The sequence below is a fragment of the Engystomops pustulosus genome, chromosome 1 (assembly GCF_040894005.1).
Source record: "Engystomops pustulosus chromosome 1, aEngPut4.maternal, whole genome shotgun sequence".
Taxonomy (NCBI): Eukaryota; Metazoa; Chordata; class Amphibia; order Anura; family Leptodactylidae; genus Engystomops; species Engystomops pustulosus.
In genome coordinates this window covers 276,855,398-276,919,728 of record NC_092411.1, presented here as the reverse complement: position 1 = coordinate 276,919,728, position 64,331 = coordinate 276,855,398, and the positions used below count along the sequence as shown (strand labels likewise).

Genomic DNA, 64,331 nt, shown 5'->3' with positions numbered 1-64,331 from the left:
GGAGCGAAAATGACTTTATAAACTATGTGAATTTGACACGTATTTCTTGCTCTCAACTTTAGCAACACAAAATTTGGGAATTTGCGTTATACAGATACCCCACAACGGACACCCTGCAATTGGAGCGAAAATAATTCTATAAGCTATGTGGATTTGACACGTATTTTTGCTCTCAACTTTAGCAACACAAAAGTATGGGAATTTGCGTTATACAGAAACCCCACAATGGACACCCTGTAATTGGAGCGAAAATGACTTTATAAACTAGGTGGATTTGACACATATTTCTTGCTCTCAACTTTAGCAACACAAAAATATGGGAATTTGCGTTATACAGATACCCCACAGCGGACACCCTGTAATTGGATGCGAAAATCATTCTATAAGCTATGTGGATTTGACACGTATTTCTTGCTCTCAACTTTAGCAACACAAACATATGGGAATTTGCGTTAGACAGATACCCCACAACGGACACCCTGTAATTGGATACGAAAATCATTCTATAAGCTATGTGGATTTGACACGTATTTCTTGCTCTCAACTTTTACAACACAAAAAGTATGGGAGTTTACGTTATACACATACCCCACAACGGACACCCTGTAATTGCTGCAAAAATCACTCTATAAACTACATGGTTTTGACACGTATTTTTTTCTCTCACCATTAGCAACACAAAAGTATGGGAATTTGAGGGAAAAAAAGAACTGCTATTTGTGGTATACAGATCTCCCTAAACGCACACCCTGGGAGAGGGACAGAAATCACTACAGCAGATGTGTAGATTTGAAACGGATTTCATCCTAGTGGCTTCAGTAACAAAAAAGAACTGCTATTTGGGGTATACAGATCCCCCTAAATGGACACCCTGGGAGAGGGGCAGAAATCACTACAGCAGCTGTGTGGGTATATATTTATATATAAATATCTGATTTCTCTTTGTCCTGGTGCAAAATTGCAAGATTATTGCATATAATGTTACTCACCTGGTCAAATAATTTACTATTGGTGGTTATAAATTTGACCCACATCTGTTTACTTTTGGTAGACCTATTGTTATCTTGAAGAAGATCAGATTCCTGAATAGTTTTACAGCAAAGTTAAATGGAGATTCAGTATATTCTTGTGTAAAGTGTAACTTCAGTGCCATCCTCTGCCCTTAAAAAATGACAAAAGTTACACTGCTGTTTAGGATTTTGTACTTAGTGTTCCATTCTGGCTGCCTTCATTGAATTCCACTAGACCTGTCTGTCTACTGCTGACTTTGTTCTGGGTTGCAGATGATTAACCTAGCTGTGATGGATACATGCTTTCACCCTCACATTCCTCCCCTTCCAGTTTTGTTTCCCTATGTCAGGTGTCTGGAGTAGTGAACCCTCACGATCACCGCGGACAATGACACAAGCCCAAACCTGGGGTTGGAGTCTAGGTGACCCCTTGTCTTCACCAGAGCACGCCGCAAAGCAGTTTGGTCTTACTACGGCATGGTGCCACCAGATTGTTTTGCAGGCTTGACTTGACGGCGGTGGCAGCCAAGGTTGAGGTACAGAATCACTAGGCAGTCTCATGGTGGGGGACATGCAGATAGGCACCGAAGGAGCGAAGTCAAGGTCAGGTTCTGCAGTCACAACGAGAGGTCAGAACACAGGTAACCATAACAGAGGGAAACTTTCTCAGTGGCATGAAGCTCAAAGATCCGGCGGGGAATCCTCGGAGAAGCCTGCTTTTCAAGAATCCTGGAATGTGGGAGAGGAAAGTGAGCCCAGGCTGGGATGCCGCCATGGATCGCAGGGACACCCGTGATACCTTGGACATAAGGGGGCCAATTTTAGAACAATTTTATGATATATCATAAGAAGATTGGTTGTCCGCTTTCCAGAATGTGTTAAAAATCTTTGTTGGAGATCTGACCACAAGAAGGGAACCAAAGTCCTGATAAATTTACTCCAATGAGTTGTCCCAAGTCCTTGATAACAATCTAACATTTGTATCTCATAAAACACCCACTACTGGAATTAAACTTTCCACTAGTTTGTTTAGTAGTGATGCTGTTAGTACCTGTCCAGCAACTGCAAAAACACAACCAGGCTTGGCTCTAGCTGTCAGACTAGGTAAGTGGTGGCAAACTCACCCTGAGATGTCCCTGCAGGCTAAGGCCCTGCCTCCAGCAGATAAACCGACAAGGGCAAACCCACTATGTGGAACCTAACTGATGGTCCCTGAGAGACCCTACAAGATGACAGGAAGACTTACTTCATCTGGCAGCTGCTGGATGGTGAAGCGGACAGGTAACCGGAATACAGATATAGACCAGTGTTCAGACTGGTACAAAGAAACCGACACAAGACTGAGACAGGAAAGTGGGGTCACACTAGAGATAAATGATACTGAGGGACAAACAACAGATACAGACAGACAAGCGGAGTCAAACAAAACCAAGATGGCGGCAAAGGTACAGAATCGTATAGCAAATAGAAGGGTCAGTAGGCAAAGCAGAAGTCAATACCCAGAATAGCAAGAAACACAATTGCAAGAGCACTAGATACACACATAGACTGCAATAACCAGCCCCAAATGAAGGGCTGAGCAGAATATTAGGCAGTAATGGACACTGCCTCCAGCACTGACTGGCTCAGCCGTCCATCACTCAAACCGCAGCTGCAGGCAAAACGAGTACAGAGACACACCCAGCTTTCCCAGGATCAGAAATGGAGCTGTCAATCACAGGCAGCTCTGGGTGTGGTTTTCCAGGAAGAAGCCTGAAACCAGATCCCATCAGAACAACTTGTGAGTTCTGACAGATGCTAATCGCAAAGAAGAACTGGTTATCCATTATAAGATTCTATCTCCATAGAACCTGAAAGCCCTATTGTATATTTGTCCTCTACATGAAAATATCACATGCCATAGACACAAGCAGGATGTCAGCAGGATACGCAGGATTACATAACAGTCTATTGATTTAAAGCTAAAGTCAATATTTAACCCCTTAATTAAAAGGCTCATCTTATCTTTGAGGACATAGAAAGCTTTCTACATTTGAATTACTGGGGGAGATTTATTATGCCTTCTCCGCCAGGAAAGGTATGTAAATCTGTGCGTCTTCGGAAGTTTGGAGCATTTCCCACCCAGCATGCCACTTTGGGCGTGTCAGGACAGGAAGGAGCCGGGCAAAGGGGCAAATTTTGCAGTCCACGATGGCTTCTTGGTGTTCTTGCCGGAGAAGTCCAGCCCAGACTCTCAGCACTAGCATGGTTGCCGGGAGAGGCAGCAGGGACCACCCGGGCATGGAGCCTCGTTCTGTCATTGACCGCAAGTAGGTATTCAGGACGGAGGCCCGCGATGCTGGAGTTTCTCTCCTATGTCGAGTTAGAGCAGGAAGTCCCCCCACCAGGGGGTGGAGCTTGCTGTTTCCCGCCAGGAGCTGTGGCAGGCTCAATTTTCTCCTGCACCACAGAGTCCTCGTGCAAAATTTGCGCAGGGCACAGAGCTTAGCCAGCAGCCTAGATTTCCTGCCAGTGAGGCGTTTGGGCTGGAATTCCTTGTTATGCCACATAGTCTTCCAGAGGTTTACGCTTTGGGTGCTGCAGCGCGGATGTAGCAAAGCTAGCACAGTTCTTTTGCAGGGTGGCAAGCAGCCATATGCAGGGATCAGATGGAGGCAACATTGTGCAAATCAAATTACAGTTCTTTATTAAACAGCAGATAACAGGCAACGGGCCAAAACGATCAAACAGCAGATTAGGATTTTGGTACTAGAGTGGTCATGGAGAGTGGTCTGCAGGAACAGTGCCTGATAGTAGATGCAGGCTGGGATAGTTAAGGTGGAGCTGTGTCCAAACTGTGGAAGTTGCAGCTCTGTGTTAGAATCTCCTGATTCAGTTCCTGGGATTGGTATCTGTGACAGCACTGAAGGTGTGCTCCACACTGTCTCCTCGCTCTGGGATTAGACCAGCTAAGACCAGGGGGTTTATGCTCCATTAACCTCTGGGTGAGTTGCGCAGGCTCACTGGATAGATCCTGAAAGGGAGATGGCGCTGTTCGCAACTACCACCTTACCTATACGTTAGCAGGGGTGTTGCATGTTGTTTAAGTGTTTTCTTAATTTTTTTGAGAAGTGTATATATTTAAAGTTATCATGTCAAGCTAAATCATATCCTTCTTTCCATGCGCTCCATCACAATACCTTCATCCATGCCTCAGGAGGAAGAACACAGGGAGGAGTAAGCAGGTTGAAGCCAAAACAAAGGAGGAGCTCAGCTTTGACAAAAAAGAATGTAAAACAAAGAAACGTCTTATTACTTGTGACCAGACGCTGGCAGACTGCAAAGACGTTCTCCTTAAGGTAAACTATTTTATAGAATTATCTCATCCATCTATAACTTCTGGTAACGCGTTTGGCCTCACTAACGTTCTCCACACAAGAGGAATGGACTTTTATGTTATTTCTCTTTGACGTGATCTAATTTAACAAAAAATGATAGATCAACTGGGTTTTTTTCAGAGCAGCTGACAGTAGACAGTAGATGGTTACATCACCCAGCAAAAGATTACAGTCTCTGCTGTGGTCATCAGCTTCTCCTGTGTTCTCAGTCCACTCCTCACGCAGTCCATGGACTGTCGGGCTCCATTCAGTCTCTTCCTCCTCTTTATCCTATGACAGCTCTCAGCCTCTCTCATGGTTCTCTGACTATAACACTGCTCTGTCCTCAGCCGGGGCATCACTAGGTCAGTCGATCTTTTGCCCTAAGCCCCGAATCTCTCCTGACAGGGCGACACTGCTGTAGGGCATCTTTCCCCAATTTCCTCCCTATTTGTGTCTTACGGACCCAAATAGAGATGATGACTGCAGTGATGCAAAGAGGCAAAAGCTCCACTACAGAGACCAGGCTCATGTGTACAGCGCAGCCGCGAGCTGATGAAGTCCTCACATCATGTCTCCTGCTTCAGGACGCTTTACTACAGCAGCCTGGAGCAGGAGGCGCAATGTTGTGATCACACCGCGCCAGGTCCTGCTGATGGAGGAGAAGAGCAGAATCAGGGGGGGAGAGGTGAGTATGTGTGCATGTTTTATCAATTATTAGTGTGTGTTTTGAGGTCTGGGGGCATTCCTAATGCGATTTTTGAGTGTGAGCGAGGGGTCTATTCTTAAGTCTGGGGGCTATTACTGTGTGGGGGGCTTTTATTAAGCGCAGTTAGATGGGTTCATTACTAAGTGTGAGGGCGCTATTGCTCTGTGGGTGCTATTGCTAATTGTGTTGGGGGAGGGGCTATTACTAATTGTGGGGAGAGGGGTCTGTGTGGTGGGCTATTACTAAGTGTAGGGGGGCTAATACTAAGTGTTGGGGGGCTATTACTAAGTGTGGGGGATATTACTAAATATGGGGGCTTATCACTAAATGTGTGGGGGCTATTACTAAATATGAGGGAGCTATTACAAGGTGTGTGGGGGCTATTACTGGGTGTGTGGTGGGATATTACCAAATTTGTGGTGGGCTACAACTAAGTGTGTATGGGTATGGCTAGGTGTGTGGGGGCTATTACTATGTGGAAGGCTGTTGCTAAGGGTGGTGGGAATGGCCTATAACTAAGCATGGGAGGCTGTTGCTTAGTCAGTAATAAGATTATTACTGTGTGGGGGGCTATTACTAAACATGTGGGAGGGGCCAATTACTAAGTCAGTAATAAGGCTATTACTGTTTGTAGGTATTACTAAGTCAGAGGGCTATTACTGTGTGGGGGTTCTAATATTAATGAGGGGGCACATTTCTTGTATGGGGGCTATTGCTAAGTGTGGGAGGAGGGGCATATCAATAAGTGTTGGGTGGGCTATTGTTTACTATATTACTGTGTCAGCGGCTATTACTAAGTGTGTAGGGGCTATTGCTAAATGCATGGGGGGGGGGGGCTATTACTAAGAGTGTGTCGTACAATGTGGGGACATTAATAAATGTGAGGGTCACAAGTGAGGGATTTAAAACAAAAAAGGAATTAAACATAGACAACCAAGTCAAAGACAAATGATAAATGATGTATTCCACCAGTCAGTTCATGGCCACTGGGTGGTACAGTAATGGTTTTGGAAATATAAGATCTACCGTGGATATTAGGAGCGGATTCATACTGAGCTCCCTGTGTTTCATACCTGGAGTATAAATTGCTTATCTGCTGAACTATGTATAACTTTGTCATCACCGTAGGGAGTCTCGGATACTTTTAGGAATTCATGTATCAGGATAAGATGAGAGTTTTGCTGCTCCTCTGTTTCCTAGGTTCCCAAGGTAAGAATCATTTTATACATGTCCAACATTACTAATATTAAAACTAGCTACCAAATGTAGTGTATAACTTTCTTATGCCACCAAAACAGCTCTGACTAAGCTCTACCAAGAGATGGACCCTACAATGGGCAGCACAGTGGCTCAAGGGTAAGCACTTCAGCCTTACAGCGCTGGCATCCTGGGTTCAAGTCCCATCCAGGTCAACATCTGTAAAGAGTTTGTATGTTCTCTCTGTGTTTGTGTGGGTTGCCACTGGGTCCTCTGGTTTCCTCCAAAACATACTGGTAGGTTGATTAGATTGTGAGCCCCATTGGGGACAGGGACTGATTTCTCTAGGGCTGTGTAATCGGTGTGCACTATATAAATATAAAGGAATTATTATTATTATAAGCTCTGAAGATTCAGAGATAAAAGTCTTGTCTAGTAATAGTTGTGATGTAGATCTTAGTAGCGATAAATATGATGGAGTTGTACAAGGTTTGCATGTTGTCTCATATCCATAATATAGGAGATAGCAAGCTGATCATTGTGGGTCTGACTGCTGGGACCCCCATCGGGCTCGTGAACTGGATTAGCAGCAATCCAGAGAACTGGGATCTTGTTGCACTAATAGTTGGAGTTAAAGGTCAGGCATGTGTCCTACAGATCTATTCAATAGTACAGGAGCATCAGAAGTGATGTTCTCTGCTATCAATAGAATTTTCTTAGAAAGTGAACGGGAAGGACAGAACTTCCTCAACATTGGGACAGATTTACTTACCCGGTCCATTCGCGATCCAGCGGCTCGTTCTCTGCGGTGGATTCGGGTCCGGACGGGATTCATTAAGGCAGTTCCTCTGATGTACACCAGGTGGCGCTGATGCGCTGAAGTCCGCCGAAATGCACTCAAGTACACCGGCTTATTCCTGGTGAAGGTAAGTGCAAGCTCCGCAACACTTTTTGTTTTTTAAATGCGGCGGTTTTTCTGAATCTGTTGGGTTTCCGTTCGGCCACGCCCCCCGATTTCCGTCGCGTGCATGCCAGTGCCGATGCGCCAAAATCCGATTGCGTGCACCAAAATCCCGGGGCAATACAGGGAAAATCGGCGCAAATCGGAAATATTCGGGTAACACGTCGGGAAAACGCGAATCGGGACTTATGTAAATGACCCCCATTATGTTCTGCAATTTACAACCCTCCCATATTAATGAAGGCAGCAAAACACATCAATTAGTGAGAACGAGGCGCCTGTTCTACGGATCACTGGTGGTTAGTGGAGTTTCTAGCAGTTAGGTCCTCAGCAACAGCTAGTTATCCCCTATCCAGTGGATTTTCCAGGAAAACACCCTGCTGACCGATCCTTAAAAGCTTTGGACACCTAAGTGCAAGACACATTTGGTACTGAGTATCTGTAGTAAAATATGTAGTAAAATATGTTGCACTTGGTTGTTTTAGAATTGAGATTTTATTTTATTTATTCATAAATCATCATTTCCAGCATCTTCTACATTCATAGTCTTGGCTGCTTGGTGCTTCATAGCTCCAGTCACATGTTATCTCCTGTCTGCTTGGATTTCACATGAACAATTACAACTTAAAGGAAATCTGCCATCAAAGTTTATCAAGATAACCCAGGGACACTTAGGGCTCTTTCACATTTGCATTGTTTTTCACGTCCGTGGTTCAGTGATTTCCACGGATGCCTCACAAAGCCATTCATTTCTATGGGTGGCCTTGTATTTCCACTGATCTGTTCTCCGTGGAAAAAATTATGAAACGTGTCCTATTTTTTTCACTAATGTGGAGCACGGAAGGCAATAGAAGTCTAGGGGTCCGCAAAAAAAAAAATGGTTGAAATCATTTTTTTTTTTTCACTGATGAGGCTGAAAAACCAGGTGTGATGTTTTGAAGCAATGTTACACTTTCAGTTTTTTTGCGAACACGGAGACCAAACGGATGAATCACGGAGACAAAAAAGAGGTAAAACGGGAGCCTGATATCCAGCAGGTGTTGCTGCTGCGCAGAGGTCCGCCGGGGTTCACCTTCTTCATCCCGGTGCATATAAGTGCTTAAATTCCACATTTTTTGGGATCCGTTGGGTTGTCCGACAGCCACGATCCCGATTTCTGTCCCGTGAAAGCTGGCGCCGATGTGCCACAATCTGATCACGTGCGCCACAATCCGATCGCGTGTGCCAAAATCTTGGGGGAATTCGGTGCAAATCAGAAATTGCCGGGAAACCTGACGAAAGTGCGCGATTCGGACCCTTAGTAAATGAGCCCCAATGTTTCTTACTAGTAAAAGCCACAAGTGGAGAGATTGTGATGACTCAGTCGCCAAGTTATATCTCAGGATTTCCCGGAGACACAGTCACCATCTCATGTACATCCAGCTCCAGTACTTATTATAGCGACATTTCTCAGTATGAACTCAACTGGTATCAGATAAAAGAAGGGAAAGTCTCGCTTCTTCTCTATTTTGCCACCACTCGGCAGACCGGGGTCCCGGAGAGGTTCAGCGGCACCGGATCAGGCAATGATTTCACTCTCTCCATCACAGGGTTAATGGAAGAAGATCCCCCTCACACAGTGATACAGAATTGTACAAAAACCTCCTTCCACTAGTACACAGACCTTACTAATAAGACTAAGTAAGAATTTGAAGGTTGTAACTTCCTCTTGGTAATGATCACACTTCTGTTTTTACTGTATGTTTAACTACAAAACGTAAAATAACTGTGACCATAAGAATGCAGATTATTACATAAGTTATCAGGTATTTCACATTTTATAAAAGGGGTTCCTCACCATAGTCATGCAGGTCAATAAACTAACCGAAGAAGCATTTTTTAGCCAAAAATCCTGCTGCTATAGCGCTGAATCACCTTCCGAAGAACATGTTCTCAAAAATGAAGTGAAGAAATAAGTGTGACAAAATAGTATGACACTTAGCTATAATTTTAAATAAGATTTACTATATTTAAAGGGGTTGACCAATTTATCTCATGTATTTTGTAATGTGTGTAAGTGTATGTGTGTGGCGGGGGGGGGGGGGGTGTAGGATATTAGGTAATTTACTAATATTCATTGCTAATAATTCTGCTCCGTTTTCTAGATATGTGAAGTTGCGCCTCCTGTCTTTTACCTCATCAGCCGGACATTCCTGTCCATAATATGGGCTCAGATGGAGGGTCATGTGATCTCCATATGTCACTGAACAATCACCCTGCCAGGACCTTATGATAATATTCATGAATATAAGAACAAGGTCCTGGCAGGGTGATTTCTCATGGACAGTTAGAGATCACATGACCCTCCATCTGTGCCCATTTTATGGACAGGAATGTCTGGATGATGAGGTAGAAGACAGAAGGCTTCACTTTACATATCAAGAAAACGGAGCACAACTATTAATAGATGTATACCACACTTACACACCCATAGCAAAAAAAAAACATGAGGTAAAGGGACTACCTCTTTAAGCATGCAACAATAAAAAGTTCACTTAAATAATGAAGAAGGACCAACATGGAAGAGCTATCAATCTGGTCTTTGAAAAGACTCCCGAGTGTGCGATGAAACACAATTGCTACACATAAGGCACCTGATGTATTGGAATGCCACCAATGGGATCTCCGCTAACAGGGGTCCCCCAAGCTGTATGATCGCTCCCCCTCCATCATGGGATTTACAAAGATACAGATGTTTCTTTACTACTAACTCTTACATTTCTGAAAATGTGTAGTAGAAGATGACCAGCTTTGAATTAAAAATAATTTTTTCTAAAGGGAGTCAGTAATGTATAGTAGAAAATAAAGATAATGGGGGTCATTTACTAAGGGCCCGATTCGCGTTTTCCCGACGTGTTACCCGATTTGCGCCGATTGTACCTGAATTGCCCTTGGATTTTGGTGCACAGGATCGGATTGTGGCGCATCGGCGCCGGCATGCACGCGACGGAAATCGGGGGCGTGGCCGAACGAAAACCCGACGTATTCGGAAAAACCGCCGCATTTAAAAACCGAAAATGTGTCGCGAATCTTGCGCTTACCTTCACTCACCCGGCCTCGGTGAATTCTAGCGCGTTCAGATGCTTTTCAGCGCAGCAGCGCCACCTGGTGGACGGCGGAGGAACTACCTTCATAAATCCCGGCCGGACCCGAATCCAGCGCAGAGAACGCGCCGCTGGATCGCAAATGGACCGGGCAAGTAAATCTGCCCCAATGAATAGTTTGTGTTCAAAAGAAAAGGTTAGAAATTCTGCCTGAAAAGAGAACACTTAAAAATACATTTTAATGAAAAACTTTAAAATTGGGCCACTCTTCAGCCACTGAACTAACAATTTTATTCAGGCTTTCAACAGTGTGGGGATAGCGACACAGGGTATAGATGTATCCACAGTCTCACTCTCTTAGTATCTCCTCCTGCACTGCTGAACTAAGATGTTGCTTTATTCAGTATAGCTATGAGAATATAGCAACATCTTAGTTCAGCCAAGATGTCACTATCCCCACACTGTTGAAAGCCTGAATAAAATTGTTAGTTCCGTGGCTGAAGAGTGGCCCAATTTTAAAGTTTTTCATTAAAATGTATTTTTAAGTGTTCTCTTTTCAGGCAGAATTTTGAGTCAGTAATGTATACTCTGGATTGTGCTCCAGTGTTTTCTAATTTTTTTGTGGTTTTCTGCTTGTCGGATTTATCATTGTGGATTTTCCTTCTTGTTAAATGTGCTACATTTTTAGCAACTGCTGCACAAATATCTTCAACTTTAAAAAAAAAACATCCGAATTTCTAAGATAAATCATGCACAACAGAAGAAAACTCAATCACAGTGAACTTTGCTGGGCGAGTGTCCTAGTCCCAAAAAGTGTAACCAAAAAAAGTTACAAAAAGAAGCCGTGCACACAGGGAAAGATAGAATGTGTTCTATCCTTTCCCCATGTACTGTGTGGTACGGTGCCAAACGTGTGGGGCGCCATACTGCCACCGCCAGGAGCCTATTGCCGTTTATACGGATGTATATATACCTCCGCATGATCTTCATGTGAATGAAGCCTAAGAATAGTTTCACATTGTCATTGGGGCTCAGCTTCTGTGTTCATCCATAGCATTTTGTCTTTGTTGTGTCTCCATTTTGCTTCCGTTTTGTCTTTGCGTCCCATAAAAAACATGATGGTGAACCATTAGTTGCTCGGACGAATACTTCGCCAGCTTGAGAAAATGGCATCTCCCGCCTTTTCGATTTTTGGCGGCCAGAAATAGAGCCAATCACAAGCCAGGAGCCTCTGCACTCCACCCAGCATGACGTGGTACCCTTACACGTCGATAGCAGTGGTTGGCTGGCCTGATCAGGTGACTCTGGAATAGACTAGCCCCTGCCCGCGCTGCTCGGATCATTCTGTGTCTGGATGCCGCTAGGGAGAGAGCTGCGGCTGGTCAGGGAAAGCGTTAGGCTGTTCTATTAGAATAGTGTTAGGCAGGAGTGAGTCTACAAGAACCCAACAGCCCTTGTTAGGCCTACAATAGCGTTATATATTTAATTTTTTTTTATTTGCTTGTGGCTGGGCTTGCTGCCACTAGTAGTGCAGCTAGTACCATATTGTGAGGAATTTGCAGGGAGACTTGCGAACGTTCTATTTAGCTCTTAGTGACACACATATCCATCGCAAACACCTAAGTGGGACAATTTATTAGGGGTTTGATTGAATTAGGCACAGTCTGCCAATTTTTTTTTTTACCTTCATTTTTTGTTCAAAACTAAAAGTCATCACAGGCACAGCACAAAATCCAGTTGTGTGCTGTCAGTGTAGGTTACAAACTAGCCATAGCAATCATCATCATCTTCTGTGGTTGCTGTCTGATTTCTTCTGATCGTTTTGTTAAAAAAAAAAATACAAAAACATTAAAAAAACACAAAAAAACCCCCAAAAAAACACAAAAAATGTTTACAGTTTACACTTTAATTTTGAAAATGTTGAACCCGAGAGCTAGGGGTAGGGGCAGAGGACAAGGGCGTGGGCGTCCAACTACTACAGGGGTCAGAGGCCGTGGTCCTGGGCGGGGTGAGACACCACCTGCTGATGAGGGAGAAGGGGAACGCCGCAGAGCTACACTCCCTAGGTTCATGTCTCAAGTTACTGGGACTCGTGGTAGAGCACTGTTGAGGCCAGAACAGTGCGAACAGGTGATGTCGTGGATTGCAGACAATGGGGGTCATTTACTAAGGGCCCGATTCGCTTTTTCCCCGACGTGTTACCCGAATATTTGCGCTTTGCGCCGAATCCCCCTGAATTGACCTGGGATTTTGGCGCACGCGATCGGATTGTGGCGTATCGGCGCTGGCATGCACGCAACGGAAATCGGGGGGCGCGGCCGAACGAAAACCCGAAGGATTCGGAATAACCGCCGGATTTAAAAGAAAAATCTGTCGCGGAGCTTGCACTTACCTTCACTCAGCCGGCTCGGTGAAATCCAGTGCGTTCCAATGCTTTTCAGCGCAGCAGCGCCACCTGGTGGACGGCGGAGGAACTAACTTAATAAATCCCAGCCGGACCCATAAATCTGCCCCAATGCTTCTAGCCATTTGTCCACCAGTCAGTCTTCCATGCACTCCACCCATGTCACCGAAATCAGCACTCCTCCAGCTCCTCCACCTCAGCATCCTTCCCCCCAGACTGCCCCCTCCCGGGAAAATTTGGCATTTGAACCAGCATACTCTGAGGAACTTTTTTCTGGACCCTTCCCAAAGTCACAAACCACTTGTCCAGGTGCTGCTGACCTCTTTTCCGATGCCCAGGTTTTCCACCGGTCGCAGTCTGTGGGTCATGATGACATTGTTGACGTAGTGGAAGAAGTGTGTAAAGAGGTGTAGGACGATGAGGAGACACGGTTGTCAGACAGTGGTGAAGTTGTTGTCAGGACAGGAAGTCCGAGGGGGGAACAGACTGAGGGATCGGAGGATGATGAGGTGACAGACCCAAGCTGGGTTGATAGGCCGGGTGAACACAGTGCTTCTGAGACGGAGGCGAGTCTTCAATGAGAACAGGTTGGAAGAGGCAGTGGTGGGAGCCAGGCAGAGAGGCAGGGCCAGAGCTGGTGCATCAGCGCCAAATGTTTCACGTAGTGAAGCTCCCGTGGCGAGGGCAAGATTTTCATAAGTATGGAGGTTCTTTAAAGAAACACCGGATGACCGACGGACTGTGGTGTGCAACCTGTGCCACAGCAGGATCACTACCAGCTTAACCACCACCAGTATGCGCAGGCATATGAATGCTAAACACCCCACTCAATGGCACCAAGCCCGTTCACCTCCGGCCGGGCAAACCACTGCTCCTTCCCATGTGTCATCTGCTGCCTCTGCTAGTCAGCCCCCCGCCCAGGACCCCGGCCCAAACACCTCCCGTGCGAAAACCACACCTTCGCCTCCACGATCCTCCACAGCATCCACCAATGTCTCCATGCGCAGCGTTCAGCTGTCTATACCCCAGACGCTGGAGAGCAAGAGGAAATACAGTGCAACCCAACAACACGCCCAAGCCCTCTACGTCCACATCTCCAAATTACTCAGCCTGGAGATACTGCCCTATAGGCTGGTAAAGACCGAGGCCTTTCGCAACCCCATGGCGGCGGCCGCCCCTCGGTATTCGGTCCCCAGCCGCCACTACTTTTCCCGATGAGCCATACCAGCCCTACATCAGCACGTGTCAGACAACATCATCCATGCCCTGACCAACGCCGTTTCTGACAAGGTCAACCTGGCCACGGACACATGGACGAGTGCTGCCGGGCAGGGCCACTATATATCGCTGACGGCACATTAGGTTAACTTGGTGGAGGCTGGGACCGAGTCTGACCCTGGGGCTGGTCATATACTGCCGACGCCGAGGATTGCGGGGCCTACCTCGGTCCAGGTCTCTCAGGCCTACTATGCCTCCTCCAACCCCTCCCCCACCTCCTCCTCCAAATTACCACCCGTGGGCATGGTGCCATCAGTCGGTAGCTCTAGGCACAGCAGCAGTGCCGTCGCTAAGCGACATCAGGCGGTGCTCAAACTGCTGAGCCTAGGCGATAAAAGGCACACCGCCCAAGAGCTGTTACAGGGCATGACGGCGCAGACTGATCTGTGGCTGGCACTGCTGAACCTGAAGCCAGCCATGGTTGTGTGTGACAACGGCCTTAACCTGGTGGTGGCTCTGCAACTCGGCAGACTGACACATGTGCCATGCCTGGCCCATGTGTTAAATCTCATAGTTCAGCATTTCCTCAAGACATACCCCAATCTGTCTGATTTGCTCATGAAGGTGCGCCGCATCTGTGCGCATTTCAGGAAGTCCAGCCCAGATGCTGCCACTCTCAGGGCAGCGCAGCGCCGCCTCCAACTGCCCGCTCACCGACTGTTGTGCGACGTGCCCACGAGGTGGAATTCAACACTGACCATGTTATCCAGAGTTTACCAGCAGCGCAGAGCGATTGTAGACTGCCAGATGTCAACTTCCACCAGAACTGGTAGTCAGGTCAGTCAGCTTCCTCAAGTCTACAATGAGGAGTGGACGTGGATGTCTGATAACTGTCAGGTGCTGAGTAACTTTGAGGAGTCAACACAGATGGTCAGTGGCGATGCCGCCATCATCAGCCTCACCATCCCGCTGCTTGGCCTCTTGAAAACTCTCTGGTCAGCATGAAGTCAGAAGCTTTGCGCTAGTCACAAGAGACTGGGGAAGAAGATTCCCTTGTTGATAGCCAAAGCACCCTCAGGTATGTTTCTCAGCGCATATCGGAGGAGGTGGAGGAGGATGAGGAGGAAGAGGAGGAGAATGTTGGCGAGACAGAAGAGGGGACCATTGTTCAGTCCTTCACTGTTCAGCGTGTATGGGCAGAAGAAGAGGAGTTGGAGGAGGAGGAAATGGACCGTCAAGCCAGTGAGGGGAGTGAATTCTTGCGCGTTGGGACTCTGGCGCATATGGCAGATTTCATGCTAGGCTGCCTATCCCGTGACCCTCGCGTTTAAAGAATTTATTCCAGCACCGATTACTGGGTATTCACTCTCCTGGACCCACGGTACAAGCAAAATCTTTCCACTCTCATCCCTGGAGAGGAAAGGAGTGTGAGAATGCATGAATACCAGCAGGCCCTGGTGCACAAGCTGAAACAGTATTTCCCTTCTGACAGCGCTAGCGGCAGAGGGCGTACTTCTGCAGGACAAGTAGCGAGGGAGAGTAGGCGAGCAGGCAGCTTGTCCAGCACTGGCAGGGGTACGCTTTACAAGGCCTTTTCCAGTTTTATGTCACACCAGCAAGACACTGTCACTAGAGATGAGCGAACATGCTCGTCCGAGCTTGATGCTCGGTCGAGCATTAGGGTACTCGAAACTGCTCGTTGCTCGGACGAATACTTCGCCCGCTCGAGAAAATGGCAGCTCCCGCCGTTTTGCTTTTTGGCGGCCAGAAACAGAGCCAATCACAAGCCAGGAGACTCTGCACTCCACCCAGCATGACGTGGTACCCTTACACGTCGATAGCAGTGGTTGGCTGGCCAGATCAGGTGACCCTGGGATAGACTAGCCGCTGCCCGCGCTGCTCGGATCATTCTGTGTCTGGATGCCGCTAGGGAGAGAGCTGCTGCTGGTCAGGGAAAGCGTTAGGGTGTTCTATTAGCTTACTGTTAGGCAGGAGTGATTCTCAAAGAACCCAACAGCCCTTCTTAGGGCTACAATAACGTTCTACTTTTTTTATTTTAATTTGCATCTAGTACCATTTTGTGAGGAATTAGCAGGGGGACTTGCTACCGTTGTGTTTAGCTCTTAGTGGCACACATATCCATAGCAAAGACCGAAGTGGGAAAATTTAGTAGGGGTTGGATTTCAATTAGGCACTAACTCAGTGTCATCTCATCTGGCATAGTAGTGTGCTTTGATACTTGGCTAGAAAATAGCCATAGGAGAATACAAAGAGCTTACTTACGCATACAGTAGCGTTCTATATATTTGATTTCTGGTTGATCTGCTGGTGGCTGTACTTTCTGCAGTGCATGTACTAGCCAATTCTGAGCAATTTGTAGTGAGACTTGCGACCGCTGTGTTCTGCGCTTAGTGACGCACATATCCATAGCAAAGACCGAAGTGGGAAAATTTAGTAGGGGTTGGATTTCAATTAGGCACTAACTCAGTGTCATCTCATCTGGCATAGTAGTGTGCTTTGATACTTGGCTAGAAAATAGCCATAGGAGAATACAAAGAGCTTACTTACGCATACAGTAGCGTTCTATATATTTGATTTCTGGTTGATCTGCTGGTGGCTGTACTTTCTGCAGTGCATGTACTAGCCAATTCTGAGCAATTTGTAGTGAGACTTGCGACCGCTGTGTTCTGCGCTTAGTGACGCACATATCCATAGCAAAGACCGAAGTGGGAAAATTTAGTAGGGGTTGGATTTCAATTAGGCACTAACTCAGTGTCATCTCATCTGGCATAGTAGTGTGCTTTGATACTTGGCTAGAAAATAGCCATAGGAGAATACAAAGAGCTTACTTACGCATACAGTAGCGTTCTATATATTTGATTTCTGGTTGATCTGCTGGTGGCTGTACTTTCTGCAGTGCATGTACTAGCCAATTCTGAGCAATTTGTAGTGAGACTTGCGACCGCTGTGTTCTGCGCTTAGTGACGCACATATCCATAGCAAAGACCGAAGTGGGAAAATTTAGTAGGGGTTGGATTTCAATTAGGCACTAACTCAGTGTCATCTCATCTGGCATAGTAGTGTGCTTTGATACTTGGCTAGAAAATAGCCATAGGAGAATACAAAGAGCTTACTTACGCATACAGTAGCGTTCTATATATTTGATTTCTGGTTGATCTGCTGGTGGCTGTACTTTCTGCAGTGCATGTACTAGCCAATTCTGAGCAATTTGTAGTGAGACTTGCGACCGCTGTGTTCTGCGCTTAGTGACGCACATATCCATAGCAAAGACCGAAGTGGGAAAATTTAGTAGGGGTTGGATTTCAATTAGGCACTAACTCAGTGTCATCTCATCTGGCATAGTAGTGTGCTTTGATACTTGGCTAGAAAATAGCCATAGGAGAATACAAAGAGCTTACTTACGCATACAGTAGCGTTCTATATATTTGATTTCTGGTTGATCTGCTGGTGGCTGTACTTTCTGCAGTGCATGTACTAGCCAATTCTGAGCAATTTGTAGTGAGACTTGCGACCGCTGTGTTCTGCGCTTAGTGACGCACATATCCATAGCAAAGACCGAAGTGGGAAAATTTAGTAGGGGTTGGATTTCAATTAGGCACTAACTCAGTGTCATCTCATCTGGCATAGTAGTGTGCTTTGATACTTGGCTAGAAAATAGCCATAGGAGAATACAAAGAGCTTACTTACGCATACAGTAGCGTTCTATATATTTGATTTCTGGTTGATCTGCTGGTGGCTGTACTTTCTGCAGTGCATGTACTAGCCAATTCTGAGCAATTTGTAGTGAGACTTGCGACCGCTGTGTTCTGCGCTTAGTGACGCACATATCCATAGCAAAGACCGAAGTGGGAAAATTTAGTAGGGGTTGGATTTCAATTAGGCACTAACTCAGTGTCATCTCATCTGGCATAGTAGTGTGCTTTGATACTTGGCTAGAAAATAGCCATAGGAGAATACAAAGAGCTTACTTACGCATACAGTAGCGTTCTATATATTTGATTTCTGGTTGATCTGCTGGTGGCTGTACTTTCTGCAGTGCATGTACTAGCCAATTCTGAGCAATTTGTAGTGAGACTTGCGACCGCTGTGTTCTGCGCTTAGTGACGCACATATCCATAGCAAAGACCGAAGTGGGAAAATTTAGTAGGGGTTGGATTTCAATTAGGCACTAACTCAGTGTCATCTCATCTGGCATAGTAGTGTGCTTTGATACTTGGCTAGAAAATAGCCATAGCAATAGGATAGCATTGTTTGGTTTTAAAAACTCAAAAAAAAACAAAAAACACAAAAAAAAAAAAAAACACAAAAAAAAACAAAAAAAAGTAAAAAAAAAAATTAAGTTATAACTCTCATTTTAAAAATGTTTAACCCGAGGGCTAGGGGTAGAGGACGAGGGCGGGGACGTGGGCGTCCAACTACTGCAGGGGTCAGAGGCCGTGGTCCTGGGCGGGGTGAGACACCACCTGCTGATGAGGGAGCAGGGGAACGCCGCAGAGCTACACTCCCTAGGTTCATGTCTGAAGTTACTGGGACTCGTGGTAGAGCACTGTTGAGGCCAGAACAGTGCGAACAGGTGATGTCGTGGATTGCTGACAATGCTTCGAGCAATTTGTCCACCACCAGTCAGTCTTCCACGCAGTCCACCCATGTCACCGAAATCGCCACTCCTCCAGCTCCTGCACCTCAGCCTCCTCCCCCCCAGTCTGCCCCCTCCCAGGAAAATTTGGCATTTGAACCGGCATACTCTGAGGAACTGTTTTCTGGACCCTTCCCACAGTCACAAACCACTTGTCCGGTTGCTGCTGAGCAATTTTCCGATGCCCAGGTTTTCCAACAGTCACAGTCTGTGGGTGATGATGACCTTCTTGACGTAGTGGAAGTGTGTAAAGAGGTGTCCGACGATGAGGAGACACGGTTGTCAGACAGTGGGGAAGTTGTTGTCAGGGCAGGAAGTCCGAGGGGGGAGCAGACTGAGGGATCGGAGGATGATGAGGTGACAGACCCAAGCTGGGTTGAGAGGCCGGGTGAACACAGTGCTTCTGAGACGGAGGAGAGTCCTCGACCAGAACAGGTTGGAAGAGGCAGTGGTGGGGCCAGACGGAGAGGCAGGGCCAGAGCTGGTGCATCAGCGCCAAATGTGTCAACTAGTGAAGCTCCCGTGGCGAGGGCTCCTGCGGCGAGGGCTAGATCTTCAGAAGTCTGGAGGTTCTTTAAGGAAACACCGGATGACCGACGGACTGTGGTGTGCAACATTTGCCAAACCAGGCTCAGCAGGGGTTCCACCACTACTAGCTTAACTACCACCAGTATGCGCAGGCATATGAATGCTAAACACCCCACTCAGTGGCAACAAGCCCGTTCACCTCCGGCCGTGCACACCACTGCTCCTTCCCCTGTGTCAGCTGCTAGTCAGCCCCCTGCCCAGGACCCTGCCACAAAAACCCCATCGTCGCCTCCACGATCCTCCACAGCATCCACCAGCGTTCAGCTCTCCATACCCCAGACGCTGGAGCGGAAACGCAAATATAGTGCAACCCACCCGCACGCCCAAGCCCTTAATGTGCACATCTCCAGATTGCTTAGCCTGGAGATGCTGCCCTATAGGCTAGTAGAGACCGAGGCCTTTCGCAACCTCATGGCGGCGGCCGCCCCTCGGTGTTCGGTCCCCAGCCGCCACTACTTTTCCCGATGTGCCGTCCCAGCCCTGCACCAGCACGTGTCAGACAACATCATCCGTGTCCTGACCAACGCCGTTTCTGACAAGGTCCACCTGACCACGGACATGTGGACGAGTGCTGCCGGGCAGGGCCACTATATATCGCTGACGGCACATTGGGTTAACTTGGTGGAGGCTGGGACCGAGTCTGACACTGGGGCTGCTCATATACTGCCGACGCCGAGGATTGCGGGGCCTACCTCGGTCCAGGTGTTTCAGGCCTCCTCCTCCTCCCACCCCTCCTCCACCTCCTCCTCCGAACTACCATCCGTGGGCACGGCGCCATCAGTCGGTAGCTCTAGGCACAGCAGCAGTGCCGTCGCTAAGCGACAGCAGGCGGTGCTCAAACTGCTGAGCCTAGGCGACAAAAGGCACACCGCCCAAGAGCTATTACAGGGCATCACGGCGCAGACTGATCTGTGGCTGGCACCGCTGAACCTCAAGCCGGGAATGGTTGTGTGTGACAACGGCCGTAACCTGGTGGCGGCTCTGCAACTCGGCAGACTGACACATGTGCCATGCCTGGCCCATGTGTTAAATCTGATAGTTTAGCGTTTCCTCAAGACATACCCCAATCTGTCTGATTTGCTCACGAAGGTGCGCCGCATCTGTGCGCATTTCAGGAAGTCCAGCCCAGATGCTGCCACTCTCAGGGCAGCGCAGCGCCGCCTCCAACTGCCCGCTCACCGACTGTTGTGCAACGTGCCCACGAGGTGGAATTCAACACTGACCATGTTATCCAGAGTTTACCAGCAGCGCAGAGCGATTGTAGACTGCCAGATGTCAACTTCCACCAGAACTGGTAGTCAGGTCAGTCAGCTTCCTCAAGTCTACAATGAGGAGTGGACGTGGATGTCTGATATCTGTCAGGTGCTGAGTAACTTTGAGGAGTCAACACAGATGGTCAGTGGCGATGCCGCCATCATCAGCCTCACCATCCCGCTGCTTGGCCTGTTGAAAAACTCTCTGGTCAGCATGAAGTCGGAAGCTTTGCGCTCGTCACAAGAGACAGGGGAAGAATATTCCCTTGTTGATAGCCAAAGCACCCTCAGGTCTGTTTCTCAGCGCATATCGGAGGAGGTGGAGGTGGAGGAGGATGAGGAGGAAGAGGAGGAGAATGTTGGTGAGACACAAGAGGGGACCATTGTTGAGTCCTTTACTGTTCAGCGTGTATGGGCAGAAGAAGAGGAGTTGGAGGAGTTGGAGGAGGAGGAAATGGACAGTCAGGCCAGTGAGGGGAGTGAATTCTTACGCGTTGGTACTCTGGCGCATATGGCAGATTTCATGCTAGGCTGCCTATCCCGTGACCCTCGCGTTCAAAGAATTTATTCCAGCACCGATTACTGGGTGTTCACTCTCCTGGACCCACGGTACAAGCAAAATCTTTCCACTCTCATCCCTGCAGAGGAAAGGAGTGTGAGAATGCATGAATACCAGCAGGCCCTGGTGCACAAGCTGAAACAGTATTTCCCTTCTGACAGCGCTAGCGGCAGAGTGCGTAGTTCTGCGGGACAAGTAGCGAGGGAGAGTAGGCGAGCAGGCAGCTTGTCCAGCACTGGCAAGGGTACGCTTTACAAGGCTTTTGCCAGCTTTATGTCACCCCAGCAAGACACTGTCACCTGTCCCCAGTCTCGGCAGAGTAGGGCTGATCTTTACAGAAAGATGGTGAGGGAGTACGTAGCTGACCATACCATCGTCCTAAATGATCACACAGCTCCCTACAACTACTGGGTTTCAAAGCTGGACATGTGGCACGAACTGGCGCTGTACGCCTTGGAGGTTCTTGCCTGCCCTGCCGCTAGCGTCTTGTCCGAGCGGGTTTTCAGTGCAGCTGGTGGCATCATCACCGATAAGCGTACACGCCTGTCGACTGACAGCGCTGACAGGCTGACGCTTATTAAAATGAATAAAGGCTGGATTTCTCAGAATTTCCAATCTCCACCAGGTGAAGGAAGCTCAACCTGAATAATTGATCCACTCCTCCTCCTCCTCATTTTCCTCCTTCTCCTCCTCTTTGTACAGTAAAGCAGAGGAAAATGGCTATTTTTTGACAGGGCCCACTGGCTCTTGCTATAGTACTTCATGCATTTAATTTTTCTGGAGGGCCACCTACCCGGTCCTCTGTTTGAAACAATTTTTGTGAGTGCCACATACAGGCACTCAATCTATTCCATTTTACTGCAGGGCCACCTACCTGCTCCTCTGGTTTGAAACATTTTTGGGACTGCCACATACAGGCACTCAATCTATTCCATTTTACTGGAGGGCCACCTACCTGCTCCTCTGGTTTGAAAAATTTTTGGGACTGCCACATACAGGCACTCAATCTATTCCATTTTACTGCAGGGCCACCTACCTGCTCCTCTGGTTTGAAACATTTTTGGGACTGCCACATACAGGCACTCAATCTATTCCATTTTACTGGAGGGCCACCTACCTGCTCCTCTGGTTTGAAAAATGTTTGGGACTGCCACATACAGGCACTATCCAAATTAAATTGTCTCCATAGCAGCCTCCACACGTTGTCTCCATTGCTACCTCCAAAAGTCGTCCATATAGCTGCCTCCATACATCGTCCCTTTATCAAACGAGGTGTGTCAGGCAGAAATTTGGGTTGTTTTCATGGATTCCACATCAAAGTTGTTAACTTTGTCGCCACCCTGCTGTGTTATCCACAAAATATACTGGCAAACTTTTACCATTTAGGGATATTATTTCAGCGCTTCTTGCGCATCTGTTTACATTCCCCTCACCCGGCATATCCTAAACTTATAAGAACGCTACTACACTTGATCTTATACAAAAGGTTCTTAGAAGTGCTGTTTGGGGAGTAGCCTAGAGACAGGGGCTTGAATTGGCGAAAGCTCGCCTGGCAGCGGAGCGCCAGCTCCATGCGCATCATGCGCTTCTTGCGCATCTGTTTACATTCCCCTCACCCGGCATATCCTAAACTTATAAGAACGCTACTACACTTGATCTTATACAAAAGGTTCTTAGAAGTGCTGTTTGGGGAGTAGCCTAGAGACAGGGGCTTGAATTGGCGAAAGCTCGCCTGGCAGCGGAGCGCCAGCTCCATGCGCATCATGCGCTTCTTGCGCATCTGTTTACATTCCCCTCACCCGCCATATCCCAAACTTATAAGAACGCTACTACACTTAACTTGGTGCAGGCTGGGACCGAGTCTGACCCTGGGGCTGGTCATATACTGCCGACGCAGAGAATTGCGGGGCCTACCTCGGTCCAGGTCTCAAAGGCCTACTATACCTCCTCCCACCCCTCCTCCACCTCCTCCTCCTCCGAATTACCATCCGTGGGCATGGCGCCATCAGTCGGTAGCTCTAGGCACAGCAGCAGTGCCGTCGCTAAGCGACAGCAGGCGGTGCTGAAACTGCTGAGCCTAGGCGATAAAAGGCACACCGCCCAAGAGCTATTACAGGGCATTCCACATCAAAGTTGTTAACTTTGTCGCCACCCTGCTGTGTAATCCACAAAATATACTTGCAAACTTTTACCATTTAGGGATATTATTTCAGCGCTTCTTGCGCATCTGTTTACATTCCCCTCACCCGCCATATCCTAAACTTATAAGAACGCTACTACACTTGATCTTATACAAAAGGTTCTTAGAAGTGCTGTTTGGGGAGTAGCCTAGAGACAGGGGCTTGGATTGGCAAAAGCTCGCCTGGCTGCAGAGCGCCAGCTCCATCCCAAGATCCAACTAACATAGTTGCAGCACCTTTAATCTACTACTAGTTCACTGCCTCCATAATAATAATAATAATAATCTTTATTTATATAGCGTCATCATATTCTGTAGCGCTTTACAAATCATAGGAAACAAATACAAATGTAATGTAACAGAGCACAACATTTGTATGGAACAACAGGAGTGAGGTCCCTGCTCGCCAGAGCTTACGGTTTATGAAGATGATGGGGTAACACGAGGTAAAAGAATATTTAATGGTCAAGCCATTCTTCTTAGGGAATAGAAAAAAATATAATAAATGGAATTGCTGTCGCTTGAACCACTCAGCCGTCATCTTATATACCAGGTCCAGGGTGAATGGGACTGCAGAGAAGTCTGGTGCCTGTTGGTTGCTGGATAACAGATGGGAGGACGACACAGGACGGGTTAGTAGAAGAGTTAAAACTTCATGCAGTTAATGAGTGTTATAGGCTTGCCTAAAGAAATGGGTTTTAAGAGCACGTTTGAAACTTTGGAGGTTAGGTATTAGTCTGATAGTCCAGGGCAGAGCATTCCATAGAATTGGTGCAGCTCTAGAGAAGTCTTGGAGACGCGAGTGGGAGGTCCGCACTAGGGTAGAGGTTAATCTAAGATCACTGGCGGATCTAAGAGCACGGGTTGGGCGATAGACTGAGATAAGAGAGGAGAGGTAGGGGGGTGCAGCATTATACAGAGCTTTATGGATGAGGGTTATTATTATTTTAAACTGTATTCGAAAGGAGACTGGCAGCCAGTGCAGCGACTGGCATGAACTGTAAGCATACATGGTCCCCTTATCAAACGAGCTGTGTCAGGCAGAATTTTGGGTTGTTTTCATGGCTTCCATGTTAACTTTGTCGCCACCCTGCTGTGTAATCCACAAAATATACTGGCAAACTTTTATCATGTACCGATATTATTTGAGCGCTTCTTGCTCACCTCCTTTGGTTCCTCTCTGACACCCATTGGTTTGAAGCCTGAGTCCAATTAGGGTATGTCGCCATGCCACTCTCTAGCCTGCTGCCGCTGCCTCTGCCTCTGCATGCCGTCCCCTATAGTGTCAGGGTCAATTATTGGATGTTTTACATGCTATCTAGCTTCATTCTGTCACTCTGTCATGGCCATGCTGTTGCCCATAATTTCGGCATAATGGTGCGATTAAGCAGCCTCAGAGGCATCCATGCATGCTGCCCCTGCTGTTTCCTGTCCATTTCCGTGGTGTTTCCATCCTTTTCTGAGGTTCCCAGGTGTTTGGCCAAGCTTCCCTGTGCAGAGCCTTGGTCCCCTTGAAAAATGCTCGAGTCTCCCATTGACTTCAATGGGGTTCGTTATTCGAGACGAGCACTCGAGCATCGGGAAAAGTTCGTCTCGAATAACGAGTACCCGAGCATTTTAGTGTTCGCTCATCTCTAACTGTCACCTGTCCCCGGTCTCGGCAGAGTAGGGCTGATCTTTACAGAAAGATGGTGAGGGAGTACGTAGCTGACCATACCATTGTCCTAAATGATCACACAACTCCCTACAGCTACTGGGTTTCAAAGCTGGACATGTGGCACGAACTGGCGCTGTACGCCTTGGGGGTTCTTGCCTACCCTGCCGCCAGCGTGTTGTCTGAGCGGGTTTCAGTGCAGCTGGTGGCATCATCACCGATAAGCGTACACACCTGTCGACTGACAGCGCTGACAGGCTGACGCTTATCAAGATGAATAAAGCCTAGATTTCTCAGGATTTCCATTCTCCACCAGGTGAAAGAGGCTCAACCTGATTAATGTTTGCACTCCTCCTCATTGTCCTCCTTCTCCTCCTCTTTGTACACTAAAGCAGAGGAAACTGACTATTTTTGCCAGGGCCAACTGGCTCTAGCTATAGTACTGTATGTATTTAATTTTTCTGGAGGGCCACCTACCCGGTCCTCTGTTTTAAACAATTTTTGGGAGTGCCACATACAGGTCCTCTATGTATTAAATTTTTCTGGAGGGCCACCTACCCGGTCCTCTTGTTTGAAAACTTTTTTGGACTGCCACATACAGGCACTATCCAAATTTAATTGTCTCCATAGCAGCCTCCACATGCTGTCTTTATAGCTGCCTCCACACGTTGTCTCCAATGCTACCTCCACACGTCATCTCCATAGCTGCCTCCAAAAGTCATCCATATAGCTGCCTCCATACATCGTCCCCTTAGCAAACGAGCTGTGTCAGGCAGAATTTTGGGTTTTTTCATGGCTTCCACATCAAACTTGTTAACTTTGTCACCACCCTGCTGTGTTATCCACATAATATACTGCCAAACTTTTAGCATTTACCGATATTATTTCAGCGCTTCTTGCGCATCTGTTTACATTCCCCTCACCCGCCACAACCAAGCCAATTACTTATAAGAACAGTACTACACTTGATCTTATACAAAAGGTTCTTAGAAGTGCTGTTTGTAGCCGCCGCCTGCTTTGAAAATTAAATGCTTCTGGCCCCCAGGCCCATTTTGGGTGGGGAGGAGCTGAGAGACAGGGGCTTGGACAGGCGAAAGCTCGCCTGGCAGTAGACCTCCAGCTCCATCCCAAGATTTGGCAGCCTCAGAGGCATCCATGCATACTGCCCTTGCTGTTTCCTGTCCATTTCACCTCCGTTTCACCTCCACAGCGTCCACCAATGTCTCCATGCGCAACTTTCAACTCTCTATACACCAGATGCTGGAGCGCAAGAGGAAATACAGCACATCATCCCCTTAACAAATGAGCTGTGTTAGGCAGAATTTGCAGGTTTTTCACCAGATACATAATGGAACTCAGCGCATCTGTCGCCGCCATGCTGGAGACCTGAAGTTTCAATAATAGCAGCGCAATATGGATGCCCCATACTGCTCTTAATCATGAAAGTCGTCTCCATGGCTGCCTCCACATGTCGTCCCGTTATCCATTTGGGGTATGTCGCTATGCCACTCTCTACCCTGCCGCTGCTGCCGCTGCCTCTGCATGCCGTCCCCTATAGTATCAGGGTTAATTATTGCATGTTTTAGATGCTATCTAGCCTCATTCAGTCACTCTGTCATGGCCATGCTGTTGCCCATAATTTTGGCATAATGGTGCGATTAAGCAGCCTCAGAGGCATCCATGCATGCTGCCCCTGCTGTTTCCTGTCCATTTCCGTGGTGTTTCCAACCTTTTCTGAGGCTCCCAGGTGTTTGGCCAAGCTTCCCTGTGCAGAGCCTTGGTCCCCTTGAAAAATGCTCGAGTCTCCCATTGACTTCAATGGGGTTCGTTATTCGAGACGAGCACTCGAGCATCGGGAGAAGTTTGTCTCGAATAAGGAGCACCTGAGCATTTTAGTGCTCGCTCATCTGTAAAAGTTACATATATATACAGGCAGACACCAGGTTACATACAAGATAGGGTCCATAGTTTTGTTCTTAAGTTGAATTTGTATGTAAGTCGAAACTGTATACTTTATAATTGTAGATGCAGACAAAAAATGTTTTTGCCCCAGTGACAATTGGAGTTTCACATTGTTTTTTTTTTCTGTAATGGGACCAAGGATTATCAATAAAGCTTCATTACAGACACCTTAAAGCTGATCATTGCAGCCTGGGACCATAGTAAAGAGCTTCACCAGAGGTCACAGTGGGCAAAGAGGTCTGCCTTTAACAGAGGTCGTCTGTAAGTCGGGTGTCCTTAAGTAGCGGACCATCTATATAATATATATATATGAATTTATGTTGGAGTCTGAATCAAGTAAATTCTGTACAAAGTATCGACTCTTACAAACTGAGAAACTAGGATATGATACAGATGTCTAAAATAAGATTTTCTAAATCAGACAACTGTTTAAAGACTGTATTATTCATGCAAGTGTTCAGAAATTACTTTGGGGTCTATAATGGATGGTCATCAATGGAGATGAGCTGAGCTGATGCTTTGTTTTCGGATTTGACCCACTCAACCCGGACATATTTGCAAATCCTGCAAATTGATGCCCCTTGCTACCAGGCGTGGCTATGATTGGCTAAGGCCATTCACCTAGAGGCATGGTTAGTTCTTACTGGAGTTGCTAGTGGTGTTAATTTGTTGGATTGGCTGTTTGGCAATAAAACCGGCAATATGTCCAGGTCACGACCTGATCCCAACATTGGGTCTGCTCATCTGTAGTCATCACCCTCCTGCTTATAAATTCTTCACAGCATATAAAGGTTGGTGACAGCTTCCTTTTATCATGAATATTTGTAGGCTGATTTACATACTTCCTGTTTTACATATTAACTCTCTACTTTTCAATAGATTTTCATGTTATATAAACATTTGTTCTGGACCTGGTTGAACCATTATCTGACTGACCATTATCTGTACAGGCCGGCAGAAGATATGGTTTCTCCCAAATATCTTCTTAGTGTTTTTTTATCTCTTCATTCAAGTTAATTTACTTATATATCATTACTAAAGTAATTTTTTACATAGCAGAATTCTCCTCGGACCAAGCAGAGATCCAGCACGAAATAATTTACAACTATTAACTTTATAACTAGGATTTGATGTAGAATATTTTCATTGTAGCGTTCCCTGACCTTACTTTTGTAATATGGATGTATGTACAAATAATCATATGATATTCTCTTGTTCTAAGCTTCCCATGGAGAGATTGTGATGACCCAGACTCCAGGTTATATCTCTGTGTCCCCGGGGGAGACAGCCACCATCTCATGTACAGCCAGTGAAGATATAGGCAACGCTCTAGACTGGTACAAACAGAAACCAGGAGAACGGCCACAGCTTCTTATCTATGGTGCAACCAAGAGATACACAGGAGTCCCAGACCGGATCACTGGATCTGGATATGGATCCAGCTTCAAATTAACTATCAAAAATGTAACAGAAGAAGATGCTGCATATTATCATTGTATTCAGAGGAAAAAACTTCCTTTAAAACAGTTCACTGTCCACGCCCCTGTCACACGGATCCAAGTCATACAAAAACCTCCTTCTGTACTAAGAAATTAGTTTGACAAAAATAAGAATGGAGACACCAGAGCGTTCAGTGGTTTGATGCACATTTGGCTCTTCTTGATCCGGTAACTGTAACCCTAATTCTCACCTCATCTCTCTGGCATGACTGGTAAAACAAGACTCTAATGGAAAAAAAAATTGAATTCAACACAAGAATCAATAAAATCCTACATGGTTAAAAAGAATCTACCAAAGAGAGGGAGAACATGTATGGTGCCCCTTGTTAAGTACATCCAGATAAGGGGGGGGGGTATAATGGTGCTGCTTACCTGGTGGAATCTTGTAGTAGGCACATCAAAAAAATGTAAGTTGGAGGTAAGGGTAAGTGGGCTGGATAAATGAAAAATATGCAAATCCAGGAAAATTGCCAGTTGGGTATTAGAAACGCTGTCCTAATATTCGGTGTGGAAATATGTCTAAATTCAACTCTTTTTCATTGATCAAAGTGAAAAAACAGACTATGCGTTATGGGGATGAACTATCCCTTCATCATAGTGTATCATACATACAATAAGAACACACGGTATACAGTCATTTGAAAGAAATTATACATAGTATAGGAAGCATACTTACATTTTTATACCATTTATGCTATGTATAATTTTTTTTTAAATGATACCATGTTATTACAGTGTATCTTTAACTTTTTGGGGTCTGATGAAGGGGATAGTTCATCCCAGTTACGCATAGTCCATTTTTTCACTTTGATCAATAGAATTAATTGAATTATACATATTGTTACACCGATTATCGGGGCAGCACATCCAATACCTACCTGGAATTTTTCCTAAAGAGAATCCAGACAGATATTAAAGGAAATCTACCATTTGTTTTTATGCATTGTGAACCAAAGATATCTTGACAATGCTGTAGCTATACTGATGCAGAAACATGTCTTGTTCAATTCCTGAATTGAGTAGTTTTGATGAAAAAACAATTATAAAATTACGATAATGAGGTTCTGTCGCTCCTGTGGCTGCCCTGCCACTTCTCCTCTTACCCTTATTATTCACCGCTCCAGAGAATGATGTAATCACTATGTTGTGCTTAGCAGTGAAAAGAAATCAAACGCTGAACCATCCCCCAGCTACTGTGTAGGAGTGATCCAGCACAGGTTGATTAGTTGTGTCTGGACAGTTCAGGAAGCTCCGTATAATGGGGGTCATTTACTAAGGGCCCGATTCGCGTTTTCCCGACGTGTTACCCGAATATTTCCGATTTGCGGCGATTTTCCCTGAATTGCCCTGGGATTTTGGCGCATGCGATCGGATTGTGGCGCATCGGCGCCGGGATGCACGCGACAGAAATCGGGGTCGTGGCCAAATGTAAACCCGACGGATTCGGAAAAACCACCGCGTTTAAAAAAAAATGTGTCGCGAAAATTGCACTTACCTTCACTCAGCCCGGCTCGGTGTATTCCAGTCCGTTCCGATGCTCTTCAGCGCAGCAGCGCCACCTGGTGGACGTCGGAGGAACTACCTTAATAAATCCCGGCTGGACCCGAATCCAGCGCAGAGAACGCGACACTGGATCGCGAATGGGCCGGGTAAGTAAATCTGTCCCAATGTGTTTATGAATGAGAGCTAGCAAGTAATCCAGCTTTCCCAAGGTCCTGAATTTTATAATTGTTTTATGAGCAAAACACTTCGGATCAGGGATTAAACAAGATATGTTTCTGCATCAGTATCACTACAGCATTCTCAAAGTATGTTTGGTTCACAATGCATAAAAACAAATGGTAGATTTCCTTTAAGCAGAACAAATCTACATGTTTCGTCAGCAAGAATTGTAAAACAACTAAATATTTACCACAAATTATGAGACAAATGTAATTTTATAAAGCAAAATACAGATAAATGGATGTTAATGAAGAATCAGGATTAAATAAATTCTTAAAAAAACACCTATTGTCATAAAAAATTTATTGTTCATCTACGTCAATTCTTTAAGGGATGGAGTTACCAAAACAAAGTCATTAGAGATGAGCGAACATACTCGTCCAGGCTTGATGCTCGTTCGAGCATTAGCGTACTCGTAACTGCTCGTTGCTCGGACGAATACTTCGCCCGCTCGAGAAAATGGCAGCTCCCGCCGTTTTGCTTTTTGGCGGCCAGAAACAGAGCCAATCACAAGCCAGGAGACTCTGCACTCCACCCAGCATGACGTGGTACCCTTACACGTAGATAGCAGTGGTTGGCTGGCCAGATCAGGTGACCCTGGGATAGACTAGCCCCTGCCCGCGCTGCTCGGATCATTCTCTGTCTGGATGCCGCTAGGGAGAGAGCTGCTGCTGGTCAGGGAAAGCGTTAGGCTGTTCTATTAGAATAGTGTTAGGCAGGAGTGATTCTACAAGAACCCAACAGCCCTTCTTAGGGCTACAATAACGTTATACTTTTTTTTTTTTTGGTTTGCTTGTGGCTGGGCTTGCTGGCACTAGTAGTGCAGCTAGTACCATATTGTGAGGAATTTGCAGGGAGACTTGGGAACGTTGTATTTAGCTCTTAGTGACACACATATCCACCTCAAACACCTAAGTGGGACGATTTTTTATTTTTTTTTTCAAAACTTAAAGTGACTTAAAATCCAGTTGTGTGCTGTCAGTGTAGGTTAGAAACTAGGTATACAAGAACCCAACCGACTTTCTTAGGCCTACAATAGCGTTATATATATATATATTTTGTTAATTAGCTTGTGGCTGGCCTTGCTGGCACTAGTAGTGCGGCTAGTACCCAGGGACGTAACTACAGTGGTAGCAGCCATAGCAGCTGCTATGGGGCCCACAGTGTCAGGGGGCCCCGTCATCCAACCTGATAAAAGAATGGACACCATTATGTACACCATTATATAGATATACATTGTACAACATAATGGGGGTCATTTACTAAGGGCCCGATTCGCGTTTTCCCGACGTGTTACCCGAATATTTCCGATTTGCGCCGATTGTACCTGAATTGCCCCGGGTTTTTGGCGCACGCGATCGGAATTTGGCACATCGGCGCCGGTATGCAAGCGACGGAAATCGGGGGGCGTGGCCGAACGAAAACCCGACGTATTCGGAAAAACCGCCGCATTTAGAAAAAAAATTGTGTCGCGAAAATTTCACTCACCTTCATCCTGGATAGGCCGGTGTATTTCGAGGCATTCCAGCGGACTTCAGCGCAGCAGCGCCACCTGGTGGACGTCGGAGGAACTGCTTTGATGAATCCCGGCCGGACCCGAATCCAGTGCAGAGAACGCGCCGCTGGATCGCGAATGGACCGGGTAAGTAAATCTGCCCCAATATGTGTGTAACATGTATGTGATGTATATATGCTGTATCTGTCATGTGTATGTATGTCTACACAATGTATGAAGTGTATATATACTGCATTATGCTCTATATATGTACTGTGTATACCGTGCAACTGTAACTCACATTTGTGAGCATATAAATATGTATATTTTTTTAAGCGGAAAGGGGGACCAATTCAGAAATCTGCTATGGGGCCCTGCCTCCCGTAGTTACGCCACTGCTAGTACCATATTGTGACGAATTTGCAGGGAGTCTTGCGAACGTTCTGTATAGCTCTTAGTGACACACATATACTTCTCAAACACCTAAGTGGGACAATTTATTAGGGGTTTGATTGAATTAGGCACAGTCTGCTTTTTCTTTTCTTTTTTTTTTTTCAAAACTAAAAGTCATCAGGCACAACACAAAATCCTGTTGTGTGCTGTCAGTGTAGGTTAGAAACTAGCCATAGCAATAGGATAGCATTGTTTTCTTAAAAAAACAAAAACACAAAAAAACACAAACCCCCCCAAAAAATTTTTTTTACAGTTTACACTTTAATTTTGAAAATTTTGAACCCGAGGGCTAGGGGTAGAGGAAGAGGGCGTGGGCGTCCCACTACTGCAAGGGTCAGAGGCTGTGGTCCTGGGCGGGGTGAGACACCACCTGCTGATGAGGGAGCAGGGGAACGCTGCAGAGCTACACTCCCTAGGTTCATGTCTCCAGTTACTGGGACCCGTGGTAGAGCACTGTTGAGGCCAGAACAGTGCGAACAGGTGATGTCGTGGATTGCGGACAATGCTTCTAGCCATTTGTCCACCAGTCAGTCTTCCACGCAGTCCACCCATGTCACCGAAATCAGCACTCCTCCACCTCAGCCTCCTTCCCCCCAGTCTGCCCCCTCCCAGGAAAATTTGGCATTTGAACCGGCATACTCTGAGGAACTGTTTTCTGGACCCTTCCCAGAGTCACAAACCACTTGTCCGGTTGCTGCTGAGCTCTTTTCCGATGCCCAGGTTTTCCAGCGGTCGCAATCTGTGGGTGATGATTACATTGTTGACGTAGTGGAAGAAGTGTGTAAAGAGGTGTCGGACGATGAGGAGACACGGTTGTCAGACAGTGGTGAAGTTGTTGTCAGGGCAGGAAGTCCGAGGGGGGAGCAGACTGAGGAATCGGAGGATGATGAGGTGACAGACCCAAGCTGGGTTGATAGGCCGGGTGAACACAGTGCTTCTGAGACGGAGGCGAGTCCTTGATGAGAACAGGTTGGAAGAGGCAGTGGTGGGGCCAGACGGAGAGGCAGGGCTAGAGCTGGTGCATCAGCGCCAAATGTTTCACATAGTGATGCTCCCGTGGTGAGGGCTAGATTTTCGGAAGTCTGGAGGTTCTTTAAAGAAAAACCAGATGACCGACAGACTGTGGTGTGCAACCTATGCCACAACAGGATCAGCAGGGGTTCCACCACTACCAGCTTAACCACCACCAGTATGCGCAGGCATATGAATGCTAAACACCCCACTCAATGGCACCAAGCCCGTTCACCTCCGGCCGGGCACACCACTGCTCCTTCCCCTGTGTCATCTGCTAGTCAGCCCCCTGCCCAGGACTCGGCCCAATCATCTCCCGTGCGAAAACCACACCTTCGCCTCCACGATCCTCCATAGCATCCACCAACGTCTCCATGCAAATCGTTCAGCTCTCCATACCCCAGACTCTGGAGCGCAACCCACCCACCCACACGCCCAAGCCCTCAACGTCCATATCTCCAAACTGCTTAGCCTGGAGTTGCTGCCCTATAGGCCCCTCGGTATTCGGTCCCCAGCCGCCACTACTTTTCCCGATGTGCCGTCCCAGCCCTGCACCAGCACGTGTCAGACAACATCATCCGTGCCCTGACCAACGCCGTTTCTGACAAGGTCCACCTGACCACGGACACGTGGACGAGTGCTGCCGGGCAGGGCCACTATATGTCGCTGACGGCACATTGGGTTAGCTTGGTGGAGGCTGGGACCGAGTCTGACCCTGGGGCTGGTCATATACTGCCGATGCCGAGGATTGCGGGGCCTACTTCGGTCCAGGTCTCTCAGGCCTACTATGCCTCCTCCTCCCCCCAACCCTTCCTCCACCTCCTCCTCCGAATTACCATCCGTGGGCATGGTGCCATCAGTCGGTAGCTCTAGGCACAGCAGCAGTGCCGTCGCTAAGCGACAGCAGGTGGTTCTCAAACTGCTGAGCCTAGGCGATAAAAGGCACACCTCCCAAGAGCTATTACAGGGCATCACGGAACAGACTGATCTGTGGCTGGCACCGCTGAACCTGAAGCCAGGCATGGTTGTGTGTGACAACGGCCGTAACCTGGTGGAGGCTCTGCAACTCGGCAGACTGACACATGTGCCATGCCTGGCCCATGTGTTAAATCTCATAGTTCAGCGGTTCCTCAAGACATACCCCAATCTGTCTGATTTGCTCACGAAGGTGCGCCGCATCTGTGCGCATTTCAGGAAGTCCTGCACAGATGCTGCCACTCTCAGGGCAGCGCAGCGCCGCCTCCATCTGTCCGCTCACCGACTGTTGTGCGACGTGCCCACGAGGTGGAATTCAACATTAACCATGTTATCCAGAGTTTACCAGCAGCGCAGAGCGATTGTAGACTGCCAGATGTCAACTTCCACCAGAACTGGTAGTCAGGTCAGTCATCTTCCTTAAGTCTACAATGAGGAGTAGACGTGGATGTCTGATATCTGTCAGGTGCTGAGTAACTTTGAGGAGTCAACACAGATGGTCAGCGGCGATGCCGTCATCATCAGCCTCACCATCCCGCTGCTTGGTCTGTTGAAAAACTCTCTGGTCAGCATGAAGTCAGAAGCTTTGCGCTCGTCACAAGAGACGGGGGAAGAAGATTCCCTTGTTGATAGCCAAAGCACCCTCAGGTCTGTTTCTCAGCGCATATCCGAGGAGGTGGAGGAGGATAAGGAGGAAGAGGAGGAGAATGTTGGCGAGACAGAACAGGGGAGCATTGCTCAATCCTTCACTGTTCAGCGTGTATGGGCAGAAGAAGAGGAGTTGGAGGAGGAGGAAATGGACAGTCAGGCCAGTGAGGGGAGTGAATTCCTGCGCGTTGGGACTCTGGCGCATATGGCAGATTTCATGCTAGGCAGCCTATCCCGTGACCCTCGCGTTCAGAGAATTTATTCCAGCACCGATTACTGGGTATTCACTCTCCTGGACCCACAGTACAAGCAAAATCTTGTATGCACTCCTCCTCCTCATTTTCCTCCTTCTCCTCCTCTTTGTACACTAAAGCAGAGGAAACTGGCTATTTTTTGCCAGGGCCAACTGGCTCTAGCTATAGTACTCTATGTATTTAATTGGAGGGCCTCTGTTTTAAACAATTTTTGGGAGTGCCACATAAAGGCACTCAATCTATTTTATTTTTCTGGAGGAGAACCTACCTGCTCCTCTGGTTTGAAAACTTTTTTGGACTGCCACATACAGGCACTCAATCTATTTACATTTTGTGGGGACCACCTACCTGCTCCTCTGGTTTAAAAACTTTTTTGGACTTCCACATACAGGCACTATCCAAATTAAATTGTCTCCATAGCAGCCGTCTCTTTAGCTGCCTCCACACGTTGTCTCCATTGCTACCTCCACACGTCATCTCCATTGCTACCTCCAAAAGTCGTCCATAAAGCTGCCTCCATACATCGTCCCCTTATCAAACGAGCTGTGTCAGGCAGAATTTTGGGTTGTTTTCATCGCTTCCACATCAAACTTGTTAACTTTGTCGGCACCCTGCTGTGTTATCCACAAAATATACTGGCAAACTTTTATCATTTACCGATATTATTTCAGCGCTTCTTGCGCATCTGTTTACATTCCCCTCACCCGCCATAACCCAAACTTATAAGAACACTACTACACCTGATCTTATACAAAAGGTTCTTAGAAGTGCTGTTTTGGGAGGAGCCGAGAGACAGGGGCTTGGACAGGCGAAAGCTCGCCTGGCAACGGACCGCCAGCTCCATCCCAAGATCCAACTAACATAGTTTTAACTGCAGCACCTTTAATCTACTACTACTTTACTGCCTCCATACATCGTCCCCTTATCAAACGAGCTGTGTCAGGCCGAATTTTCAGGTATTTCACCAGATACATAATGGAACTCGACCCATCTGTCGCCGCCATGCTGGAGACCGGAAGTTGCAATCATAGCAGCGCAATATGGATGCCCCATACTGTCGCTCTTAATCATGGAACCATTTACGAAAAAACTATTAAAAATAGAACCGCTATGCTATTCCATTATTCCTAGGACCGCCAGCTCCATCCCAAGATTAGGCAGCCTCAGAGGCATCCATGCATACTGCCCCTGCTGTTTCCTGTCCATTTCGCCTCCACGATCCTCCACAGCGTCCACCAATGTCTCCATGCGCAACTTTCAACTCTCTATACCCCAGACGCTGGAGCACGAAAGGATATACAGCACATCATACCCTTATCAAACGAGCTGTGTCAGGCAGAATTTTCAGGTGTTTCACCAGATACATAATGGAACTCGGCCCATCTGTCGCCGCCATGCTGGAGACCTGAAGTTTCAATCGTAGAAGCAATATGGATGCCCCATACTGTCACTCTTAATCATGGAAGTCGTTTCCATGGCTGCCTCCACATGTCGTCCCCTTATCAAACGAGCTGTGTCAGGCTCATTTTTCGGGTGTTTCACCAGATACGTTATGGAACTTGGTCACTATGTCGCCACCATGCTTTGTTATCGACTAAATATACCGTCAACCTTTTTTTGACATAGGAAATCATTTCAGCACTTCTTGCTCACCTCCTTTGGTTCCTCTCTGCCACCCATTGGTTTGAAGCCTGAGTCCATTTCGGGTATGTCGCCAAGACACTCTCTAGCCTGCCACTGCTGCCGCTGCCTCTGCATGCCGTCCCCTATAGTGTCAGGGTCAATTATTGCATGTTTTAGATGCTATCTAGCCTCATTCGGTCACTCTGTCATGGCCATGCTGTTGCCCATAATTTTGGCATAATGGTGCGATTAAGCAGCCTCAGAGGCATCCATGCATGCTGCCCTTGCTGTTTCCTGTCCATTTCCGTGGTGTTTCCATAATTTTCTGAGGTTTCCAGGTGTTTGGCCAAGCTTCCCTGTGCAGACGCTTGGTCCCCTTGAAAAATGCTTGAGTCTCCCATTGACTTCAATGGGGCTTGTTATTCGAGACGAGCACTCGAGCATCGGGAAAAGTTCATCTCGAATAAGGAGTACCCGAGCATTTTAGTGCTCGCTCATCTCTAGTTGTCCGCTTTCCAGAGTGTGTTAAAAATCTTTGTTGGAGGTTGGTAGAATTTTCTATACTTCTATATTCTGGATCATCTGACCACGAGAAGGGAACGAAAGTCCTGATAAATTTACTACAATGAGTTGTCCTAAGTCCTTGATAACAATCTAACATTTGAATCTCATAAAACACCTACTACTGGAATTAAACTTTCCACTCGTTTGTTTAGTAGTGATGCTGTTAGTACCTGTCCAGCAACTGCGCAACCACAACCAGGCTTGGTTCTAGCTGTCAGACTAGGTAAGTGGTGGCAAACTCACCCTGAGATGTCCCTGCAGGCTAAGGCCCTGCCTCCAGAAGATAAACCGACAAGGGCAAACCCACTATCTGGAACCTAACTAAGGGTCCCTGAGTGACTCTACAAGATGACAGGAAGACTTACTTTGTCTGGCAGCTGCTGGATGGTGAAGCGGACAGGTAACCGGAATCCAGATATAGGCCAGTGTTCAGACTGGTACACAGAAACCGACACAAGACTGAGACAGGAAAGTGGGATCACACTAGAGATAAACGATACTGAGGGACAAACAACAGATACAAACAGACAAGCGGAGATGGCAGCAAAGATACATAATCGCATAGCAAATAGAAGGGTCAGTAGGCAAAGCAGAAGTCAATACACAGAATAGCAAGAAACACAATGGCAAGAGCACTAGATACACACATAGACTGCAATAACCATCACCAAATGAAGGGCTGGGCAGAATATAAGGCAGTAATGGACTCTACCTCCAGAACTGACTGGCTCGGCTGTCCATCACTCAAACCACAACTGCAGGCAAAACGAGTACAAAGACACTGGTTATCCAGCAAGAAGCCTGAAACCTGATCCCATCAGAACAACTTGTGAGTTCTGACAGATGCTAGTCACAAAGAAGAACTGGTTATCCATTATAAGATTCTATCTCCATAGTAAATGAAAGCACTGTTGTCTATTTGTCCTCTCCATGAAAATATCACATGCCATAGACACAAGCAGGATGTCAGCAGGATACACATGATTACATAACAAGTTTATTAAAGCTAAAGTCAATATTTAAGCACTTAATTAAAAGGATCATAATATATTTGAGGACATAGAAAACTTTCTACATTTGAATTACTGGGGGAGATTTATTATGCCTTCTCCGTCAGGAAAGGCATGTAATTCTGCACATCTTCGGAAGTTTGGAGCATTTTCCACTTTGCATGCCACTTTGGGCGTGTCAGGACAGGAAGGGGCCGGGCAGACGTGTAAATTCTGCAGTCCTCGATGGCTTCTTGGGGTTCTTGTGGGAGAACTCCAGCCCGGACTCTCGGCACCAGCACGGTTGCTGGGAGAGGCAGCAGGAACCGCCCGGGCATGGAGCCCCGTAGTATTCAGGGTGGAGGTTAGCACTCGCTGGAAACGGTGGGAGGTGGATGGCCGCCAGATGGGCTGGGCAGCCAACATGATGACAAGGCCTTAAGGAATTCAGGTGCGTCTCACAGGGGGAGCAGTCGTGGTCTCGCCATGATGTAAGCTTCCTGTTCTCTCCACGTGGCATGCTGGAGCTTCACTCCTATGTCGAGGTAGAGCAGGAAGTCCTCCCACCAGGAGGTGGATCTTGGGTGCTTCCCACCAGGAGCTGTAGCTGGCTCAATTTTCTCCTGCACCACAGAGTTTTCGTGCAGAATGTGCGCCATTTGCGCAGGGGACGGAGCTTAGCCAGCAGCCTGGATTTCCTGCCAGTTAGGCTTTTGGGCTGGAATTACTTGCTGCGCCACACTGTCTTCCAGAGGTTTATGCTTTGGGTGCTGTGTCCAAACGTTGGAAGCTGCAGTTCTGGGTTAGAATCTCCTAACTCAGTTCCTGGGATTGGTATCTGTGACAGCACTGAAGGTGTGCTCCACACTGTCTCCTGGCTCTGGGATTAGACCAGCTAAGACCAGGGGGTTTATACTCCATTATCCTCTGGGTGAATTGTGCAGGCTCACCGGATAGATCCTGACAGGGAGAGGGTGCTGTTCGCAACTACCACCTTGCCTATACGTTGGCAGGGGTGTTGCATGTTATTTAAGTGTTTTCTTTATTTTTTTGAGCAGTGTATATATTTCAAGCTATCATGTCAAGCTAAATTATATCCTTTTCTCCACGCACTCCATCACAAGATTTGGAATACCTTCATCTATGCCTCAGGTGGAAGAACACAGGGAGGAGTAAGCAGGTTGAAGCCAAAACAAAGGAGGAGCTCAGCATAAAAAAAAGAGGAGAAAACAAAGAAACGTCTTATTACTTGTGACCAGACGATGGCAGACTGCAAAGACGTTCTCCTTAAGGTAAACTATTTTATAGAATTATCTCTTCCGACTATAACTTCTGCTAGATCGTTGGACCTCACTAACAGTTCTCCACACAAGAAGAATGGACTTTTATATTATTTCTCATCTACGTGATCTAATTTAGCAAATACTGATGTACTGAAGGGTTTTTTCCATAGCAGTTGACAGTAGACGTGGTGTTTGCTCTGGTTGCATCATACAGCAAAAGATTACAGTCCCCGGCTGTGGTCATCAGCTCCTCCTGTGTTCTCAGTCCACTCCTCATGCAGTCCATGGACTGTGCGTCACTAGGGCAAATGATCTTTTGGCCTAACCCCAAATCTCTCCTGACAGGGCGACACTGGTCCTGCTCTAGGGCATCTTTCCTCACTCTCATCCCTATTTGTGTTTTATGGGCGCAAATAATGATGATGAATGTAGTGCAGCACAGAGGCGAAAGCTCCACTACATAGACCAGGCTGATGTCAGGGGCGTAACTTGAGGGGGTGCAGAGGGTGCAGTCGCACCCGGGCCCAAAAGGTTTAGTGGACCCTTATGGTGTCACTTTCCCATATGAGAAGACTAGTATTGTAAGCCATACATTATAGTCGGTGGCCTGGCACAGACTTTGGACTGGGGCCCATCAGCTTCTAGTTACGCCAATGGCTGATGTGTACAGCGCGGCCATGAGCTGCAGGAGATGCCATCCCCACATCACGTCTCCTGCTTCAAGACGCTTCACTACAGCAGCCTGGAGTAGTGACGACACCGTGCCAGGTCCTGCAGATGGAGGAGAAGATCAGAATCAGGAGGAGAGAAGTGAGTATGTGTGTTTGCTTAATTATTCAGTCAAGTATTCAAAAATGCAATTTTTGAGTGTGAGCGAGGGGTCTATTAATAAGTCTGGGGGCTGTTACTGTGTGTGGGGCTTTTATTAAGCGCAGTTAGAAAGGTTCATTACTAAGTGTGAGGGCGCTATTGCTGTGTGGGTGCTATTGCTAAGTGTGTTGGGGAGGGGCTATTACTAAGTGTGGAGAGAGGGGCCTGTGTGGGGGCTATTACTAAATGTGGGGGGATATTACCAAATATGGAGGGTTATCACTAGATGTGTGGGGGCTATTACTAAATGTGAGGGAGCTATTAATAGGTGTGTGGGGCTATTACTGAGTGTGTGGTGGGATATTACCAAATTTGTGGTGGGCTATAACTAAGTGTCTATAGGTATGGCTAAGTGTGTGGGGGCTATTACTAAATGTGTGGTAGCTATTACTAAATGTGTGGGGGCTATTACTAAATGTGAGGGAGCTATTACTAGGTGTGTGGGGCTATTACTGAGTGTGTGGTGGGCTATAACTAAGTGTCTATAGGTATGGCTAAGTGTGTGGGGGCTATTACTATGTGGAAGGCTGTGGAAGTGTGGTAGGAATAGTCTATAACTAAGCATGGGAGGCTGTTGCTAAGTTAGTAATAACACTATTACTGTGTGGGGGGCTAAAACATGTGGGAGGGTCCAATTACTAAGTCACTAATAACACTATTACTGTGTGGGGGGCTATTACTAAACATGTGGGAGGGGCCAATTACTAAGTCACTAATAAGACTATTACTGTGTGGGGGGCTATTACTAAACATGTGGGAGGGGCCTATTACTAAGTCACTAATAAGACTATTACTGTGTAGGGGGCTATTACATAGACTCACTTGTTGAACTCAGATAAAACAAAAATGGAATTAAACATAGACGACTAAGTAAAAGACAAATGATAAATGATGTATTCCACCAGTCAGTTCATGGCCACTGGGTGGTACAGTAATGGTTTTGGAAATATAAGATCTACCGTGGATATTAGGAGCGGATTCATACTGAGCTCCACTGGTTTCATACCTGGAGTATAGATTGCTTATCTGATGATATAACTTTGTATACCCTTGTTATCGCCGTAGGATGTCACAGATATTTTTAGGAATCCATGTACCGAGATAAGATGATAAGAGTTATTCTGCTCCTCTGTTTCCTATGTTCGCAAGGTAAGAATCATTTTATACATGTCCAACATTACTAATATTAAAACTACCTACCTAATGTTGTGTATACCTTCCTTATGCCACCAAAATAGCTCTAAGCTCTACCAAGAGATGGACCCTACAATGGGCAGCACAGTGGCTCAGCGGGTAGCACTTCTGCCTTGCAGTGCTGGGGTCCTGGGTTCAATTCCCATCCAGGTCAACATCTGCAAATAGTTTGTAAGTTCTCTCTGTGTTTGTGTGGGTTTCCTCCCACACTGCAAAACATACTGGTAGGTTAATTAGATTGTGAGCCCCATGGGGATAGGGAGTGAATTTGCTAGAATGCGCTATATAAATAAAGGAATTATTATTATTATAAGCTCTGAAGATTCAGAGCTTAAAGTCTTGTCTAGTAATAGTTGTGGTGTAGAGATAAATTTGATGGAGTTGTATCAGGTTTGCATGTCTCATTTCCACAACATAGGAGATAGCAAACTGATCATTGTGCGTCTGACTGCTGGGATTTCCATCAGTCTCGAGATCTGTATAAGCAGCAATCCAGAGAACTGGGATCTTGTTGTCACTAATAGTTGGAGTTAAAGGTCAGGTATGTGTCCTATAGATCTACGCAATAGCATAGGAGCGTCAGAACTGATGTTCTCTGCTTTCAATAGAATTTTCTTAGAAAGTGAATGGGAAGGACAGACCTTCCTCATCATTGTGTTCTGCAATTTACAACACTCCCATATTAATGAATAAGGCAGCAAAATACATCAATTAGTGAGAACGAGACGCCTGTTCTACAGATCACATTCATATACAGTACATTCACAGATCCTCACCAACAGCTCGTTATCCCCTATCCAGTGGATTTTCCAGGAAAACACCCTGCTGACCGATCCTTAAAAGCTTTGGACACCTACGTGCAGTAATAAACACATTTGGTACTGAGTACCTGTAGTAAAATATGTAGTAAAATATGTTGCACTTGGTTGTTTTAGAATTGAGATTTTATTTTATTTATTCATAAATCATCATTTCCAGCATCTTCTACATTCATAGTCTTGGCTGCTTGGTGCTTCATAGCTCCAGTCACATGTTATCTCCTGTCTGCTTGGATTTCACATGAACAATTACAACGTAAAGGAAATCTGCCGTCAAAGTTTATCAAGATAACCCAGGGACACTTAGGGCTCTTTCACATTGGGGCTGTTTTTTCGTGCCCGTGGTTCAGTGATTTCCACGGATGCCTCACAAAGCCATTCATTTCTATGGGTGGCCTTGTATTTTCACTGATCTGTTGTCTATGGAAAAAATTATGAAACGTGTCCTATTTTTTCCCACTGATGTAAAGTACGGAAGGCAATGAGTCTATGGGACCGAAAAAAAAAAAAAAAAAAAACGGATGAAAGATGCATGTTTTTTCACTGATGAGGCTGAAAAACCAGGTGCGATGTTTTGTAAACAATCTTACACCTTCAGTTTTTTTGCGGACAGGGCGACAAAAGGATGAATCACGGAGAAAAAACAGAGGTAAAACGGAAACACAACGTAACGGATGCGCAACTGCAGCTGAACATAAACGCCAATGTGAAACAGACCAGGCACCATGACTGTGGTGATCGTCTTATATTTATTATCCATAGCCTCCTTCCTTCTGATATCAACTTTTCAAATTATGCTAATGAGCCAGAAGGGTTATGGGTGTGTTACAGAAGCCCCTCTGTGCTCTGGCTTCACATGCTGTTACACTGTGTAGCATGTCCCTTTCTCCCCCACCCTCTGCACTTTCTGTAATCTCGGAAGCAGTGAGCACACTGTTAGGTCATTTGCCTTCACAGAGCTTAACAGGTTCACTGCCGTAATCGGTGCCAGCACCAACTGCAGCAGATAGAGGCAGGTGCCAGAGACCACAGCTGTCAGAAAAAAAAATGGATATGGAGATATAGCCTCAATAAATTATACCTTAAGTACTCGCTGTCAGAATGAAGACAGCCTATCCTCCTAATATGTTTCTTTCTAAAATTTTCTTCTTGAAAAAATTCTCTCCTTCAAATGCCCTCCTAACAAATTACTGCCTGGCAAGTTTTTTCAGAAAAATTTTATTCTAATAAATTTTTCTAGAACATTTCCTCTGAACGCTATAGAAATTAATACTAAATGCCATGAAATTTAATGGTCCCGCTCACCATGGCCAATGGTCATTCATTCACTGTGCCACCTCCAAGACGCCAAACCAGATAGACTCTTTCAGGGGTCACCCATAGCATGTGGCGAGTCTAAAGAAAATTGGTTGGGTGCTACAAAGAGGTCAATGGGTGAAAAAATATTTTAGATACTAAATTACCCTGTCTTATCTGGTCAATGTCATAGAGTGATAATGACACGGCTTAGTCCTGAGGATTGATCTGTAATATAATATAATGTTTCTTAGTAGTGAAAGCCACAAGTGGAGAGATTGTGATGACTCAGACGCCAAGTTATATCTCAGGTTTTCCCGGAGACACAGTCACCATCTCATGTACATCCAGCTCCAGTACTTATTATAGTGACATTTCTGAGTATGAAGTCAACTGGTATCAGATAAAAGAAGGGAAAGGGGAAGAGCTATCAATCTGCTCTTCGAAAAGACGCCCAAGTGTGCGATGAAACACAATTGCTACACATAAGGCACCTAATGTATTGGAATGCCACCAATGGGATCTCCGATAACAGGGGTCCCCCAAGCTGTATGATCGCTCCCCCTCCATCAAGGGATTTACAAAGATACAGATGTTTCTTTCCTACTAACTTTTACATTTCTGAAAATGTGTAGTAGAAGATGACCAGCTTTGAATTAAAAGCTGTGTGCTCCAGTGTTTTCTCTCTTTTTTTTTTTGTGGTTTTCTGCTTGTCGGATTTATCATTGTGGATTTTCCTTCTTGTTAACTGTGCCAAATGTGGAGTTTTTCAGGGCAAAACTCTGTGAATTTTGGAAACTCTTACACAAATATCTTCAACTTTTTAAAAAAAATTTCCATCCGAATTTCTAAGATAAATCAGGCACAACACAAGAAAACTCAATCACAGCGAACTTTGCTGGCCGAGTGTCCTAGTCGCAAAAGGGGTAACTCTGCTAATGCATCCAAAAAAAAAAAGTTGCAAAAAGAAGCCGTGCACACAGGGAAAGATAGAACGCGTTCTATCTTTCCCCCATGTCCTGTGTGGTACGGTGCCAAACGTGTGGGGCGCCATACCGCCACCGCCAGGAGCCCATTGCCGTTTATAAGGATGTATATATACCTCCGCATGATCTTCATGTGAATGAAGCCTAAGAATAGTTTCACATTGTCATTGGGGCTCAGCTTCTGTGTAGCATTTTGATTTGTTGTGTTTCCATTTTGCTTCCGTTTTGTCTCCGCATCCACATAAAAAACCTGAAGGTTAACCATTGCTTTGAAAACATCACACCTGGTTTCTCAGCCTCATCAGTAAAACAAAATGGACATTTCATCATTTTTTTTTATTGCCAACCCATAGACTTCATTGGGCTTCTGTGATCCGCGCCGAACAACGCCAATGTGAAAGAGCCCTAATCCAGATCCATCTTGTAGCGTGATTTATCTGTGGAGTCTAACTCTCCACTGGTCTCCACCAACACTTTCAGAAACCTCCACCAATCTGAAGTCAGTGGGATTTTCTCTGTGCTATTATCAAATGAGATGTTAATATTTGCATACAATTTGCATACTGCTTCCTATACTGTATTCCCCTATAGATTTCTTGCTCTATAAACATCTGATGTTGGAGGCTCATATTCTGTGTCTGTGACGGTTCCTCTAACATATCTGCTATGTGTCCTGTGTCTTCTCATCTCAGGCACCGTCCTATGTGACCAGGGGGAGATATAGGTTACATTAACCCTTTAGTAGGAAGGTCTATAATACTATGTATTTTGTTATCAATGTAATAATATTCCAGAAGTTTATTTTGTAATTAATGATAATCCCTTAATTTTTTAATGAAATTAAAATTCTAAACAAGGTTAATCACAGACAATCATCTACCGTTTTAGGATCCTGTGGAGAAACTGTGATGGCCCAAACTCCGGCTACCGTGTCCATGCCCGCATCAGAGACCGTCACCATCTCATGTAAGGCCCGTGACAGTGTTTTACATCCTACCTGGAAGTACGATTCATTAGCCTGGCTACAACCGAGACCAGGACAAATTCCAAAACTTATCATGTATAAAGTCAATGAACGATCATCAGGAATCGGAGAGAAGCTTCCTGGATCTGTGTTTGGAGATGGCTTCTCCATAACGGTCCGGGATATGGCAGAAGACAACGAAAAAGAATTTTACTGTGCACCGGATACCGAGAAAATTGTAACATAGTGATACCGAGCCGTAACAAAAACCCTCCTTCCCCTTCTTATCTGTAACACAACTTATGCACATTTTGTGTAATCACATGTACGCTAATGCTTTATGTTATGTATGAAGAAAATATGCAAAATAACTTCATTGTTTGCTTTATTTTAAGCGTAAGAAGATACCAGCATGAAGTCTTCATCTTCGTTGTCCTCACAACATTTATTTGTTATTGGGAAGGGAGGGATAGGAATACAGTAACCAGGGGTGGAATAAGACCACCCGGCCCCTGGGCGGTATGGATATTATAGCCCCTACAAGTCTGGAATCACTTCCTACATCTGGTCCTAGAATCAGCTTCTTGGGGTATTGAGGATTTACCACTTCTGCTGCTTTTAATCAGTAGTTTTAGGGCTTTGGAGGAACTTCATGTGTATTAAGAGCAGGAACAGATATAGAAGCATTTAATGGGTGAAGGTTCTTCTCAGTATAAAATTTGGTGGGTAGTTTGGGTCCCCTAGAAGTCTTGGGTCCCAGGCTACCGCCCAAATCACCCATATTGTAATCCACTCTATAGCCATTTCTTTTCTACATTTCATCTTCTCCCCTCCAGTGATCTGTATGTGAAGAAGGTCTGGTTAGACCGAAATGTCACATTCTGTGGATTGTTGTGTTGGTTTCAACATGCAATAAAAAAAAATATTATTTTGTGACTATTTTCTGCTTTCTAAATTGTGTACAACAGTTACTAGGTATACAAAGCTTCTGATTGCCAAGTGAAATTTGGGGATCAATACGAAGTGGAATCCTACTAAGGAACCATCAACTTCCATCAGGAGTGACGTGTCTTCAACTGTAAATGAATCTACAACAAAAACCTGATTTAATATAGCATACAACGTAACGTATCTGGCCTCAATGACGCCCCTGATTGTACTGTGTATGAGTCTCTGATCTGGTCTTACATTTTGGAGTTTCTATTATGTTCTTTATTCTGTGTCCTAAAAAATTCTAAAACAATCAAATTAAATCATGATTTTCTGATGAAACCTCAAATAATAATGCAATAAAAATCCTTCCTCTTTACAAGGCCATTCTTACAGATTGTGAGGCCACTTATTCTAGATCCACCTTTACTTCTGCTGGTTCATTCTAGTTTTGTGTACAGAGTTTTGCCCATGTGTGTGCTTGTTTTTTGGTGTGAGTGAGTCACTTTTCAGATGTACAGAACCAAGGGATTCATGCTGCCCCATCCAAAAATAAGTGCAGTAAATTAATAATGATGATAATTATAATAATAATGACAACAACAATAATCAATAATGCTACTAATGTTTTTTAAAAAATCCTAACATATTAAAAAAAGAATAAAAAATATTTGCCACAGTTTTTGTCATCAGTGGTCCCCTTGGACTTTTAATTTAAAAAGTTACATATATAATAAATATATATATACAGGCAGTCCCCGGGTTACATACAAGATAGGGTCCATGGTTTTGTTCTTAAGTTGAATTTGTATGTAAGACGAAACTGTATATTTTATATTTGTAGATCCAGACAAAAACTGTTTTTACCCCAGTCTCAATCGGAGTTTCGAAATGTTTTTCTTTAATGGGTTCAAGGATTATGAATAAAGCTTCATTACAGACACATTACAGCTGATCATTGCACCTAGTAACATCCAGAGAGCTTCACCAGAGGTCACAGTGGGCAAAGGGGTACGTCTGTAACTACGGGTCATCTGTAAGTTGGGTGTCCTTAAGAAGGGGACCGTCTACATATATATACAGTATATATATATATATATATATATATATACACATATATAGATAGATAGATAGATAGATAGATAGATAGATAGATAGGAGATAGATAGATAGATAGATAGATAGATAGGAGATAGATAGATAGATAGATAGATAGATATATAGATAGATAGATATGAAATAGATAGATAGATATGAGATAGATAGATAGATATGAGATAGATAGATAGATAGATAGATAGATAGATAGATAGATAGATAGATAGGAGATAGATAGATATGAGATAGATAGATAGATAGATAGATAGATAGATAGATAGATAGATAGATATGAGATAGATAGATAGATAGATAGATAGATAGATAGATAGATAGATAGATAGATAGATAGATATGAGATAGATAGATAGATAGATAGATAGATATGAATTTATGTTGGAGTCTGAATCAAGTAAATTCTGTACAAAGTATCGACTCTCACAAACTGAAAATCTATGATATGATACAGATGTCTAAAATAAGATTTTCTAAATCAGACAACTGTTTAAATACTGTATTATTCATGCAACTGTTCAGAAATTACTTTGGGGTCTATAATGGATGGTCAACAATGGAGATGAGCTGAGCCAATGTTTTGTTTTCGGATTTGCCCCGCTCAACCCGGACATATTGTCGGATTGCAAATCGGGCAAATTGATGCCCCTTGCTACCAGCCGTGGCTATGATTGGCTAAGAGCATTCACCTAGGGACATGGCTAGTTCTTACTGGAGTTGCTAGTGGTGTCAATTTGTTGGATTATCTGTTTGGCCACAAAACCCGGCAATATGTCCAGGTCACGCAGAATGAACCTTATCCCGACAGAAACATTGGGTCTGCTCATCTGTAGTCATCACCCTCCTGCTTATAAATTCTTCACAGCATATAAAGGTTGGTGACAGCTTCCTTTTATTTTCAATTGTTTCTTCATGAATATTTGTAGGCTGATTTACCTACTTCCTGTTTTACATATTAACTCTCTACTTTTCAGTAGATTTTTATGTTATATAAACATTTGTTCTGGACCTTGGTTGAACCATTATCTGTACAGGCCGGCAGAAGATATGGTTTCTCCCAAATATCTTCTCAGTGTTTTTTATCTCTTCATTCAAGGTAATTTACTTATATATCATTACTAAAGTAATTTTTTTACATAGCAGAATTCTCCTCGGACCAAGCAGAGATCCATCACAAAATAATTTACAACTATAACAACAATAATTTATAACTAGGATTTGATGTAGAATATTTTCATTGTAGCGTTCCCTGACCTTACTTTTGTAATATGGATGTATGTACAAATAATCATATGATACTCTCTTGTTCTAAGCTTCCCATGGAGAGATTGTGATGACCCAGAGCCAAGATTATATTTCGGTGTCACCAGGGGAGACAGTCACCATCTCATGTACATCCAGTGAAGATATAGGCAATGCTCTAGACTGGTTCCAACAGAAATCAGGACAAAGGATAAAACTTCTTATCTATGGTGCAACCAACAGATACACGGGAGTCCCAGACCGGATCACTGGATCTGGATCTGGATCCAGCTATAAATTAACTATCAGAGAAGTGACAGAAGACGATGCAGCAAATTATCATTGTATTCAGAGGAAAAAATTTCCTCTCACACAGTGTTACAGAGTCATACAAAAACCTTCTTCTGTACTAAGAAATTAGTTTGACAACTAACCGTAGACAAAAATAAGAATGGAGCCATCAGAGCGTTCAGTGGTTTGATGCACATTTGGTTCTTCTTGATCCGGTAACTGTAACCCTAATTCTCACCTCATCTATCTGGCATAACTGGTAAAACAAGACTCTAATGGAAAAAAAAAATTGAATTCAACACAAGAATCAATAAAATCCTACATGGTTAAAAAGAGTCTACCAAAGAGAGGGAGACCACGTATGGTGCCCTCTGTGGTTGTATGGTTGTAAAGCCACCTGGTGGAAAGTTGTATTAGGCACATCAAAAAAATGAAGATGGAGTTAGATGGGCTACAGTGTCCCTTGGTTGTTAGGTAAATGAAGAATATGCAAGTCAAGGAAAAATGCCAGGTAGGTATGGGACACACTGCCCCAATAATAGGTGTAACAATGGGTCACCTTTACTAAGAACAGTGCAGTCTGTACTATGCGCAGTTTGCCTGTGTAGTGTGCAGGGCGCGCTGGATTCAAGGTTTGTGGTGCCCGTTCTTCATGAATATGGAGCCCCCTGCACTGCCCCGACAGAGTGCACCATAGTTTTTAGGTGCACATTTAAACATAGGGCGTGTTTGCAAATGTGGCGCATGGTCTGACTGAGCACCTGCACGTCCCCTTCAGCGCAGAAATTTGTGGTGCATGATGAATAATGCAGCCGCGCCATTAAAGGGTCACGTGCATCACAAATGTGGCGCGAACGTGCAAAGTCCAATAGAAAACTGACGCACGGCCCTTAGTAAATGTGGCCCCTATGTCTAAATTCAATTAGTTTCATTGATCAAAGTGAAAAATCGGACTATGGGGATGAGCTATCCCTTCATCATAGAGTATCTTCCACACAATATGAAAACATGGTATACAGTCATTTGAAAGAAAGTATAGATAGTATAAGTATAATTATATTAATATTTTTATACCATTTATGCTATGTGTAATTTTTTTCTTCAAATGATACCATGTTTTTATAGTGTATCTTTGACTTTTTGGGGTCTGATGAAGGGGATAGTTTATCTCAGTTACAAGTAGTTTATTGTTTTGATAAATGAAATGAATTGAATTAGACATATTGGGGCTCATTTACTAAGGGTCCGCGGAGCGCATTTTCGTCGGGTTTTCTGACGATTTACGTTTTGCGTGGAATTGCCCCGGGATTTTGGTGCACACGATCAGATTTTGGCGCATCGGCGCCGGCTTGCACACAACAGAAATGGGAGGAGGGGCGTCGGACAACCCGACGGATTCGGACAACGCGCAGGACTATACATTTAGAATTGTGTCGCAAGACACGCACTTACAAGCACCGGGAAGAAGAAGGTGAACTCCGGCGGAACTCGGCACAGAAGCGACACATGCAGGAAATTGGACGCACAACCTGAGTGAATCGCGGCAGACCCGAATCCTCATCGGCCAACGCACCGCTGGATCGCAACAGGACCGGGTAAGTAAATCTGCCCCATTATTATGCTGATTATTGTGGCAGTGCATCCAATACCTGGCATTTTTCCTCGATTTGCATACTCTAAAGAATATCCATAAAATGTTTATTGTTCATATTGATCAATTCTTTAAGGGATAGAGTTTACAAAATGGCATAATTTATTTTGAGATTTCCACTGTCTTGGTAACTCAATAGCTGTACACAGAAAAAAAACATTTCCCTCAAAATCTGCCCTCCTACAGTTCACCGGCGCTTCTTACTTTCTCTGCTCAAACAACGGTTTACATCCACACGTGGGGGGAAACATTTTCCACTTTCATTCTGCATGGGTGTGTACATTTTTGGACTACATAAATCTATTAATGACAAAATTAAAAAATTCTAAATAGAACTAGAAACTCAAAACAAAACTTCACCATAAATTTATAGTGAAATGCAATTTGACACCAAAAGTAACCAATTTAAACAGGGTTTTTATGTTAAAAAACTGTGAAAACCCTAAGCAGTCAGAGCAGAGGTGTAAGGGTATTTACCATACTCCATTCCCACAACCTTGCGGGAAGTGTCACCGGTCACATTGAACGTCACTGTTTTCCATCCTGTAACCATTGACCCTTCTGGCTGCAGTTGCCAACAAAGGGCAAATGATTAGGAACTAGACCAAGGTAAATACCTTTTTATTTTGTCCTTTCTTTCCCCGGCTTGAGCATGTACTTCTGAGTGTTGCTTAAAGGGGACCTACCACCACGATTCTACCTCTAAAGGTAGAACGGGTGGTAGGTGGATGAATGGGACGTAAGGATAGCCCTTTTTGGGCTAATCCTTACGTCCCGGCTATCCTTTTGTAAACTTTAATCAGTTGATATGCTAATTTAATTAAGCGGCTACTGGGGCGTGGAGTAGCCGGACATGAGGCTACTAGTCGCGGCTACTCCATGCCCCAGTAGCCTTGTTACTCCGCCTACCATGTAATCTTCGGTGCGCAGCTCCTCGTAGCTGCGCGCCCTCGTCCGAGCACCCGCCGTCTGCGCATGCGCAGTAGCGCCGGCCTCGGAGCTACGGCCGCGCACCCGTAGGCCTGCGTCCTGCGCATGCGCAGAACGCAGGATATTCGCACGAGGGCGCGCAGCTACGAGGAGCTGCGCGCCGAAGAATACCCGGTAGGCGGAGGAACAAGGCTACTGGGGCGTGGAGTAGCCGCAACTAGTATCCTCATGTCCGGCTACTCCACGCCCCAGTAGTCGCTTAATTAAATTAGCATATCAACAGATTAAAGTTTACAAAAGGATAGCCGGGACGTAAGGATTAGCCCAAAAAGGGCTATCCTTACGTCCCATTCATCCACCTACCACCCATTCTACCTTTATAGGTAGAATCGTGGTGGTAGGTCCCCTTTAATTTTAATATTTTCCAACAATTACCTTTTTTAGATATTTGTTGTAAGGGGACTGCAAAATACCATCGTTGATCTCTAATATGTCAATGTAGGACACAATTGTTATGACTGTAATACAGTATGAGGGTTCTACATTTTTATGAGTCAGCTGCTAAAGATTTTTTTTTAATTAAAATTGTAATTTTAAATAATTACTTACCTAAATCCACACATAAATGCAAAATTTATATTTTTCATTGTTTCTGCAATTTTTGCCTCAACATATCCTAGGTCAGTGGTGGCGAACCTATGGCACGGGTGCCACAGGTGGCACTAGAGAGCCCTTTCTGTAGGCACTCAGGCCATTGACCCCAAGACAGACCTCACCAAACAGGACCAAATTAACCAAAACTTCCTGTAGTCCCAGCCAATTTAAGAGATGCTGGTGGGCACTCAGAGCCCTTTCTGTGGGCACTCAGGCCATTGACCCAAGACAGACGTCACCAAACAGGACCAAATTAACCAAAACTTCCTGCAGTCCCAGCCAATTTAAGAGATGCTGCTCTCAGAGCTATTTAAAGTGACACTTCATTGGCTGGAACTGCGGGAAAAGTGAGAAGGTGTTGATAGAACTACATGATCTTTGTAGGTCATCCTGCTAGACCCACCATTCTTCCTATACAGAGAGACCATGGAGAGAAGCTACAATGATGTCTGAATTTGCCTTTGCGGGTAATTAACCCCTTAACGCTCTGCGCCGTAGCTCTACGGCGCAGAGGTATAAGGGATGTATGAAGAGGGCTCACGGGCTGAGTCCTCTTCATACAAAGGTGGGGGTTTTTGCAAAATGCATAAAACCCCCACCGCTAATAACCGCGGTCGGTGCTAGCACCGATCGCGGCTATTAACCCCCCCGTTGCCGCCGGCAAAGTCGCCGGCGGCATTTAAAAGACGGCGGCGCGCGGCCGCCGCCATCTTTTTTTCGATCGCCACGCCCCCGAACGTCATCGGGGGGCGGCGATCGGTTGCCATGGTCTTCTTTTGACACGAGGCTATCTGGCAGCTGCAGATTCGTTACAATGAGCCAGTGGCTCATTGTAACGAATGTGCTGCAAAAATGCCATATATTGCAATACAGAAGTATTGCAGTATATGGTAGCAGCGATCTGACCATCTAGGGTTAATGTACCCTAGATGGTCTAAAAGATAGTGAAAAAAAAAGAAAAAAAAAGTTTAAAAAATAAAAAAAATTAATAAAATATTAAAAGTTCAAATCACCCCCCTTTCCCTAGAACGGATATAAAACATAATAAACAGTAAAAATCACAAACATATTAGGTATCACCGCGTCCCAAAATGCCCGATCTATCAAAATATAAAAACGGTTACGGCCGGCGGTGACCTCCGAGGCGGGAAATGGCGCCCAAATGTCCGAAATGCGACTTTTACACCTTTTTACATAACATAAAAAATGAAATAAAAAATGATCAAAATATCGCACAGACCTCAAAATGGAAGCAATGAAAACGTCGCCTCATTTCGCAAAAAATGACACCTCACACATCTCCGTGCGCCAAAGTATGAAAAAGTTATTAGCGTCAGAAGATGGCAAAAATTTTTTTTTCTTTTTTGTACACATTCGTTTAATTTTTGAAAATGTATTAAAACACAATAAAACCTATATAAATGTGGTATCACCGCGATCGCACCGAACCAAAGAATAAAGTAGGCATGTTATTTGGAGCGAAGAGTGAAAGTCGTAAAAACTTAGCCCACAAGAAAGTGACGCACGTGACGTTTTTTTTCAATTTTTCCACATTTGGAATTTTTTTTCAGCTACGCAGTACACGGCATGTTAAAATAAATAACATCACGGGAAAGTAAAATTTGTTACGCACAAAATAAGCCCTCACACAGGTCTGTACACGTAAAAATGAAAAAGTTATGGATTTTTGAAGTTGGAGAGCGAGAAATCGGCCGAAAAACCCTGCGTCCTTAAGGGGTTAAGTGGATTTTGGTTATAGTTTGGGCACTCTGTCTCTAAAAGGTTCGCCATCACTGTCCTAGGTGATGCAGGACAACTACACAAATGTTCCAACATTAGGCCAAAGTGTGGACACAAAACAATTGGAACAAAAAAAAAACCAAAGGAAGGTCAGCAATCCGTTTTACAAAAGAGATAACAAATGAGGAACAAAATTGCAGATATAAGGAATAGTCAAGCACAAAAGCCAAAACTTGGAAACCAGAAGTATGGAAGCAGCGTAACAGTAGCATGGACAATAGAGCTAGCAAAGAAAATTTTTCCAGCACTTGTGATTGAACTTGACAGAATATGAAGAGAGTAATGGACACGGCCTCCAGCACTGACTGGTTCAGTCCTCCTTCACTCAAGCCACAGCTACAAACAAACTGACTTCAAACTCACACTCAGCTTTCCGGAAGGAAAAATTCTTTAAAGGCAGCTGTCAATCAAAGGCAGCACAGAAGCCTGAAACCTGATCTCGTCTAGAAAACTGCAGCGAGTTCTGACCCCTTTGTAGCCTGAAAATTTTGGTAAATTGCAGTTAGAATTGAAAATTTTGCTAGTTCTATAACCTTATAATTAAAATTTCTTAGATGAAGCATAATACCGGCCAGCACCACTAGATGTCAGACATCGTCTACCAATTGCACATTCTCGTTGCCATATTGTAAAGTTATTTTGAAAGAACAATATTGTTGTGGTTTGTTTAGGGCAGTGATGGCGAACCTTTTAGAGACCGAGTGCCCAAACTACGACCAAAATCCACTTATTTACTGTGAAGTGCCAACGTGGCATTTTAAGCAGTAACTTATTACTACGTGTTCTTCCACATCTTTCAATCGTATCAGCCCCTGAGGGCCAATACAGTTGAAAGAAAGAGGGTCTCTCTGTAGTGGAAGATTGGTGGGTCCAGCAGGATGACCTCCAAAGATGACGCAGTTCTGTCAACATAGCTCACTTTTCCTCCCATTCCAAACAGCCAATGAAGTGTCGGTTTAAAATAGCACTGAGAGCATCATCTCATAAGTTGCCTGGGACAGCAGGAAGATTGGGTCCTGTTTGGTGAACTCTGTCCTAGGGTGATGGCCTGAGTGCCCACAGAAAGGACTCTGAGTGCCACCTCTGGTTTAGGGCAATTCATACCTTTTTTTTTTTAAACACTTTTTCTGTTTCTCAGCAATCTGTAACATTAGAGAAAATTCAGCCCAAATAGCTGCTGCACACTGTGTTGTAGGCTCTGCAGATAACTGAGTTCTTTGATTCGTGGATGTTGTACACTCACCTATCTCATGTATTTCACCTATTCCATAGAAAATTCGTCAAAATATTCATCTTGGAAAACTTTAATTTGACATACTGGATCATCACTACGTGCCATTCTGTTGACATGTTAAATGATTAACATGTAAGTTTAAAATGAAGCCAAAGAGGCAACACAGGAGATGTCTATCGTCTATGCACTTGTGTAGCCATAGCCGTCGTAATGTTATGGGGATGTTACAAGCCTCTACCATGAATTTTTCATTTGCTTTAATGTGTTTCACAATCCCTAACCTCCTGCTCTCTGCACTGAGATTTATGATACACAAGATGCCAGGAAATGTTGAACTGTTAAGTGCTAAAATGATATTCATAGATCAAATCATTTAAATGTAATGTATGTGAACCTCTTAAATATACAGCACCATGGAATTAATAATGCTCTATAGATAAATATAGATAATAATAATTAATATTATTCTATGAGATAGAGCCTAACTTGCTGATTAGTGGGGGCCTCAGTGCTGAGACCCACACAGATCACAAAAATGAGTGGTCCGATGGGGTCCCACATACCTCCGTCGGACCCCTCGTCACTCCGTCAGACTAAAAGAGCACACGGACCCCAACGTTTTTGTGATCTGTGGAGATCTCATCACTGAACGGCACGTTAGGTCCTATCCCGTGTATAGAGCCTATCTTTTGTTAGTGGGAAAACCCCTTTGACCAAAATAGAACTCAAGGTTTCAGTACTCTTTCCTACTTTACATAAACAAATTCTAAGGTTTTTTCCGTGTGCATAAAACAGTGACATAGATAGTTTTACCATCTGTGACAGATACCAAACAGATTGGAAAGATGCCTTCTCTTCCCTTTTTACTCTTTACCTGCTTTCTTTACATTAAAGGTAAAATACTTGTAAAATGTTGGATAACTTGTAATAATTTTCTAATTATCTTTGACAAATTCGATTATAAAACAAGTATTTTTGTGTTTTATTATGTTCTATTTTACTAGGTGGCCATGGACAGATCACTCTGACCCAGACCCCAAATATTATCAGTGTCCCCCCAGACGGTGCAGTGAAGATTGTATGTGAGTCCAGCACCAGTCTCTTCTATAGTGGAATATCGAAACATGAATTAAATTGGTTTCAGCAAAAAGTTGGACAGAAACCGAAGCTTATTATTTCCTATGCAACTGAAAGACTGGAGGACGTCCCGACGCGTTTCAGTGGATCGGTGTCTGGATTAAATTACACTCTAAGCATTCAAAGAGTCCAACAAGAAGATGAAGCAGAATATTTCTGTTTGCAGTATTTCAAGTACCCGGCTCTCACAGTGATATAGAGCTGTACAAAAACTCATCTCACTTCTAGGATACATAAATTAGGTTGTGCCAAATTTCATAAAAACAAACAGAAGATTTTGTATTTCATGCCGTACAAATGCAGTTTCACTTCCTTTTTTATGTTCAGATACAGAAGACATTAGAACACAATTCTCTATTGTCTGACTTCCTTGGCTTCTAATATACTTGATCTTGTTGCTGTAGGTAGCTGGACTTCAGAATTAGTAGTAGGATATGATCAGTATCTCAGCCTAAAATTTGTGGTTTTCAATTCAAAGGAAACATATAGATTCAGCAGGGATGTATTCTATATGTAACCACTTGACTGCAGCTTTCATCTGAAAACAAATGAAATTCTACCTCTGTTGTGGTGATCAGGCTGCCTCATACACAGACCAGTAAAAGACGATTCACATAGAGAACATGGCACACACCACATTTTTGGCGCTGCGACACATTTTTTTTTTTGGCGCATCGATGTACCTCGCTAAACAGCTAACTAAAGCATCATATTGCCATGACTACCCTCTACCTCACTTCCGATCATGCGCCCCTCCATCCGCCTGTCACGCCAATACTATTTAAAGCCGGGATCCGGCGCAGCTCACTTGCAGCCTCACCACTCTCCTACCTACTACTGCAGACATTGTAAGTATCATCCACTATACCTCATCATGCTAGTTCCCATTACTTTGTCTGCATTCCTATTCTCTTACATCGCATAGTACCCTCTTTATTCTTCTACATGCTACATTGGGATTTTTTCTATGATATTTCCAGCAGGTTCTTGGTTATATACTTTACATCATTATGTCAGTGCATACCTTTCATATAATCTGATTTTCTATATTAGCTCTTATCTTCTACCATCTTAACCTATGGCAATCAGTTTTTTAGATACTTTGTAAATACTGTATATATTACTATTGTTCACTGTATAAGTGATTCAGCCCCAACCTAACCGATATCCTTCTATTTCAGGCCAGATCATGCTTGACAAAGGTCGTGATGACCGAAACGTCGTATATTACCTCTGATCTGTATATAATTATATAACTTTTGATCAATTTCTACGGTGAAGGCTTCCCTGTGTGAATTATACGTTGAAAACGCTAAAAATAAAAAAATTTAAGAAAACCAGTTTGGTGTGTGCCATGTTCTCTATGTGGATTATGGATGGACTGAGAATCCTACATTGAGCACCACCCATACATGGTGTGTGGTCACTACTGTTTCTACGTGTCCAGTAAAAGACGATTGTCATGGCCACCGGTTCCGCTTCGACCCATATCCCAGGTTGCAGGCCTTACTTTGCCCCCAGAGCCTGCCTGCTAATGTACCTCTCCCGGCTCCATCAGCAGCCTTCTTGCTCCCCGCGGTCCGGCACGTTCGTCTCCGTCTACTACTTTTTAAGGTTTAAAGGGCCAGCTCGCCGATAATTGCCGCTGGCTGGCGGGCTGCCAAGATAAATTCCTGCCCCTTCCTGTGTTCCCTGCCAGATCTTTGTACTCATGCCGTTCCCTGCAAGTTATTTCTGTGTATTGACCTCCTGTTGTGACCTCAGACCTGTTTCTGATTACGCTCCTTCCTTGCCTGCCCTGACCTCTTGCTTCTTTGCTGACCTTTTACCTCTTCCACCTACATTGACTTATTGCCTGTCCCCGACCACGAGATTGCCTGCCGATTCTGTACCTCGACCTTGGCTGCCACCACGGACAAGTCGCGCCTGTGGAACGACCTGGTGGCACCATGCCGCACCAAGACCAACCTGCTTTGCGACGGCCTCTGATGAAGACCGGGAGCCACTTAGATTCCGGTCTCATGTGTTGGTTTCTGTCATTGTCCGCGGTGGTTGACAACAATTTTCTTTTCCTTTTTAAATTAATAATTTTGTGTATTATATTATCTTATGAAATTAAATCTCATATATTCAAAAGAAAAACAATTAAAAATACAGTCATCTTAATGGTAATCTACCATCAAAATTCATCATAATAATTCAGGGACACTGACTCATAGATCCAGGCACCGTGACTGGTAATCTGCTTATATTTCTTATTAGTGGCCTCCTCCCATCTAATATTATGCTAAGGAACCAGAAGGGCTTTGGGGGCATTACCTTAGCCTCTATTTGCTATAGATTCATAAATTTTTATTGCATGTAGAAGCACATCCCCCTCCCACTGTGGGAGATTACATCGGGCAGAGGGAGGAGGAAAGTGCTTTGGGAGCAGGGGTGAGGGGGATAGTTGGATTTGTTTAGAACATCAAATTCACCCCTTTATCTCCAGGGTGAATGATAATATTGTTGCTCTTTGTAATGACATAACGGATCTGGCCCAAGATGGCGGCACCCACACGCCAGCAGTATTTAAATGCCCACAATGGTTTTCCAGGGACATTTAAATGGTTAAAAACCACGATCAGTGCTGGGTGTTATTTATATTTGCTAAATATTTGCTAAATATTAGTATTAATGCTAAAATAAAGTATTCACAACAGTGAAGTTAATGGGGCACATTTACTTACCCAGTCCCTCAGAGTTCCCGAAAGTGCATTGTCTGACGATAATGCACTCTGCCGCGATTCATTAAGATCGTGCCCTCGATATCCTGCATATGCGCTATCCTGCTCAGGTCCAACAGAGGTCACATTCTTCTTCCTGGTGCCTGCCGATTTCTGCATGAAAGGCGTGGCGGCTGCGCCAAAATATGATCGCGTGTGCCAAAATCCCTGGTTAAATACCTGTCCCAGCGGCATAATCCCCGAAAATGTCGGAAAACCCGTCCCCAGACCCTAAGTAGATAAGCCCCACTGTTGAATAGTCAAAATGAAGCTTTCACACTTTAGATTTCATGCACACAATCTGTCTGATACACATCAGTGGGCGAAAAAAAACAGGTAGCAGTTTTGGATGCAATGTGTCCTGATGAACAAAACAAAATGCCTTCCAAAACAAGTAGGAAGTTTGGACTACAAGTCTCACCATAGCTTCTGACCCTACAGAACTTTCAGACTATAACTGGAGCTATAGCCACCAATCGGGTTGGTTCGGGCTAAAGGTTCTGATTAATTTCCGACTCCTTCTTGTGTGTTTGGTTTCAACATCCACCTTCCAGATAACCCACAGCAGCTACTATCAGGTACTGCCAGATATACACACACATTGACCCACATTTATCAAAAACAGTGCAGTGTGTGCTATGTGCAGTGTCCTGTGTAGTGTGCAGGGGGCTTCTGGATTTCAGGATTTTTGGTGCCCGTTCTTGATAAATCTACCGCCTCCTGCACTGCCCCAACAGAGTGCACAACTCTTTTTTGGTGCACCTTTAACACACTTCTGTCAGGCTCTTCATGATAAATTTGAAGCAGGGTCCGACTGAGCACCGGACGCCCCTTTATGTGCAGAATTTAGTGTTGCGGACACTTTATAAATATCTGTGCAAGCAGTTTGAGCAGAAAGGAACTTGCAAAGTCCGAAAAAAACTGGTGCGGGGGCTCGAATAAATGTGGGTCATTACATGCACTCGTTCACACCACCCACAGAGCTGTGTTGGTGTATTTTAAGTTTTTTAGTCTTTCTTGGCTTTTTGCTGTAGATTTAATCCCAGTACAGGTGCTATGTAGAGACTGGTTGCTGCTTTACATCTCTGCACAGTATATGGTTTAGGCTACATTAAGACGAACGTGTGCCCACTGTGCTGTACCACAATGGGAACACGCCGGCACACGGGGGAGAGGAGAAGGGGTTGAGCGCTGCTTGCACTTGGCCCTCTCTATAGAGATGCATGGCGGATGTCACCGTAATACGAGGAGAGATAGGACATGTCCTATATTTTCCCCGGGTACGAAACGGCCATCTCCATACGGCTCCGTACGCCCATTGCCGGCCTTTAAGGCACCATGTATATATGGTGGCTGTATATAAGCCTCCCCAATGGCAATGTGAATATAGCCTTATGTTATACGTGGAATAACCTCTATTTTCCCTCTACTCGCTTACATAACAGCATCTCGGCTGATTAACGGGTTAAGCCGGTCCTGTAAACCTGTGCTACATCTGTATCTGGTCTCACAAGTTACTGCAGGTGTTTTTCTTGTTCATTTAAATTTTATGTTTTAATGCATTGAGCAACTTTTGAGACATAAAATGTTTTCTTAGTTTTTATAAAGAACAGTAAATGAATAGACAAAGAAAGAATAAAGTATTTTCAACTTCTGTACAAACTATCTGTTATCAGTGCCTGTCAGATATCCCACAATCCCCTGTCAGATGTAGCATTGTGTGATAGTATTTATAACCTGCCAATAACACATTATTATAATATCTATGCAAATAAGATGAAATCCCGACCCGTGCACAGAGAATCTTCTGTATAACCGGGGTGATTTGCATATTTCCTGTATGACGTGGTCTCTCAGACTATTTCCCTGGAGATTTCATGTGATATAAATAAGACATGAAACCAATGATCTGTGTGTGTGAGCGTCCAGAACAATGAAGATGGTTTCCCTGAGATCTCTGCTCTGTGCCCTGTATCTTTACATACAAGGTAATGTCCAGGGAGGTTTATACTATGTGGATAGAGGAGAAGACATAGGACATCCCTGTATACATGTAGTAAGAGGAGAAGGCTCACATTTCTATCATTGTCACCATTATCTCTTCTCTTTCTCCTCCAAGTTTCCTGTGGAGAGATTGTGATGACCCAGGACCCAGAATATGTGTCCGTGTCCCCCGGAGATACAGTCACCATCTCATGTACAGCCAGTCAAAGTGTCTATTATAGTGGGAACTCACAGAATCTCCTGGCCTGGTACCAACAGAAACCCAGGCAGCCTCCAAAGCTTCTTATATATTATGCAACCACCAGACACACAGGAGTCCCAGACCGGTTCTCTGGATCTGGAACTGAATTCAAGTTGACAATCAAGGTGACGGAAGACGATGCAGCAGATTATTACTGTCAGCAGGTTAGATATTATCCTCTCACACAGTGATACAGAGCCGTACAAAAACCTCCTTCCTTATTTTCTTGCAGATCTAGAAGACTAATTTCAAACTATAGAGAAGAAGATAAAGTAAAGGAACCTTTTGAAATGAAATATTTTGAGAACTTAATTATCACATCTGTAAGAAAAAATTGCTTCAATGTTTTTGTTATATTGGGGCAGATTTACTTACCCGGTCCATTCGCGATCCAGCGGCGCGTTCTCTGCGTTGGATTCGGGTCTTCCGGCGATTCACTAAGGCAGTTCCTCCGACGTCCACCAGGTGTTGCTGCTACACTGAAGTCCGCCAAGGCCCGCCGGGGTTTACGATCCTATTCTTGGTGAAGATAAGCGCGTGTCCAGCGACACGTTTTTTAAAAAATTCGGCTGTTTCTCCGAATCCGCTGGGTTTTCGTTCGGCCACGCCCCCCCCCCCCCATTTCCATTGCCTGCATGCTGGCGCCGATGCACCACAATCCGGTCGCATGCGCCAAAAACCCGGGGCAATTCAGGAAAAATCAGCGCAAATCGGAAATATTCTGGTAACACGTCGGGTAACCGTGAATCGTGCCCTTAGTAAATGACCCCCACTATGTCAAAATACCATGAACATTTTGTGCCTGGGTGATCTACTCAACTTCATATAAATAAAGTCAACAGTTACAATGTAATGAATCTCTAGACTGCTCTCTCAACCTGTTGGACAAACATATAGTGGTAAGTGTGCTCTGGTTATACCATGTGCCCCTTGGTGCCCCCCCTTTCTCAAGGGAGAAAGAAGTCAATAAAATCTAGGCACCAACTATCCGAAGCTTTCATAGATGCCGCATTCTGCAAAAAGAGCCAGAGCCTCTAATACTTATGTACAGTTCTCTTCATCTGGGTCATCAAACAGTGACCCGTCAGATACGTCTGATTCAGATGACCCAGAGGACTTTGACTTCTTAGCCCCTTCAGGACCAGGCCTATTTATATCCTTCAGGACCACAGCAAATTTTACAACTCTGCAAAACTACAATCCGAGAGCTGTAAATGTATACTTTTGTGCAGACTTAACTACATAAGGGTTTGTCTTTTGAGCAAGAAATCGGAGGTAGGAGACAGGTTTAAACTAATGTACAAACTGGATAAAAATTTTATGAGACTTTAATAGTTAAGTTTTACTGACTTCTACACAAGTTGAATGTAACTAAAACAGAACAGAGGAATTGTTAGTTAGATAATGATGGAGTTAGCAATAGTAGAAGAAAGTATGTTGCTCTCTTATGTGCAGAGGTTGGTGCACTACATGGAGCATAATGATAAGGAACCTTAGAGGAGCTAGGAAACAAGACTTTAAAACATAACTAACAATTGAGATAATTTGACACATTGGGGCACATTGACTTACCAGGTTCAAGAAAGTGCATGGTCCTACGATAATGCACTGTGCGGCGATTCACTAAGATTGTGCGCCCGATATCCTGCATGTGTCGCTTCCCCGCTCCAGTCCGCTGGAGTTCACCATCTTCTTTCCGGTGCATGAAAGTGCATGTGATGCAACATAATTTAATGTTAAGTCCCACGCTCAGTCCAAATCAGTCAGATTCCCCTCCCCCAATTTTTGTTGCACGAAAGTTGCCTCAAAAAGGGTTGCGTGTAGAGATGAGCGAGCACTAAAATGCTCGGGTACTCGTTATTCGAGACAAACTTTTCCAAATGCTTGAGTGCTCGTCTCGAATAACGAGCCCCATTGAAGTCAATGGGAGACTCGAGCATTTTTCAAGGGGACCAAGGCTCTGCACAGGGAAGCTTGGCCAAACACCTGGGAACCTCAGAAAAGGATGGAAACACCACGGAAATGGACAGGAAACAGCAGGGGCAGCATGCATGGATGCCTCTGAGGCTGCTTAATCGTACCATTATGCCAAAATTATGGGCAAAAACATGCAATAATTGACCCTGACAAAGGAGGTGAGCAAGAAGCGCTGAAATGATTTCCTATGTGAACAAAAGGTTGACGGTATATTTAGTCGATAACACAGCATGGTGGCGACATAGTGACCAAGTTCCATAACGTATCTGGTGAAACACCCGAAAAATGAGCCTGACACAGCTCTTTTGATAAGGGGACGACATGTGGAGGCAGCCATGGAGACGACTTCCATGATTAAGAGCGACAGTATGGGGCATTCATATTGCGCTGCTATGATTGCAACTTCAGGTCTCCAGCATGGCGGCGACAGATGGGCCGAGTTCCACTATGTATCTGGTGAAACACCTGAAAATTCTGCCTGACACAGCTCGTTTGATAAGGGGATGATGTGCTGCATATCCTCTCGTGCTCCAGCGTCTGGGGTATAGAGAGTTGAAATGGTGGACGCTGTGGAGGATCGTGGAGGCAAAATGGACAGGAAACAGCAGGGGCAGCATGCATGGATGCCTCTGAGGCTGCCTAATCTTGGGATGGAGCTGGCGGTCCACTGCCAGGCGAGCTTTCGCCTGTCCAAGCCCCTGTCTCTCGGCTCCTCCCCACCCAAAATGGGCCTGGGGGCCATAAGCGTTTACTTTGAAAAAATTATAATTTTCAAAGCAGGCCGGGTCGTTTGAATATTTCACCTAGGAATAATGGAATAGCATAGTGGTTCTATTTTTAATTGTTTTTACGGAAATGGTTCCATGATTAAGAGCGACAGTATGGGGCATCCATATTGCGCTGCTATGATTGCAACTTCAGGTCTCCA

The 64,331-nt window shown here is 45.0% G+C and overlaps 2 long non-coding RNA genes across 4 annotated transcripts; both read left to right on the top strand.

Moving 5' to 3' along the window:
- Positions 1-4,222: 4,222 nt before the first annotated feature.
- On the top strand, positions 4,223-30,077 carry LOC140082517 (uncharacterized). Its single transcript, XR_011849926.1, has 3 exons — positions 4,223-4,348; positions 6,204-6,284; positions 28,013-30,077. It is a non-coding gene; the product is annotated as an uncharacterized lncRNA (long non-coding RNA).
- Positions 30,078-38,298: 8,221 nt separating this feature from the next.
- LOC140082495 (uncharacterized) lies at positions 38,299-46,373 on the top strand. Of its 3 annotated transcripts, none has more exons than XR_011849924.1 (4): positions 38,299-38,474; positions 39,148-39,315; positions 41,242-41,325; positions 45,359-46,373. It is a non-coding gene; the product is annotated as an uncharacterized lncRNA (long non-coding RNA). The 3 variants fall into 3 exon arrangements; XR_011849925.1 differs by lacking the exon at positions 38,299-38,474 and adding an exon at positions 38,615-38,825; XR_011849923.1 differs by lacking the exon at positions 38,299-38,474 and having other exon boundaries at positions 39,067-39,315.
- The last annotated feature ends 17,958 nt before the right edge of the window (positions 46,374-64,331 follow it).